We start from the raw sequence: 72089 nt of genomic DNA on the forward strand, positions 1-72089 counted from the left end.
AGGCATTCCCACTCCTCCTGAGTGAATTCTATGGCCAAATCCTTAAATGTCAGTTGTCCCTGAGAAAGAGCCATTTCTGACTCCTTTTCTTTTCCCTTCCTCCTCTTCAGGGCTTCTTCCTCAGACAATAGGAGTCTTTAGAGGTCATCTGTAACGGCAACGTCTGGATTTACGTAGGGTGGAGGGCCGGTTGCTGGGATTTAAGGTTTGTAGAGATGCCCACACCGGAAGGTGGAGAAAGGTGGACCGCACAGCACAGACTTAGGAGAAACTTACGCTTTCCAGTGTGACCTCTCTATAGTTTTTTTAAACAAAAACTAAGTTGGGAGCCACAAAGAGAAATGCCACTTTCTTCAGAATTTTATTTAAGGAAATATTCAGATTAAACTAGCCTTTATTGAATAGAAAATACACCTAACATTCTAAAGCAAACTATGAGCATATTCATACTATCATATTAGAAAATCAGACACCAGATCTAAGCCTGAATTCAACTTAAAAAATAAAATTAAAAAACTAATACAGGAGGGACTTTTGTATGGGAATAGGAATAGGGTATCCGCTTTGAAAAGCCACTCTAGAATTGAGGTTGTGACTTGTTATCTGACAATGTAAATGCAAGTCATTTTTGTAATTATTTTTATTGTTAATAAATTCTACCCAGTTTGGATGAGGCCATCAACACGTTAATGTCAATTCAGGTTTTGAAAGAGAAAACGAGACAGCAGTCACAATCAAGATGCCCGGATTTCTCCCAATTACTGCCCCCAATTATTTTCACATCTATTGCTGACATGTTTAATCTCCTTCTCCTGGCCTAACCATCAGTCAGCTCAAATGGGGCAAGAATGCTAATTCTAGCTAATGCATGACTCAACAGAGTGTAGGTCCAATTTAAATAATTAGAAGCCTATTTCATTTCTTCTCTCCCACTCGTAAGTGCACTTGGAAGGAATGTGCATGCTGAGCTTCAGGCCTTTAACTTGCGGGGGGATGATGTATTGACCTTCTTTAAGCCCCTTTCCTTACCAGCCCTTCTCTGTCTCCTAGGACACTGAAGATAATTTAAAGCTATTGGATGATAATCAATAAGCAAGGGTGGTCTCTATTGCCTGACTCAAAGGTCTTTGATCTAGTAAATCATCAATTACCGCTGCCTATATTAACCTTCCAGTTAACTGGGTGACCTGGACTGGTCCTCTTATTCTTCAGGTAGATGAGGACATGAGCCACACAGCAGTTTTCTGCTGCTGAAGTGAGTCTGCAGTTCACTTGGGCTTGGGGCTTGTCTCCAGTTTCTCTGCAAAGGACTTCCCTCCTCTCCTCAAGTGGTGAGAAATCTCTTTCCATTTGGCAAAGGCCTGAGGCATAGTTTTGTTGCTTGACTTGGGGACATTCATATGCATCCCCTTCATTGGTTGCAGGCCTGTGAGCGCCAGACCGTGAGGTTCTGGAGACTCAAATACATGGAACGGGAATCTCTGACCAGAGGACCTTCATTTGTAACAAGTGTCTTTGAATTGCACTTGGAGCAATACTGGGACAGTGATGAGCACAGAGGACTCTGTTCCAGGAATCTGCATTTTAACAAACTGGGCAATTCTTTTGCACAATGAAGTTTGAGAACCTCTAATCTCAAAGGGATACAACAAATAAACAACTGACTTGCACAATTAAGTAAGAATGGAATAGAGGCTAAATAAAGCTACTAGCAATTTGCTGTAGAACAGGAGAAAACAGAAAGAGATCAGAAGTTCACTGAATGCCCTTTAAACTGCCCATGAGGAGACTAGAAGGTGATGGTTGAGAATGGGAGGGATGATGTTCAGACAAAAGGAACAGCCTGGGCAAAAGTTCATGGAAATAAGAGTGCAGAGTTTATTTGGGAATTTGGAAATAATCCAATGAATTAGGGATTTGAGGTGTACAAGGTGGCAGGAATTGAAACTGACAAGGAAGTAGGAGTCAATCACAAAGCACCTGAATACAGTCCTTCAGAGAGTGAGGGCAGGGATCTGGTCCAATGATTAAGAGCAAATTTAAATAATCAGAAATCACAGAGGGATGGAAAGAATAAATGGAATGGGGGTCAAAATTATTCAACATTCAAAATACCTTTACCCACTGCCTATTTCATATTTTACTCAGTCCCATATTAATTGAATGCCTGACACAAGAGTAGGCTCCAAAGAAATCATGCTCAGCAACACAAACATGGTCTCCCTTCCATCGTAGGGCTTACAGTTTAGCATTTACTATGTGGCAGGCACAAAAACCAAAATGGCACCTCAAGGAATTTATGGTGTAAAAGAGGATTGTCTAACACACACACACACACACACACACACACACACACACTTACACACATCACAGTAAACCACAAGAAAGGCAGGAATGAAACGTTAGAGGACTAAGTGAAGAAGGACTACTTGAGAGGTTCCTTAAAGCATAAACAAGATTTTTGGCAAAGGGAAGATGGAGGAATAGAGAATTTTAGTCAGAAGGAAAGAAAGCAATTAAAGGGAAACACAGAATGAAAACAATGAGGATGATGATGACATGGCAATAATGTGCCTACAATGTGATAGGCAGATCTGTCTTAGACCAAACTTCCTATAATTTTTCTCTACAACACCCTAACAATTAACATGAATAAAATTAGCACTGGTAAATAATAGTATAAACAAGAAGAAAATGAGGACCCATAGAAGAAAGGATAATATTTATAGCACATTTTATGTTTTTCAAAGCATTTTTACATATATTATGTCATTTGATCTCCACAAACACCTTAAAAACAGAAAAAAAAAAAGAGTATAAAAACTAGTAAACATTGTGTACTAAATGTCTAATCTTTCACTTTTATCCTAAACTCTTAAAATCTTCCATTCTATTTTTTTTTTTTTTGGCGGTATGCGGGCCTCTCACTGTTGTGGCCTCTCCCGCTGCAGAGCACAGGCTCTGGACGCACAGGCTCAGCGGCCATGGCTCACGGGCTCAGTCGCTCTGCAGCATGTGGGATCCTCCCAGACCGGATCACAAACCCGTGTCCCCTGCATCGGCAGGCAGACCCTCAACCACTGCGCCACCAGGGAAGCCCAATATCTTCCATTCTTAAGCGGTTTTTTGTTTCTTTTTTTTTTCAAGGTATTTTCATTTTAATCAAAAACTAGTTTTACTGTTTTTAAGAGGAAAAATTAAAAACCAAAAATTGCCCATAATCCCACCACCCAAATATCCCTTGTCAATATTTTTTAACTTTTTATTTTAAAATAATTTTAAACTTAACAAAAAATCTGCAAAAATAGTACAGTTTCCGTATTTCCTTCACTCAGCTTCTCCTAATTTTAACTGACACAGTCATACGTATTACAATTAGCAAGCCAGGAAATTATCATTGGCTGAAGTGAACCAGAGATCTTATTCAAATCTCACCAGGTTTTCTCCTCATGTCCTTTTTCTGTTCCCGCACCCCACACTGCATTTAGTTGTTTTGTCTCTTTAGCTTCCAATCAAAGACATTTCTTCAGTTTACACTTGTCTTTCATGATCTTGATACTTTTTCTGAGTACTGGTTAGCTTATTTGGTAGAATGTCCCTCAATTTGAGTTTGTATAATATTTTCTGATTATTAGTTTGAGGTCATACATTCTAGGCATATGACAGAATATCATAAAAGTGAGGCTCTGCCCTTCTCAGGACATTGCATCAAGAGGAACGTAATATGAACATGTCTCAGAACTTATAATTACACGGTTAAGGCGATGGCTCTTGAGTTTCTCTCCTGTAAAATTACTATTTCTTCCTTTGTAGTTGACAAACATCTTGGAAGAGATACTTTGAGACTATGGTATTATACTATTTCTCCTCAACGTTTGCCCACTGATTTTAGCATCCTTCCACAGGTCGTCCTTGCAACAATTACTATCATGGTGTTGCCCGGTGGTGATTTGGTATTTCCCTCATTCCTTCTATATATATTAATTGGAATTCTTCTGTAAAAAAAGAGCTGTCTCTTCTCCCCATTTATTTGTTCAATTATTTAAATGAGGATGGAGACCTGAATTTTTTTTTATTCTTTAAGTCATAATCCAACATTATTGTTACCTTTTATGTTGCTCAAATTGTCCACTTTTGCCATTGGGAGCTCTATTAGGTGGGTTTCTGTTCCCTTTTGACAACACTTCATCTTTTTAATTAACTTTTTTTTATACTTCTTTGCTTTCAGATACTAGAAGATGCTCCAGGCTCATCTTGTATTTCCTTGCTCCAGCCCTAGAATCAGCCATTTCTCCTGCAAGGAGCCTTGATTACTTTTATCAAAAATGAGACTTAGACACCAAGATCTAGGCACTACACATGCTCATTGCTACTGGAGCATTATTGTTCCTTGGCCTTCTAAAGGTGTTCTGATTCCAACTCCAATTCCCCCATACCACCAAGCAATGCTCTGGCACCAGCTTGGTATCCTACCATTCAACTCAATTCTTACACTATCTTCCCAGAGATAGTGGCAGATCCCACAGGTTAAAGGCTCAGTCCCACAAGGCCACCCCACCCACTCTCTTCGGTCACCAATCACAAGCCTAGGTTATTACCTATGTTTCTGACCAACTGATTGTAGTTCAGAGCTTCCAACAACCCCCTCCTTCAGTTTGATTAATTTTCTAGAGCAGCTCACGGAACTCAGAGAAATATTTTACTTACTAGATCACTAGTTTACTATAAAAGGATATAATTCAGGAACAGCCAGATGGAAAAGGTGCATAGGGCAAGGTATGGGGATGCTACATGCCCTCTCCAGGTGCATCACTCTCCCCAAATTCCCACATGTTCACCAACTGGAAGCTCTCTGAACCTTGCCCTTTTGGTTTCTTATGGAGGATCATTACATGGGTATGATTAATTAAATCACTGGCATTGGTAACTGATTCAACCTCCAGCCCCTCTCCCCTCCCCGGAAGTCAGTCATACCCCTCTATTCATGGTTGTTTTCCTTGCAACCATCCCCCATCCTTAGGTCACCTCATTAATATAAACCCAGTTATGGTGGAAAGTGACTTGTGAATAACAAGACATCCATTTCACCTTTATGGCTCAAGCGATTTCAAGAACTGAAAACAAGAGACTAAATATTTATGACAAAAGATGCTCCAATTGCTCTTATCACTCAGAAAATTTCAAGGGGTTTGGGAGGTGAGAGCCAGGATCCCTGGATGAAGACCAAATAATATGAGAAATATATTTTGGTCATCTGAATGGCCAAATACATTTTTCTTATAAATTACAGTGTTGCAATCTCTAAGCAGACAGAGTTGGGAAATATGTGTTTCATACTAACCCATGCATATACACCCATTTATATTTTTATCCATTTATCTGTATACATATTAAAAAACATGAGTTCATACTGATCCTTCCAATTCCAATCCAACACTGTGATGTTGATTCTAGCCTTCCCCTTTTCCTTACTAACAATCTTTTTTTCCAACAGTGAGGAGCCTGGCTCTCATTATTAACAATATACTCACTTATTCAACCTTAGTATAAACATAAAGAGTTTAGTTACAGAATTGCTAAATTGTATTCCTATGACAAAAAGATTTACTAACTAAAGTATATCATTTGTATACAGTTCTTTCATCTCTAGCCTTAGAGCATCCCGTCAAAATGCTTTGTTCCAAAGTCACCTAGGTAAGCTCTTGTTTCCTCCAGCCCCTTCAGAGTGGTTATGCTTTTCATTCGTAATACAATTAGGTTTATTTACTACTATTTGTATTCTACTTTGGGTTCACCCTCCAACATTTTGGTTGACTGTATACATGTATTTATTTTGAGAGGTATGTAAAACATTTTCCATAATTTTCTTTTTAATCCATTTAGAGATATAGATCTCTTTGCTGGGCACCTACCATGTGCCAAGGACAGTCTGGGTATTTTTATTATATAAGGCTATAAAAACATAACATGCCATTTTAAAGATTAATTTCTAGGTTATGAAACCTTATGCCAAGATAAAAAACTGATTTACCTTATCCACCAAAAGATGGTGCCCCCTGGGACTTCCCTAGAGGTCCAGTGGTTAATACTGTGCTTCCACTGCAGGGGGGCACAGGTTTGATCCCTGGTTGGGGAACTAAGATCCCGCATGGCTTTTGTGCACATTCCAATCACCTTAGAACTTTTTAAAATCCTGGTGCCCAGCTCATCCCCCAGAACAATTCAATGAGGATGCCTGGGCATGGGAGTCAGGCATCCATAGTTGTTAAAGATCTCCAGGTGATTTCAATATGCAGCAAAGTTTGGGATAGAGAATGGTTACCAAAATGACCAAATATTTAGATCCTACCACAGCTCTAAAACCCAGCGAAATAAAAATGATTATCTCTCCCTCCCTATCATAAATAGATTTTCAAAGACAAGGAGCTTTGGAATTCTTAGAGAAAGATATTATGTAAATACAGGCTACTATTGTTGCGAGTTGGCAGGTGTCTAGGACATATAGTTTATTCTCTTTAATCATTCAAATGAGGCCAAATGTCCCAGGCATGTGGAGTCAGCCCATCATTATGCCTAATGATGCCACTGAGGATCCAAACACAGGTGTTGTGAGCAGCAACAGGAGCGATCTTCGAGTTCCTTTCTACCACGGGGACACCCTTCAGCTGCACCTTTCAGCCAACCTCGTCGCCCCACCCCCCCACCCCCGAGGTCTAGGATCTGCCACTGTTCAGTTTGGGCTCAGCAACATGTATTGCAGAGCAAATGGTATTTTCTCCACTGACCGACGGGTATGAAAAGGAACAGACCTTACCCTTTTATCCAAGGCACATCTAGCCTCATTATACAAAATGAGGGTTTAATATTAGTCCACTCATCTGAGTCCATTTCAACATCAAACGCACCCCAATCTAACAGCAAAGTTTAGAACTGCTGATATACCACACAGTAACCTCCTGAGTCTTGTTCTTTCTTCACCAGTAACTATAGCAATAAAAGGTTGGAAGGAGAGTATAAATATTTCAAGGCCAAAATAAATCTTTAAATGTTGAACAACCGGGTTACGTGATGGGTAAACTGGAGACTGGTCTTGAGATGGCAGCTTGTGGAACAATGATAGAAAGAGCAAAACCTTGGCCATTCCTCCCCATCAGTACAGCATTAGTGGATGTCAGCTTTGTAATAGCTTAACCGGCTAAAGCCAGCAGATGGTGTTTTTATGGCCCTATATAAACAGTATTAAGTCATTTTAACTCTTTCCCCATAACTCAGGTTTCCAATCCAGGCTGCACTTGTCCACCTCTCTCATCCTCTGAGATGCTCATGAGGAAGAGTCCTAACATTTATTAAGCACCCATTATGCACTAGACACTTCTCATAGGGATTTATTAACCAACTGGGGTTAATACAGAGAACAACTACTAGCAGCAGAGCCAAGATTTGAACTGACTGTTTGACTTCATGGCTGTGGCTCCTCCCACTATGGTCCTATCATTCTGAACCTCTATTTTCACTGATTAAATGCACAGGGACGGCTTCTCTGGTGGCGCAGTGGTTGAGAGTCCGCCTGCCGATGCAGGGGACGCGGGTTCGTGCCCCGGTCCGGGGAGATTCCACATGCCGCGGAGCGGCTGGGCCCGTGAGCCATGGCCGCTGAGCCTGCGCGTCCGGAGCCTGTGCTCCGCAACGGGAGAGGCCACAACAGTGAGAGGCCCGCGTACCGAAAAAAAAAAAAAAAAAAAGCACAGGGAAGGGAAAACAGCTGAAAACTGTTTGCTGAATGATTATCCTCATAGTCCATGACTAAAAGCATCTGAATCAGTATGGCTTGTTCCTATTTGAAATTATTACCACTGTGAGTTTCTCACGTGTATTTGATATATTGGTTTTTCTGTTTTACACTTGTAAGAAATATTGTCTCTTCAGATATGAAACTTTATCATCGACTTCTTCCAATCCAATTAATTTTACCATGCATTGATTAAACTCTTATTTAAGCATTTCAGCATTTTAAAACACAGTTTTCTAATAGGTAAAGTCACGACTTTCATTCAAAATCGTATATGTCAAAGATTTTATTCAACTCATTAATTAATGAGTGAACAAGTGAGATATATATAGCCAATTTAATAAATGAATGTTAAGACAAGTTTGCTGGGTTACATACAAAATTGACTAATGCCTTACAGGGCAATATTCCATAACCTCCAGGGTTATCCCTTCCAATAGACAGGTATTATTTGCATCTCTACTGGACAAAAATTGACAGGTTAACCTATGCCCATATACAGTTGTAAAACAGAACGGTCAATAGAAAATCAAGCCCAGACCTGGGGTTAAACACACTGTGATATCTTTGGCTTGCTTCCAAGTTTTTGATAATTTTTCAGACAGTGTTTAAGACACTAAAGTAGAAGAGGTATGTATATACAGTGACTAGGAAGGTCTAATCACAGTCTGTGATGCCCTGTAGGGGTTCAAAGCTTGGATACATTCATAACTTGAAAGGCATCTATAAGTAATGTAGTATAAGTTGTACCTATTTGTGCTGAAATAAATCAAATTTAGGGGAAGATTATTGTAAGCTGAGTTAATTAAGGAAAGACAGCATCTTGGAAAAGGAAGGCATCTTTTGAGCAGAGCTTGATAGAAATGGTAGGATGTGGTTTAATGAAGATAAAAAAGCAGAGGGATCCAGATCAGCATAAAAGGTAAGCTCAGAGATGAATCTGTTCAACACTGGTTCACAGACTTGACAGCACACTGCTTTCACAGTGCTTTCACCTGCGGAGTTTTTTAAACTCCTGCTGCCCAAGCTGTACCCAGGCCAATTAAAATCAGCATCTCTACTGACCCGAACATCAGTAGTTTGTGAAGCTCCCTGGGTGATTTCAACGGGCAGCCATGGCCTCTGAAGTGTGGCGCACAGACTGGCAAAACCAATAGCACCTGGGACTTTGTTGGATTGCTAGGCTTTCAGCATCCCCTCCCCCATCTACTCAAACAGAATCTGCGCACCAACAAGATCCCAGGTGATTCACCACACATCGAAATTGGAGATGCTTCAAGATACTCTGCTGCCATTCCCACCATCCCTGACTTAGGAACCACCTGGAGCATTCGATTAACATGCAGCAGTTCCAGGCGCCTCCCTTACGGAGTTAGGGATTCAGAGATAGAGTCAATAGAAGATGGGATTTAACATGGGATCCTTGATATTCTTATCAGAAGTTTGGGAAACGCTGAAAGTACTTCCTCATTTGCAGGTTGGTCGATAGCCTTGACTATCAGACTGAAGGAGATTTAGCTTGATCTGACAGTGGTTCTCAACTCTAGTTATGCATAAAATTACCAAAAGATGCTTTTCAAAATACAGCTATCTTCACCCCACCTCCGGAGACTATTTGGTCTGGGTTTAGGCATAGGTGTTTTTGTTTGGTTGGTTGGTTGGTTGGTTGATTTTGTAGCACACTAGCTAATTCTTTATAATCAGAGTTGAAAAATCACCGTTAGGAAGCTACCACCTCTTGAAGGAGGGACACATGTGATGAAGGTGATATTTTAGGAAGTGTTATCTGACAGTAAAATATAAACTACAGATTAGGTATTTAAAAAATCTAAAGATACCTCCTAGCTAGGTTGTAGTGATCAAGTACTGGGGATAGCTGTTGGAATGGACAGGAAAGGTCTATAAGCGCAAAGATCAGAAAAGATTAATAACTAATTAGGACTACAGAATGGAGAAAATATGGAGGATTACAGAAACATGCCTACAAGACTGTGGAAAAGGGAAGGAGTTGGGGTAGAATCAGCCCCAAATTGGAAACTTGGCAAAGGGAATTAATGGGGGGGGGGGGTAAATGGTTAATTTTACATGTTACCTTGACTGAGCCATGGGGTGCCCAGATATTTGGTCAAACATTCTGGTTGTTTCTCTGAGGGTTTTCTGGATGAGATTAACATTTAAATTTGTAGACTGAATAAAGCAGATTGCCCTCCAGGTCTCATCCCATCAGTTGAAGGCCCGAATAAAACAAAAAGCCTCACCCTCCCCTGAGCAAGAAAGAACTCCCCCTGCCTGACTGGGACTTTGGTCTTTTCTTGCCTTCAGACTCAAATTGAAGCACTGGTTCTTCCTGGGTCTCAAGCCTTCTGGCCTCCAGACTGGAACCACACCATCAGCCCTCCTGGGTCTCCAGCTTGCTGACTGTTAGGACTTATCAGTCTCCATAGCCACGTGAGCCAATTCCTTATAATAAATCATATTTGTAAAATACATTGGTTCTGTTTCTCTGGAGAACCCTGACGAATACAGCGGGTAAACATATTGTGTTCAGTTTTAGACACAGTGGTTGATTCTTAAAAGCAAGTGTGGAAATAAACGACGATTAAACAAATGAGACAATTGTGATTTCTTCAGAGCTTGCTATAGCAAGGGAGTCAGCCACCATCACCTGCACTTGGCTGAGAACTGAAGACAGACAGGGTAGTAGGAAAGAAAAAGAAGGCTTAAGGTATGCCCTCACTGGAGGCTGCTGGCTAGGGAGGCTGAGGGTCTTCTAACTAGAAGCAGGTCTGAGAAGCATATTTGTCTTTCTCTGGTTGGTCCCTACTTGGAGACAGGGGCCAAAATTAAGGAAGGTAGGGGACTTCCCTGACGGTCCAGTGGTCAAGACTCTGCACTTCCACTGCACGGGGCATGGGTTTGATCCCTGGTCGGGGAATTAAGACCCCACATGCCGTGCGGCACAGCCAAAAATAAAAAAATTAAGGAAACTTGCAGTCATTGACCAAGTCCTGATTATTCTGAGCCAACTGCTGCAGAGCTTGTGGGTCAGAGTTCTATTGTCATATATGGTTTGGCCCTTGTCCATTTATATATTCACTCTCTCATATGCTACATGAATGCCCTACTATATCAGGTCCCTTCTTCTCAGGTTTTTTTTTAATGAAGTTTTTCATCTAGTTCAACATATTCAATACTATTTGGCCACATCCACATTCACGTTTAGATCTTTCTAGGACTTACTGAGGATTCTGGAAGAGGGCAAGTGCTTCAAAATGTAGGTTTTATTATCTGTCGACAAGGCCAACAGATCAGGAGACAACTGCCATTGAAAAGGTAGTGTATTACACCTACAGATTCCAATAGCTGGGGCCATGACACTCCATGGGGGGTGCTACACAGGAAAGCACAGGAATTGGTCAAGAGCTTCCGGGGTGGGCAGACATGGGCAAGTGCCTTTATTGTGGTTTCTCTGGGAAGGAACAGGCAAACCAGAGTAAAGAGGTTTAGAATTAGCTAGTTTAAAGAACCTCAGGAGGCTCTGAGCCATAGGGACTGTCCCTAGGGGTGGGGTACATGACCCTGAGGTGACCGGGGCAGGAGAGCAGGAGTCCTGAGTGTGACAGCCTGGTACAGGAGGAGGTATGGGCTCTGGATTAGTTGGTCTGCATTTGAAAGGCAGACTTGAGGGAGAACTGTTCACTGTGTTAGGAGCTGGCTAGCCCCGGAAGGGGCAGTTCCTCCAGGGTCAGCAAGTCCCTGGATATCAAAGCATCAAAATGCAAAAAAGTTAAAACATGGCTAATGCAGAAAACCCAATTAGAAATAGAAATTCAGAGCCCCCATTCTCTATAAACTGCCAACAGCACAACAGTTATGACAGCCATTAGAAATGCTTAATGTGACATTTCAAACGACAAGAGCACTTGACACCACCATGACTCATCTGGGCTTTGTGCCTGGGGTATTAATAGTAATACTGAGACACAAAGACCAGCAGCCCCCAACGAGTACGGCTTTAGCATAAAGTCTTTCATTTCTGAGCTTTCCCCTTTCAGAATAAACCAAGGACAGACCTCTGTTCTCCCTGGCAGCTGGGACACTTGAGAGCTGCTTAGACCCTTGCTCATCCATCATATCCTTCTCCATGGCCCTGGAGGTGGTGAAAACATTGTTTTGCACTGTTTCTGCAACACCCCAAGGATTTTCCATTAAGGTAACACTTCCCTTGGTCCTTTATAAGTGAGAGTGAGGGCCGGCACACAGCTCATTTACCTGATGCTCATTTTTTTTTAATTTTTTTGATTAGCATTCCTCTTAGGACATGTTTAGAAGAATTCCCTATAAAAAAGGGCAATGAACTCTTCCCTGCAATGGGGTGGAGGGCACTGAGCAAACTCTTGGACTCAAGTAGGCTTGGATTTGGATGCTAATTCTGTGTAGCCCATGGCCTGACTGCTCTTCACGTGGCCAAGCATAAAAACCCTGTTTTCTTTTCTAAAATCCCTAATTATTTTATAGTATAGTAGACTGTGCTTGTCTGATTCCTCCCATCAGTTAAAAAGCTCCTTGACGGTACAGATTAGATCTTAAATTCATCCTTTTTATCCCCTAGCCTGACCTTAAGGAATATTTTTTAATTTGCAGCGCATTATACAACCCAGCTGCCTCTGGGACACTTAAAACTCTATTGTCCTTCTGGCTAAGGGACAGGTTGCCTTGCTCCCAGCAAACAGGAAATAAGAGAAAGAAATCCCCAACCTCAGAAAAGGGACTGAGTGAAGGAAAGGAACCAATAATAGTAACAGCAACAACTTTTATTGGGCCTGATGTGTGCCAGGCACGGCTCTCAGCCCTTTATGTGGATTAACTACCATCACTGAACCTCCCTGGAAACAAATCTCCCAGTCACCCCTGTGGACCATATTTAAGTTTGAATCAAAAATCTGTTCTTCAGTCTCTTATGCCCTCCAGACCAGCTAGCACATTTACTGTTTTGACATTTCCACAAGAAGCCAAATTACACCTTGGAAGTTGCATGGTGAGCAAGGAATCCCAGTAAGGGAGGTAAATGCATGCTCAAATGACGGATGCCGCTAGGCACAGCTGTCTGATGCCTCCACATCCCTCAAAGGGATTTTCCCACCCAGACACCCAAGCAGCACCCACCTCGCAGTGGCAATTTACTCGAGTTGTAGACAAAGCTTTTAGGAAAAATATTATCTGAGATGCTTGTGTTACTGACTGTGGAACCTGAAAAGGAGCGGGCAATACCAAGCCTCAGAATTAAATCTGATTACTTTAGTCTATAGTTCCAACAGAAATTGTTTCAACATTTAGTCAACATGTGCTGGCATGTTCTAAGTGCCAGGCGCCATGCTATAGCGATAAACAAGACAAGAACTCTGCCGTCAGGAGCCTCAGAATTCAGTAGGAAGCAGACATGTTGGCTGGCAGTTACGATGCAGGGTAGTGTTGGATGTAACAAAGGCTTGTTCTAGATACAGTGGGAGCTCAGGACAAAGGGCCTAACCCTGCCTAAAGGTCAAGAAAACCTGCACAGAGGCCAAGGAGCTTAAGCTGATCCTACTTCAGTATCTGATTTTCACAATAAAAGAAAATGCATTTTTATGATTATATATTACCAATAATACAATCATATAGAGAACTGCTGTTAGTCTTGTGGTATGTTTCTGTTTAATTTTATACATTAAGATTTGTACATACAAATTTGGAATCACACAGTGACATGCGGCTGTCACTTAGCATGATAGCATGAGTTGTTCTCATGTGATGTAATAAAAATACATTTAAAAAAATCTGTTCTTGCTCATTTCTAGGCTTCTTTGTATATTGTAATTCCTTTCTTAGAAGTCCCTTTGAAAAAAAATGGCAATCACGCCTAAAGAAACAAATAAAAACCAAGTCTTTGTTTGTTTGCTCCGTTTTTGTTGTTCACCTGACAGGAGTGAAGACAGATGAAGAGCCAAAATGATCCTGAGGACTGAATGTGGGCTGGAGACAGGGAGAAGGGAGTAGTGTCCCAGGCGACCAAGGCTGGGGATGCAAAGAAGCAGGCCTGGACCTGAAGAGCCCCTCCAGGGCAGTATTGCCCTCAGGCTTCACCCCTGCCTCCTAGATCTAGCAGGTCGTGATGATGTTTTTGCTGGTAGAAATGCCTGGCCCCTTCCTATCTACACTAATGTTCTTCCCATTCCTAAACTGGACCATAGCAAGAAGGAAAGGGAAAATAATCTTTTGAGAGTGCAGTGCAGATCTGAACTAAGCGATTCAGCCTCCTGTCAGTGCTTTGCTTTAGCAGGGAAGTGCTTTGCAAGCAGTGCCTGGTTCAGCCTCATGGCAGCATCACAAGGTAAGTGTGTAGTATGATTCCATTAATAAGATGGAAAGCAGAGGGGCATATTGCAATCTGAATGATTCTGCCAAAGTCAGAGGCTAGGCCTGAGTGCCTGAGGTGGACACAGGGCTTTGAGGGTCTTCTATCTATGTTTGAATTTCCTACACGTGGGAACGTGCATTTAGTACTGAATATTATACTTGCACTGAAGTTCTTTAAAATCAGTCCAATGTAAATCTGTCATTTCACACACTGATAGAACCGTCGTGTACCCTCTCCACCAGGAAGTATCCACCTGTGCCTCTTGGTCAGTGTCACAGGATGAGATTCTTTAAATATTCGGCACCTCCACACATCCTATTCCATCAGTCCTGCTCTATCAGGAGGTTAATAGATACAAAGGTGGCCACAGTATGGAGTATTTAATATGACAGAGATTTCTCATATCCCTGGATCCCCTTGCTGCCCCTCCTGGTGCTGTGGCTAACCCGAGCTGGCACCTTCAAAAAAACAAAATATTCCAGTGGCACAAGAAGTATCTAGGTTAATAGCTGAAAATTTGTACTTGTTTTTCCCAAACAAAATGCTCAATAAGCCTCACAAAAAGAAATCCTTTAACCTATTACAAAAACTCAGTCAACAGAAGCAAATGGTAGCCCTTTGACAGAACCCAGCATGGAGCAGAAAACTGTATTTCCAATTCCTAGAGATTTAGCTGAAATGAAACATAATATGCAGGAATGGGGTGACAGATATCAGGAGATTGGTGTTTGACAAGAGACATAAATGGTCTGCATTCTCTACAAGGCAATAAAAGCTGTTTTAATTCTGATTAAGATTTAATCAGATCCAGATTTACAGACGTAAATTCAGAATTACAGACGTTCTCTATCTGCAAATCATCATCACCACCTTTAACATCATTCTCACCAGATGTCATCTGCACTCTGTGTTGGACACTGAACAAAGGACCTGGGTCCCAATTTTGTGGGATCTTACCATCTTTGCTTTGCTACACTGACACCTATAGACCTAAAAATACATAAAGGCAGAAAAACGTGGAACAGCATAAGCAATTACAGGAATACAAATTTAGGATCAAAAGACTCGAATGATGGAGGTTGAAGACAGAATTATGAAATTCCATTTTCAGACTAATAGTATTGCACAGCACCAAATGTACAGGATGAGTGAATACTGAAACCCGCAGTTGATTATCCAGTGTTGCCATATATATATTCAGAAGAGTAGCATCAAAACATCTAAATGACAGACTGACTGGCCTGGATTTCATCCAAACATGTCACTTTGAAAATCAGTTTTTCAAAGAAGATGATGTTTCAGGGGCTCTTAAAATGCTGGAAAGAAAAAATGATTAAGACTAACATCCACAAAGCAAACTGGAGTCAAGTTTTCAGGTTAATCAATGTTTATATCAGTGTAAGTAATAAAGCCATATTTGTCTAGTTCTGTTACCTGCCCAAGGGCACTACTGTCCTTACTGACCAAAGGAAAACAGAAGGGCCAGAGGTGCATCTAGCTTCACCTTGCTCAGCTAGAGCTACCTACCAAGGTGGACATTTAGTAAGAGCCAATAGAGTAGGGGAGGGTATGGGGAAAGCAGCACAGCACAAGCATAGATCTGGTCCATGATGCATTCCCTGCTGTTACCAGGACAGAAATAATCCAGTCACCCCTCTGCCAGAGCGGTCTCTATGTGCACCCACACACATACACACACCATACACATCATACACTTTAAATTTCTGGGTTTCAGTCCCAAGCAAGAACAGCTAAATGGAGACGGGTGATTCTGTGGACATTTTTAATTTTCTGGTTGTCCACACTCCAGGCTCTTCACTTCCTAATATACTCAAAGGAAGTACACGTAAGGCCCCCACTGTGTCATAGACACTACCCCCACTGCAGAAGCTGAAGCAGCCAGAGCCTTCCTTCTTTCCACCCCTGCACAACCTAAAGTGGACAAATAACTTGGGGCAGGCTGATTGAGTGCTCCCAAAACACAGACTCTTAAGTGAGCATCACAAAGATGTCGGAACAGCAGAAGTCATTCTTTATGGCAAAAGTAGCAGCAAGAAGCAGACTAGATTGTCTTCCTGCTGGATCAGGAGCTCACTTCCTGTTCTCCCAAGCTCACTCTGTTCCTCCCCATCTTCCAAGCCCACTCCTTGAGACTCCTCTTCAATCTGAGAGACGCTAATATCCTTCCAATAAATGTTTTTTTTTTTTTGGCTTACACTAGCAGAGTTGGTTTCTGCTACTTGCAGCTAAGAATTCTGACAGCATTACAGATTCTGAATCTCCCACAATACCCCTCTTGAACCTTGCCCAGCCTGGCAAGAACAATTCCTGATGGCAGCTCTCCATGCCCGGGCTCCCAGCTGCGTGGGAGCAACATCACACCAACAGCAAGCTCCCTAATTTCTTTCTCCATATTTCTTTGCCTTCCAATTCCTTTTCTGATGTACTTAATGCCTGAGAGATTTCTCTAAACTCTACCACTTGTTTCAAACATTCCTGCAACATAGAAGTCTTAGGAAATGATCTTTAGGAGACATTAAGGAGTTTACAACTGGACAAAATGCAAACTTGTCAATGTTTTAAATTCAGTGCATTCTCATCATGTACCAGAGCTGTTTTATTTAGTTAGATTTTCAGGGAATCCAGCTTCTATTTGTCAGGTTGACGGTGTTACTGCGTCCCTCTCTCACTGAGATGTTCAGAGTCTTAATTAGATAGTGAGTGTAAAGGGCTTTGACAGCATCAGATGAAAAGTGCTAATGAAATCCCTAGGGAATTTCTTCATTTTTGGGCTCAAAAGACACAAGAAAATTAGAAAGCTTTAACAATCAAGTTAAGGTTTACAAGTAAACTTTTGGGGTTTTTTTATGTGTCTGTGTGTGGTATGGTACAAAGATTGAACTTGTTTTTTTGTGTTAATTTTTATTCTCCTAACTGTAAATAAGAGAGTCATGTTGAACCCCCCTGGCGGGGGGGGGGGGTTAAATTTAAGTTCTCCACGATGGGTCTGTGGGATGTAAATAACCAAATTATTGTCTGCGGATCTAGAATGTTTTGAGCAAAGGGGAAACCTGCCCAGACTCATGTATTTAGTTAACACTTCTAAGGGGAAATCTGGGATCCAAATTTTAGCAGAGTTATGAAAGGAAACACCCCCTAAAATACACATCTCCTGCGTAGGGGGTCCCTTCCCTGAGATGGAGACAATATTCATTTGTTTCTTCGAGTTTGGACTTGGGGTTAATTTAATTACTTCTCAGGAAGCCAAATCCTCTGCTTTGAGGCAGACAAATGATGATAGAGTAAACAGCTGTGTGCATGGACCAAAAGCCTTTTCGTTTAGGAGGAAAGGATGTGTGGAGAGGCAGTACTCTCCACAGGGCCCAACTCCACAAACAGTGACACTCACACACCCCAGGGAGGGAGGCAGAGGTTGACCCTGGAGTTAGGTGGGAGTAGCAGACTGGTGTGCTTGCCTGGCTGAGGGTGAGGCGGGATTAGAGTGAAGGGAAACCCAGCAGGCCCGACACAGCCGCCTTTCTAGGGAAGCTTTTTTTTTTTTTTTTAATTTACTTACTTACTTACTTACTTATTTATTTATGGCTGTGTTGGGTCTTTGTTTCTGTGCCAAGGCTTTCTCTAGTTGCAGCGAGCGGGGGCCACTCTCCATCGCGGTGCATGGGCCTCTCACTATCGCGGCCTCTCTTGTTGCGGCGCAGAGGCTCCAGATGTGCAGGCTCAGTAGTTGTGGCTCATGGGCCCAGTTGCTCCGCGGCATGTGGGATCTTCCCAGACCAGGGCTCGAACCCGTGTCCCCTGCATTGGCAGGCAGAGTCTCAACCACTGTGCCACCAGGGAAGCCCCTCTAGGGAAGCTTTTGAAATGCAAAGCAATGCAAAACCCAATCTCTCCTTACATCCCAAACTGTTCACAACTACCCTTTTTCCACTTCTTACCTTGTAGAAAAGGTTGGCTTAAAAAAAATCTTTGATTCCATGATTGAAAACAATTCCAAAGAACTCATTTAGGGAAACTGGAAACATATATGTGCAGTATATATTTGGAAAAAGACATGTTGGTCTCTTTTAAATACTGCCACGTATTTTCACAAGAAAAACAAATATTTATTTGTTATACATAATAAGGTGTTATTTCAAATCACTGAGGGAAAGATAGAGCTGGGACAACTAGCTATCTTTCTGGAGAAAGTAAATCTGAATCCCTATAGGGCTCTTTGTACCAAAATACATTCTAGATGGATCAAATATTTCAATACAGTTAATAATATATATTTGTAAAAAAAATTAAGTGAATTTTGTTTATAATCTTGAATGGCAAAATCCTTTCTAGACATGACACAAAATTCAGAAGCATAAAAGAAAAGACTGGTAAATTTAACTACATGAAATGTTAAATTCTTTGTGACCAAAATACAATGTCAAAAGATGTGACAAACATGGACAATTTTTAACAAATGTGACAAACAGGTAATGTCATGAGGAAATTGAGATACCTTACGAATCCATAAAGAGAGAAAGACAGAAACAATCTAATAAGAAAATCAGTAAAGGACCTGAGCCAGTAGTTCACAGAAAGTGAAATAAGATAAAATAGCTGCTAAATTTGGAAAAGGTTGGAACTCACTCATAATTAAAGAAATACAAATTTGACAAAAAATTAGTTTCTATTATCCTACCAAAGATGAAAGCTTTTGCTAATCCTCAGTGTTACCAAGGATGTGAAGAAATGGACATTCACACACACTACTGGTGAGACTGGGAATTGGTGCAATTTTTGAAAGGCAACTGGCAAGATCTAATAAACTTACACCTCTAGAAATTTATCCCACAGATATACAAATATAAACATAAGTAGATATTTGATACAGCATTATATGTAATAATCAAGATTCTGGCAGCATCTGTATACCCATCAATAGGGAACTGGTCAAATAAATTATGGAAAACCTCTACAGTAGACCGCAGCCATTATAAAGATTGGGGTCGATCTATACGTACTACTATAAAAGGATATTCAAGATAGATAGTTAACTACACAAAGGCTAGTTGCAGAAACATGGGTGTAGTATGAGCTCACTTGTGAAAATAAAAATGTGCTTGAGATGCAGGTTCACTGGACATTTCTGGAAAGAACCATAGGAAACTTCTAACAGTGCTTTTGCTCTGAATAGTGGGAATTTCATTCTTATTTTCACTCTTTTGTACTCTTTTCATTTTTACCATGGACTTGCTTTATTTTTACAATGAAAATCTAGTTTTCAAAAATAAAAGTAAACAGGGGCTCATCTACCACTTAAAATTAGTTAAATCAAAAGTTTTACTGGGGCTTCCCTGGTGGCGCAGTGGTTAAGAATCCGCCTGCCAATGCAGGGGACACAGTTTCGAGCCCTGGTCCGGGAAGATCCCACATGCTGCAGAGCAACTGAGCCCGCGTGCCACAACTACTGAGCCCGTGTGCCGCAACTACTGAAGCCCACGTGCCTAGGGCCCGTGCTCCGCAACAAGAGAAGCCACCGCAACGAGAAGCCCGCACACCACAACGAAGAGTAGCCCCCACTCACTGCAACCACAGAAAAGCCTGCATGCAGCAATGAAGACCCAACACAGCCAAAAATAAAATAAATAAAATAATTTTTTAAAAAGAAGCTCTATAAAAAAAAAAAAAGTTTTACTCAACAAATATATCCTGAGGGTAGAATATTAATCAGACTCTGAGGATAGGAAGATGTCTACGATGCCAGCCCTGCCCTCCAGAAGCTTCCCTTATGTCTAGAGAGGTAGAGAGAGAGCCAGGCACCCAAATAAGTAATTGCCCACCTAGATGAGTGTGGTAGGAAAGACCCCATCCTTTGAGATACCCAATGCTTTCTCAAGCAGGACTCCAGAGTAGCTCACACTGGACTCACTCAGACAAACCACAGGCTTTCTTGTGATCTCACCAGAAAGCAGAATAAAAACCCCAGGAGACGGGGTCTTCCCAGCTCCTCCAGGAACTGGAATCTAGCCACCCTTTGAAAAGACTCTGTCAGTCACTCAAAACGTTAACCTTTGGAACTCATCTCTCAGATGGCCTGGGTCAAGGGATCCAGCTCTCAAATATGAGCCCACTCTCCACAGGAACCGCAGGTCTATTAAGCCTTAGCTACGGAGCAATGACAAGGAAAAGGGAGAGTGACGGCCTGAGGCTTTCGTGACGGCAGAGGGGTCTCAGCTATGGCTGTGTAACAAGAATTATTCGCAAAGCACCATTGTCCCCTCCTCTAACCCCACTTGCGTGCTAACATCCAGCTTGCCCAAAGAGCTTGTTGTATAGTTATAAGGAATCCCTCAGAAGCTGAGTGATTCCCCGGCTCCCCACACTTCTGAATGGCAGGACTCTAAAGTCTGCATTCCTCCCCACGTGGCCCTGCTCTCAGGGGTCAAGGAACCATCCAGCATATAAAGACCAACCTGGCCCTTCAGAGCTCTGGGCCCCACGTGGGCCTTCCACCCGCAGCTCCTGGTGAGCACACACTTTGCTGCGAAGATCAGCAAATGGGACTGGTGAGGTGGTGTGGTCTGATCCTGCTGGGAATACGGCCTGTGCAAAGATCCAAATCAAAAGATTTCATGTACCGGGGCAGAAACTAAAGATGAGGAAACTTCCGCTAGGTTGGGCAGAGGAAAACATCAGCAGCCCAAGTGAGCACAGCTTTCAGAAACAACCTTAGACTCTTTTCTTTCACACTATGTTATCTCCACAGACCTCTGGAAGGGCCGCCTCTAAGTGACGAGCATGGAGTACCCCCCGCCTTCACGACCATTACCCAGAGAGCCACACAGAAATACTGTGAATGCCACAAATCAAGTGGGCAGGGTCAGCAGAGAAGTTCTCACTACTCTCCACCACCAGCACAGCAAAAACCCCTCAACAGGTCAAGACAGGAGACTGGAGAGAGGGAATCAAAGACCTGATCTTCTGTACCAGTGTAAGCAGACCTTGGACAAATCATAGTTTCTCTGGGACACAGTCACCGAATCTGCAAAATACAGCCTGTCTTACAAGCTATCAGGGTAAACTGAGACATTAGTGAATAAGCTTCATGAATGGAGTATCATATTAGCATCTACCCCTTGCTCCCAGGTAGCTGACACATACACTCCCTACCCTGGGAAACAGGTGCAAACCTCTCTCGGATATCATGACTTCATAGTCCAGAAGCAGGGAAATGCAGGATGTTATTCTTGCAGAATTTCTTTGCAAATTTTATATCTGTTTTTAACTCTGGGGGAGGCTCAGCAAATAATAAAAGAGAAAAGAGACTTATTTTACATTTGTCCTCAAAGAGAGAATACATAAATTTCACAATTATTATTTAATTTTTCAACAGGGAATACCAAGTAAGGGGAGAGAGGAGTGTTACTGTGGCAGGATGCTGTAATAGCATGGTGGTAAGAGTCTCTATAGTTTCTACTTCATAAGCTGCAGGAAGCACTTCAAAGATGCCAAGAACCTAGGAAGCACTTATATCTGCTCTATTATACATGGCCCCATTTTGTGCTGGGGAAAATGTGGCAGAGGTGATAACTTCCTCTTTCAGGCACAAGAAAGTGGAACAGTAGCCAGAGAAAGGATGATCCCCGTCTCTCTCTCTCAAACCTACCCTTTTCTTTCATTTTCTACAGCATAGGGACAAAACCTCCTTACTGGTCTCCCTATCTCCTTGTCCTGCTCCAATCCTTCTTTATGGTTTTTTAATCATGTCTTTGACCTTCTCAAAGGTCAGGTCAAAACTTACATTTTCCAAAATGTACTCCACTTCTACTTAGCATTTATAAACGCAGGTAGGGCCCTCCCCTCAGGCCTCTTCTATTCTCGGGCCCCACCCACTCTCAGGCCCCTCCTACTTTCAGGCCCCACCCACACTGAGGCCCCTCCTGTTATCAGGCCCCACTCACCCTCCAGCCCTTCCCGCTTTGGGATCCTCCCACTCAGAGGGGTACCTACTCTTTTCCTTTATGGTTCTGAACCAAGGCAATAACAAATTTCACCTTTATTTTCCACAACGTGCTGGAGACCAGGCTGTAGTACTTAACATGATTTTATTTTAGGTTCAGAGATAAAACTCAGATGTACAGAACAACTTGCAACTCCTAGATTTGGCCATCTGAAGGATTCCAAGCCCAGCCCCTTCTCAGAAATCCCCCATGGGATTTCTCTTCTCAGCAGGTCATCTTCCCTCTACCTTCTAGAGTGGTTCCAGCATGTCTGGGCTAGTCCATGACCAGGACTGGAGAAAAAATCCAGAGACGCCCCAGCTGAAGCCCTGCCACCTAAGAATTCGTTTTCTGCTGTTACTCAGGCCTAATGAAAATGGAAATATTTACTCTCTCTAAAAGAATCCCATCTCTACCCAGTAGGATGGCCTTGACCCCCAGTCACCAACAGGAAGGCTGTTCCATAGCTGAGTCTGAGGAACATGCAGCATTAAAGATACAGTCTGGGATGCACTTCCCCATCTTAATCCAGCTCCTTTCTTATTGCCTTGCTCCAGTGCAAGGTAAAGATCACTCTTGCTGTCCTTCCTGCCCCCTTCCAGTCTCCCTATCTCCACAAGAACAAGTAACGCTCTTTAGCCATAGCCCATTCTAAATTAATACACAGAAAAGAAGCATTTTTCTAAAAGGAAGGGTCTTCGGAGATGCAAGAAGCTGACAACATAAACATTAGTTCCTCAGAGCCACAGCCTCTCAAACACATTTTCTGATTATGATGTGCATTACATTTACCTAATAAAATTGTATATTTGTGTTCTTTCTAGAACAAAGAAACAGGCTACCTTTAAAAGTGTACTCCAGTCATTATTTTGTGCTAGAGAGAAAATTGCTTGGAGCTTGAAATGCAGGTTTATCAGCTTTTGTCACTTCCCTCTAGGTTTTGAGACTCTTAGGCAGATTTCAGCCAAGACTCAGATCACAGTACTCCGTGCTTCTCATCTTGCCAGGTTTCTCTGCTAAACGGAAGCACAGAGCTCAGGAATGACAACTCAGACCGGACCTTACTGCAGCTGAATATCTGTTTTCCTCCCCACAACTTGTTCTATAGATGGTTGCTTTTTCAGTCTGCAAGCGATAACTGAACTTCCTGAAAAACCCATACTTAGCCTCTTCAGCTAGAACTTCCTATTTTACCCTACGTAGAGGTTCAGAACAAGCCTCCCCAAAATGTGTCACTTTTGTAAGAGAATTACTTTGAGCTAAAGGCAATTGAGACCTCATGGATTCAAGAGACACTACTGCCTCTCCCGTAACTACCTAGAAGAATTTAAATTGGGGATTTTTCCCAGAAAAGAGTTATTACTGGAGATAAATTTATCTAAGTGGCCCCATCTATATGGCAGGGCAAACAACTAATTACCAAACAACTACTTTTCTTCTTATCGTTCTGTGAATGGCCCTCCTGTCCTTGGAAGTACCAGGCCCCTATCCCATTCCTTAGCTCAGGATGGCATATATACCTCATTTTATCTTTCTTTCTCTCACCCTTTCATGCATGTGAGGTCTCTGACCCTCTTTATGTATGTGGGATTCCCTTATGGATGTAAGGCCAGCTGGCCCGGGTAAGAGGAAGCATCAGCTGGTTCGAGGAAGAGGAGGCGTTGAGGCAGAACTTTCTCACCTATTCTGAGAATCAACAGAGACTCCCCCCCGACTTCCTGCCCCAAGGACGGGGGCGGGGGGAGACTCAAACCCCTGAAAGTAAGTCAGTCAACACCTAGCCCGGCCGTAGCTTCACCAAATAAGGAATCACCCTGCATAGCAAACCACCCCTCCCTTACACCCCAATAAAAATCTCCCACGCCTAGGACCGGGCGCGACTTCTCTGGCCCCCTTTCCTCGGACCAGTGAAACTCGCCCGGGAGTGCTCCCAATAAAGCTTGCTTAAAGCTTGTTTCTGTCTGATGGTGCCGTTTGTTATAAACCGACCTTACAATGGATAGAATTAAATTTGATTTTCTCCTCTTAATCTGTCTCAGATCAGTTTAACTCTTAGACCAGCCAGAAGAAACTAGAAGGTTCTTTCCCTAGAAGGGTAAGTTTTCTTCCTCCCCAACACCTACTTTAGAGCACATGAAGTGCCTGATGATACCAGCCTTTGATATTTCCAAACATTGGGAAGGGCAAAGTCTTCCTGTCCCCAAAGCAAAATGCCTTATATAAATGAACAATCTCGCCCTAGGCAAAGTTCTTATTTCGACACGAATTATATAGAAGGAGGAAGGGAAGACCTCAAAACACAAATGAGCAACTTTTTAAAAAGCTTTCAGAATCTAACGTAAATTTCATTAAGAAAAGTAATGGGGAGGCTTCCAGGAAGATGGCGGAAGAGTAAGACGCGGAGATCACCTTCCCCCTCACAGATACACCAGAAATACATCTACACGTGGAACAACTCCTACAGAACACCTACTGAACGCTGGCAGAAGACCTCAGACCTCCCAAAAGGCAAAAAACTCCCCACGTACCTGGGTAGGGCAAAAGAAAAAAGACTAAACAGAGATAAAAGGATGGGGATGGGACCTGCACCAGTGGGAGGGAGCTGTGAAGGAGGAAAGGTCTCCACACGCTAGAAGCCCCTTCGCGGGCGGAGACTGCGGGTGGCAGAGGGGGTAAGCTTCGGAGCCGCGGAGGAGAGCGCAGCAACAGGGGTGCGGAGGGAAAAGCGGGGAGATTCCCACACAGACAGTCAGGGCCGACCGCCACTCACCAGGCCGAGAGGCTTGTCTGCTCCCCCGCCGGGGCAGGTGGGGCTGGGAGCTGAGGAGCGCAGGGAGAGGACTGGGGTTGGTGGCGCGAACACAGCCTGCAGGGGGTTAGTGCGCCACGGCTGGCCGGGAGGGAGTCCGGGGAAAAGTCTGGAGCTGCCGAAGAAGCAAGAGGCTTTTTCTTCCTTCTTTGTCCTGGTGCGCGAGGAGAGGGGATTAAGAGCGCTGCTTAAAGGGGCTCCAGAGACGGGCGCCAGCCGTCGCTATCAGCGCGGACCACAGAGACGGGCATGATACGCTAAGGCTGCTGCTACCGCCACCAAGAAGCCTGTGTGCGAGCACAGGTCACTATCCACACCTCCGTTCCGGGGAGCCTGTGCAGCCCGCCACTGCCAGGGTCTCGTGATCCAGGGACAACTTCCCCAGGAGAACGCAAGGCGCGCCTCAGGCTGGTGCAACGTCACAGGCCTCTGCTGCCGCAGGCCCGCCCCGCACTCCATGCCCCTCCCCCCCGCCCCCCCTCCCCCCCCCCGCCTGAGTGAGCCAGAGTACCCGAAGCAGCTGCTCCTTTAACCCGTCCTGTCTGAGCGAAGAACAGACGCCCTCCAGCGACGTACACGCAGAGGCGGGGCCAAATCCAAAGCTGAGCCCCGGGAGCTGTGAGAACAAAGAAGAGAAAGGGAAATCTCTCCCAGCAGCCTCAGAAGCAGCAGATTAAAGCTCCAATCAACTTGATATACCCTGCATCTGTGGAACACCTGAATAGACAACGAATCATCCCGAATTAAGGAGGTGGACTTTGAGAGCAAGATTTATGATTTTTCCCCTTTTCCTCTTTTTGTGAGTGTGTATGTGTATGCTTCTGTGTGAGATTTTGTCTGTATAGCTTTGCTTCCACCATTTGTCCTAGGGTTCTATCCGTCCACTTTTTTTTTTCTTTTTCTTTTTTTTAATTTTTTTTCTTAATAATTATTTTTTATTTTAATAGCTTTATTTTATTTTATCTTACTTTATTTTATTTCACTTTATCTTCTTTCTTTCTTTTTCCCTTCCTTCCCTCCTTCCTCCCTCCCTCCCTCCTTTCTTTCTTTCTTTCTTTCTTTCCCTCCCTCCCTCCCTCCCTCCCTCCTTCCTTCTTTCTTTCTTTCTTTCTTTCTTCCACTAATTCTTTCTTTCTACTTTTTCTCCCTTTTATTCTGAGCCGTGCGGATGAAAGGCTCTTGGTGCTACAGCCAAGAGTCAGTGCTGTGCCTCTGAGGTGGGAGAGCCAACTTCAGGACACTGGTCCACAAGAGACCTCCCAGCTCCACATAATATCAAATGGCGAAAATCTCCCAGAGATCTCCATCTTAACACCAGCAGCCAGCTTCACTCAACGACCAGCAAGCTACAGTGCTGGACACCCTATGCCAAACAACTAGCAAGACAGGAACACAACCCCACCCATTAGCAGAGAGGCTGCCTAAAATCATAATAAGTCCACAGAAACCCCAAAACACACCAACAGACATGGACTTGCCCACCAGAAAGAAAGATCCAGCCTCACCTGCCAGAACACAGGCACTAGTCCCCTCCACCAGGAAGCCTACACAACCCACTGAAGCAACCTTAGCCACTGGGGACAGACCAAAAACAACGGGAACTATGAACCTGCAGCCTGCAAAAAGGAGACCCCAAACACAGTAAGATAAGCAAAATGAGAAGACAGAAAAACACACAGCAGTTGAAGGAGCAAGGTAAAAACCCACCAGACCTAACAAATGAAGAGGAAATAGGCAGTCTACCTGAAAAAGAATTCAGAATAATGGTAGTAAAGATGATCCAAAATCTTGGAAATAGACTAGACAAAATGCAAGAAACATTTAACAAGGACCTAGAAGAACTAAAGATGAAACAAGCAATGATTAACAACACATAAATGCAATTAAAAATACTCTAGATGGGATCAATAGCAGAATAACTGAGGCAGAAGAACGGATAAGTGACCTGGAAGATAAAATAGTGGTAATAACTACCACAGAGCAGAATACAGAAAATAAAATGAAAAGAACTGAGGACAGTCTCAGAGACCTCTGGGACAACATTAAACGCACCAACATTTGAATTATAGGGGTTCCAGAAGAAGAAGAGAAAAAGAAAGGGACTGAGAAAATATTTGAAGAGATTATAGTTGAAAAATTCCCTAATATGGGAAAGGAAATAGTTAATCAAGTCCAGGAAGCACAGAGAGTCCCATACAGGATAAATCCAAGGAGAAATACACCAAGATGCATATTAATCAAACTGTCAAAAATTAAATACAAAGAAAACATATTAAAAGCAGCAAGGGAAAAACAACAAATAACACACAAGGGTATCCCCATAAGGTTAACAGTTGATCTTTCAGCAGAAACTCTGCAAGCCAAAAGGGAGTGGCAGGACATATTTAAAGTGATGAAGGACAAAAACCTACAACCAAGATTACTCTACCCAGCAAGGATCTCATTTAGATTTGATGGAGAAATTAAAACCTTTACAGACAAGCAAAAGCTAAAAGCAAAAGCAGCTCAATAACAAAAAAACAAACAACCCAATCCAAAAATGGGCAGAAGACCTAAATAGACATTTCTCCAAAGAAGATATACAGACTGCCAACAAACACATGAAAGAATACTCAACATCATTAATTATTAGAGAAATGCAAATCAAAACTACAATGAGATATCATCTCACACCAGTCAGAATGGCCATCATCAAAAAATCTAGACACAATAAATGCTGGAGAGGGTGTGGAGAAAAGGGAACACTCTTGCACTGCTGGTGGGAATGTGAATTGGTTCAGCCACTATGGAGAACAGTATGGAGGTTCCTTAAAAAACTACAAATAGAACTACCATATGACCCAGCAATCCCACTACTGGGCATATACCCTGAGAAAACCATAATTCAGAAAGAGCCATGTACCAAAATGTTCATTGCAGCTCTATTTACAATAGCCCGGAGATGGAAACAACCTAAGTGTCCATCATCGGATGAATGGATAAAGAAGATGTGGCACATATATACAATGGAATATTACTCAGCCATAAAAAGAAACAAAATTGAGCTATTTGTAATGAGGTGGATAGACCTAGGGTCTGTCATACAGAGTGAAGTAAGTCAGAAAGAGAAAGACAAATACCGTATGCTAACACATATATATGGAATTTAAGAAAAAAAATATGTCATGAAGAACCTAGGGGTAAGACAGGAATAAAGACACAGACCAACTAGAGAAAGGACTTGAGGATATGGGGATCATGAAGGGTAAGCTGTGACAAAGGGAGAGAGAGGCATGGACATATATACACTACCAAACGTAAGGTAGATATCTAGTGGGAAGCAGCCGCATAACACAAGGAGATCAGCTCAGTGCTCTGTGACCACCTGGAGGGGTGGGATAGGGAGGGTGGGAGGGAGGGAGACACGTAGGGAAGAGATATGGGAACATATGTATACGTATAACTGATTCACTTTGTTATAAAGCAGAAACTAACACACCATTGTAAAGCAATTATACTCCAATAAAGATGTAAAAAAAAAAAAGTAATGGAAATTTTATGGCTGGTGCACAGATAAATTCATTGCTGCCTCTTAATTCATCAAGCACACATACAAGAGTGTATGCCATATTAATTGGAACTAACAGCCTCTTAGAAACTCTAACCAGCTGCAGACTCAGGGTAAACTAGTTGGAACGAAACAAAGAACCCCTCCTCCTCTTCATCCCCCTTCTTCTCCCAGCTGCTGATTTGAATTAAAGGTTAAGCTTTCTCAACTCTAAAAATGTTGAACAATTTTGGTCTTCCATGACTGCCAAGCACTCAGCTGCTGTTCAGACCCAAGCAGGGTCCCAACTAACACAAATGAGGTTTCTTTGGGTATTAGGAATCCCAATTCTATTTCGCCATTGCTATAAAGACACAACTGAAGAATTCTTGAAAAGGAGGATGTTCTAACTAACACACTTATGTTAGATATTGTTCTGATCCAGATGCACAGGTTAGGGGAAGGAAAGTTGAATGATTCACTTCTCATTACTCTCTAGGATAACTTGGAAAGAAAGCCCTTAACCTCTTCTTTCAAGCTGATGCTTTAGTTCTTAGTCATGATTTCTAAACCGGCCGTTCAGCAGATCCAACAAGAGAACCAAAGTGACTCTAAAAGTCATTACAACTATTTGTTTTTAAAAAAAACATGGAGGCCATGCCCTCCCGAAAACAAGTCAGCACTACCTACCTTAATCTAAAATAAACTGTCAGGCAGTTGTAAATATTATTTTATTAGTAAATATTATTCATAATTAACAATTTAATAATATTTATTTGAGGGCTTAGTCTATGCAAGGCACTGTGCTAAGCCTTATACACGTATTATCTCATTTAACCATCACAACAACCTGATGAGATCAGTAGTATTATAATTCCCATCTTAAAGATGAGAAAACTGACACTCAGAGAAGTTACATGACTTATCCAAGGTCAGACAGCTAGCATATTTGTTTCAACCCAAAGTTACATTGCTCGGCCATCAAGTGATGGCCTGATAGGTAAAGGTTGAAGGCAGAAGCCTGCAGGTTTTTGTCCTCAGAGAAACCACAGAGGATTTGGATAAGCCAACAGAGCAGCTTTGTTTTAATAATATTTTATACTATTTTACAATATTTTTATAATCATATATATATAGTATATATTTGTAATATATATTTATATTTATAGATATTTATAATATATATTTATAATTATTTTTATAATAATTTATAATATTTTAACAATACAAGGTGGGTTTGGTCAGAAAGTATCAAGACTGGATTTTGATCCTCCTGTTTGGGATCCAGATCTGATCTCTGAGGCTTTCATCCTCCTATAATAGCTTTCTTCAGGTTCACCCACATGGAGTAGGGAGAAAACTTCCACATGTTTCTAAAAGGTACTCATTTGGGGTTATTTGTCTCAGAAAGTAAAGACGACATGGAAACTAACAACTCCTTACTTACAGTTACTAGAAGTACTGGGCAGTTACCATAGGAGGGGAAAGTCTTCGGAGGAAACAACTCCCTAATTTAGGTGACCTGTTCCTTTTGTCCCTCCCCGTATGGGAAGGTCTCAGCTTCCAGAAGGCATCTTTGGGGTAGTGACATTCTGAGCCAATATTGTCCATGGACTGGGGCAGCCTGTTAAAAGTTTGAGGAAGCTTTCCCAAAAAGGGATAAAAATGAACAAATCCTGAATAAGAAGTTATTTTTACTTGCATGATTTTATCAGTTTATCAATATGATAAACATTTGCTGATTGCTTTCTATATGCCAGGTTCAAGGCAAGATGATTAATCCTAAGTGATTTTTTTCCCCTTTAAATGAAGAGAGTGATGATTTGAATAAGAAATTATAGTCATTTTAAATAAGGGGTTTCTGGGTTGGAACACACAGGTAAATGATTTGATTAGTCTATACTTTTTCAAAGATATATCTAATTGGGACTCTGGAGAATTGATAACTTCAGACTTGCAGTGTTTTGTGTATTTGTTTGTTTTAATTGTGTTTCTGGGTGACTGCTTAATTAGCCACTTGTAGAGAGGGGCAAGAAAGCAAATGCATACTGAGTTTGTTTCAGTGGTGGTTTTGGTGAGGCCTCTATATCAGACAGAAATACATTTCTCTGTAGGTATAAGAAAATCGAATTAACAGTGGCTTAAACATATAAGGTATTTGTCTCACAAAACAGGAAGTCTGAAAGTACTTCCAGGGCTGACAGAGAAGCTCAAAATTCCCATCAGATACCAAATCTTCTAGCTTTTTCTCTACCATCCTCATGCCAATTGTCTCCTGATGTCCAAAGGGCTGCTACATTGCCAACCATCATGTCTGAGTTCCAGAAAGGAATAAGGAAGAAGAGACGCCAGCAGATTTCCACTTATATCTCATTGGCCAACACTATCACATGGCCACCCGCTGACTTCAAGGAAGACTAGAAAATTAATATTTGTTTGTTGTTGTTGTTGTCTTAACAGCCTCTCTAATAGAGTCAGAAAAAAAAAGAGGAGATTGGAAATGAAACGCTAGTCAGTTACGAAAATCTGTCACTCCTCTCACCTATAAACAGAGGCCATTTTTTAGGGTTCCTAGATATTTTTTAAAGGAATATGAAAAAAGAGGGAAGTTGCAAGAAATGTAGTATAGTTTAAATGTATATATCATTTTTATTATCCAACAAGAAAGGTTTTTTTCAATGTAGTAACCATAGGTAGAATCTCATTTGGTGCTACCAGCCTTTGAGTGGTCAGGCCAAATGGTGCCCTGCCTTCCCAGTGCTCCCCAGACCTCCACAGCAAGCCCTGGTTAAGGGCCTCAAAAGCTGTAAACAATAATCAATGTCCTCAAGAAAAATTCGTCATGACGGTCTTTGCCACGTAAACCAGAAGAAGGGAATCTGAAATCAAAAGGACAGAGAAAGCTCCTGAAAAGGTCTATAAATTATAAAGAGAGATCACTTAATAATGTTCACAAAATAAGAAAGGATAACCCTAAAATACTGGGGGGAGATTATGACTTAAATGTTACTTTGAAGAAAATCACATGTTTTTGCTTTATGCAATTTCCAAATGAGTGTCCTTTTATTTTTTTCCTTGGTGCTGGTTAGGCTTTACTTTAACAGGATGTTTCCTCTTCATTTGTTTTTCAAAATATCAGTTATATCAATATTAGAAGCGTAAACAGGTGCAAAATATACAGCACATAGAAACAATCTTCTTAACTAGCCTATTGCCTAATAAAAGTACGCACAAGGGAGCTGCATAAACAGAAGCCATGGTCTTCCCCTCCTTGAGAAACAAGTTCCCCACAGGACAAGGAACCAGCGGCTCCTTCAGCAAAATGGGAACGGATACTCATGGAGAGTCCTTCTCAGAGTCATCTAGAACTGTGTGGCACAGCAGCCATGAGCCACATATGGCTCTTGAGCGCTTGAAATGTGGCTGGTCCAAACTGAGATGAGCTGTAGGTGTAAAATGCATACTAGATTTCACAGGCTTGGTAAGAAAAAGAAGGTAAGATACCTCGCGAGTAATTTCTTATATTGAATACATGTTGGAGTATAAACAGTTTGGACGTAGGGAATTAAATAAAACATTGTTAAAATTAATATCACCTGTTTCTTTTTGATTTTGTAATGTAGCTAATAGAAAATACAAAATTACATATGTGGCTCATATTTGGGTCTTACATTATAGTTTTATCATACAGTGCTGGTCTAGAAGGATGACAGCTTATAAAAGTCCATCTGTAACAGATGTTGTTGATGTCCTGCCCCATGTCCCCGTGGCACATTTCTGAATTCACCAGCAGCCTCCAAGGACACTTACATGCATGCCAGCAGGTTCCCAACACCCCCTGTCAAGGAGATGTCTTTCTGCTTCTCTGCCTGAAGGCCTGCTCGAGGGCCTAGGAGCTTGTCAGGGCAGCTGAGAAGGGCCCAGGACGTAATGCTCCCAGGAGCGACCCTCAACCGAGAAGGTTGGTGAAAAAACTGTCTTCAGCAGTCCCTCTGTGGAACAATTCTGAAGTGTGTTCTACAGTCTCTCAGGGGGTCTCCAGCAGGATTGAGCCCCCAATGCCCACAGCAATAGCTTGCTCACTAACACAGATTTTGATTTTTCTCCTTTCCTACCTTACCTTCCCTCACTCATGTTTCCTGGGATCACCTCCCAAATAAACTCCCTGAGCCCCCCAGTGTTTGTCTCAGCTCTACTTCAGGGGGATCAAATCAAGAGAACCATTCAAACGTTTTCACGATCCCTCCTTCTAGGACCCAAGCCAAGTATCCTTTGACTTAACAACACACACAGAGCTCTTCTTCCTGCACTATTATCAGAGATGTCTCTAATTACTATTGTTTTCCATCAATTCATTTAGGATTCCATTGTTAATGGCTTTTAAAAACAAACAAAAAAGATTCTAGTATAGCTGATTCGCTTTGTTATACAGCAGAAACTAACACACCATTGTAAAGCAATTATACTCCAATTAAGATGTTTAAAAAGAAAAAACATTCTGCTCTAATTAAACAAATAGTGAATCATTTGAGTTTGCTTATTTTTTTCTTTCCAAGTAATTTGCTTACATTTAAACTGTACTTATGTATTGTTGTCTTAATTATCAAGTCATTAAGGACAGTGATGTGGCACTTTGAAACATTTTCTTCTGCTTGGGGGCAATGGCAAGTTCTTTGACCTGACAGAATCAAACTGCACAAGACTCTCAAACACGTTTCTCATCTGATCTGCAAAAAAAACGGTCACGGCCAGCAGGGCAGCAGTGGTGGTAGGGGAGGACAGTCACCATTCCCTGGGCTCTTTGAACACAGATCAAACAGCAGGTACAGCAGTAGGGTGTTCTGGATGCCCTGACCTGCAACACAACCCTTGCTGTCTGATCCTATGCTGCTTTGATAGTATGATATAGTTAAAAAAAAAAAAAAAAAAAGCTTTAGAGTCCAAAAGATCCAGGTCCAATCCTGTCGCCACAACTTACCAGTGTGACATTCTTCCAATCACTCATTCTTTCTGAGCCTCAGTTTCCCCATCAGTAGTATGAGGATGGGGCCTATCAAAGAGTGGGCATAAGGGACATTTGGCCCACATTTAAAAGAGACTTATGTTGAGATTGTTTATACTGTCTTCAAATAAAATCTGTATGTGGATAAATTTTTTTAAGGTTTTAAAAAAAACACCTACTTTTTAATATACTTTTCAGTATTTCTTCAGTCATTTGTACACTAGCAACCTTCAATGCATCCCAGACCTCTCTGGACCCATTGTGACGAGAATAACAGTTCCTATCTGCCCAACAGTTCCTTTCGTCAATTCACGGGGAGCATTAGAAAACATGAGACTTGTTCCAAACCACCTGTCCTTTCTTTCTTCCCGTCAAGCTCCACACACACCTCTCCCTGAGGCCTTCCCACTGCGGCCTTTTCGCAATCCCTGGAGTCCCCTGTACTCTATCTTTTCTCTTCTGTCTGGCTGTCAAACTAGGCATTCATGGACTGTCATTCCAGGAATAAAGAGTTGGGGCGGCCTCAGAATGTTCTCCCTCGTGAATTATCTCTATGGAAGGCCCTGACAGTCTCTTTCCAAACTCCTAGAACTAGACCCTGGGCTCTCTATCCCTGTTAGATAATGTATCCAGCAAGTCTCTGGCATGTAGTACTCAATCATCCCTAGGTTCTCCTCTCTTGTACCTAATAACGTTTCTACTGGCCTGAAATCTTCTCAGGAAGCTGGGACTTTATTCAGTGTTTCATTTAATCAGAAATAATTATTGAGTGCCTAAGAAGTGCAGAGCACTTTGCTAGATTCTAAAATAAGGAAGAAAGCTCCCCTGGTGGCGCAGTGGTTGAGAGTCCTCCTGCCGATGCAGGGGATACGGGTTCGCACCCCGATCCGGGAAGATCTCACATGCCGTGGAGCGGCTGGGCCCGTGAGCCATGGCCGCTGAGCCTGCGCGTCCGAAGCCTGTGCTCCACAACAGGAGAGGCCACAACAGTGAAAGGCCCGTGTACCACAAAAATAAATAAATAAATAAATAAATAAAATAAAATAAGGAAGAAAAGAGAACAGTTACTAAGAAGTTTAAAATGTAGCCACTGGTCCTTCCAGGAATTTACATCTAGTTGTCTCTAGTACAGGGAACCCTATTAGCTTCTCAATAACAGCGCGTTAAATGAATAACATATATACAATGAAAAGTTAAAAAATTATTGTCAGGGTTTTAATAAAGCTTAAGATGCTCTTGTCAAAGGCACCTAGCAATGCCCAAATCCTGCCAGCCTCCCTTCCCCACCTTGAGATCCTTCACACAAGGGACAATGACAAATAGGAATGGAAGATCTATGCTATCTTTAATTAACTGGAATTATGCTCTAAACTCCTGCGAAGAGTTGGTTGAAAGCCTGAAGGGTGCACATGTTCTACCTGAAGGCCAAATGGGCCTTTGCCATCTTCCTAAACCCAAACCCAAATCTTGGGATTGCACCACGTTCTGGCTGGAGGCATATGGTACAGGGCAGAGACCCTGAGCACTCATGGGAGAGGGGGAAGAGAGAGAGTAAAGCTGGCTGCACCTACCGAGGCCACCTCTCCAAGCTCTGGTTCAGCGACTGAGGTCACTGAAGGGAAGAAGTACCTGAGGCTCTTTAACACACAGTTGCCCTGACCGTAGTAAACATGGCCCTATTGGTGGACAGAAATTTCACCTCTCTTTCCCCTATGCTAATATGAAGCAATACATCATTAATTGATAAGAAAATGGCAGACAGAGAACACTATAAAACTCAAAGAGTGAATTCACTTTGAGCCAGAATAATAAAAGAGGTAATGAGATATTATTTGACAGAATTGCTCTTGCCTTAAACATAGAAGAGTTCCTCCCATCAAGGAAGGCCAGAGACCAATCTACTCCTCCCCTTCTCCCCCAGAACCTGCACATTCTTACAAGGGAGCCTGCTGTGTACTATTTCTCACCCCTTACAATCTCAATAAATACTTGCTCAATGAACAGCCCAATTCTGCAGTCAATTACCAGCAAGTTTACAAGCTGATCCTTCTTTAAAACATACATGCAAGATGGGAGCTACTTGGTTGTTTAATGAAATTCTTTTCACAACTTCTTTCTGGGTATTTTCCATAATTGAATTGTCTACAGACAGAACAAGGATGGCTGCTTCTATTAGCATGTGGCATTTCGTAGACACCTTTTTTTTTTTAATATGTTCACATTTATAAAAAATTTCCACATTACTCATAGAAACAAGCGTCATAAAATTTACATACCAAATACAATAAAAATCAGTTCTAGGGCTTCCCTAGTGGCGCAGTGGTTGAGAGTCCGCCTGCCAATGCAGGGGACACGGGTTCGTGCCCCGGTCCTGGAAGATCCCACATGCCGCGGAGCGGCTGGGCCCGTGAGCCATGGCCGCTGAGCCTGCACGCATCCGGAGCCTGTGCTCCGCAACGGGAAAGGCCACAACAGTGAGAGGCCCGCGTATCGCCAAAAAAAAAAAAAAAATCAGTTCTAATGAAGATTTAGCTGTTATCCTCCTAAATAAAAAGTTCTGTGTTTGAGGTATTTCTTTAAGACATACCAATATGGCATATTTGCATATTTGTAAAACAACTCAGGAGTCTATCTTAAAAATCCTGCCCAACACATCATCATCTCTACGAGACCTACTAGTAGGCTGAACTAGACTTGTCTTTTTAAGCAAGGAAGAAATATTTTGTTACAAAAACCAAGGAGGCAGGTACTAGAAACTCTGCATCTCAGAAAACAGTGGAATTCTGTTATAAATACTTTCATTATCAACTTCCTGCTGATGCCATTCATTTAAAAGGTTCTGGTCAAGACCAATAAAGCAGCTTCATCTCCTGTGACATCTGAAAAAAGCCAAGATTTAAAAACAACAGTAAAGAACTTCACTTTCTTTATACATTATCATAGGATATAAAGCTATGAAATTTTTCAGTGTCAAGCACAAAGCATTATCCCCTACCTCACTTTAACACTGGAAGATGGACACTTAATTCAGCAGTACTCATTAACTGCTACGTAGATTGCCTGTGTTGACGGTAGTAAAGCCATTTACAATCAGCTTATGAAGTAATAACACTAGCCAGACACACACACAGAGGAATACCAAAAACAATGAGTTTTGTTGCACAAATATCCATACTTGGGCCCTGGCTATCAAGTAATAAGACTGATTCAATACTCTATAATCATAGTACACTAAAATACTGCCAGACAGTAATAGCCCCATATATGAAAAAATGTCTATCTGGAAAAGGCTGTGATTTATTGCAAAGCATAATTATACAGCAAATTTCAAGGAAAGTCTAACAATTTTCAAAACCAAATTTTTAAATTTAATGGTTCAGGCCAAAGTCTCAGTTACTTTTTGGAGATTTCAGAACTATTAGGGGCAGAGGAATGCTTTTCCTTTTTTCTCTTCTTTTTGTCCTGTTTGTGATGCTTCCCCTTTTTTGACTTACTCTTTTTCTCTTTTTTCTTTTCTTTCTTCTGATATTTTTGTTTCTTTTGTTTTGAAGTGTCCTCTTCAGTGGAACTGGATGAATAAGACCTTTTCCTTTTTTTTTGCAACTTGATTTTCTCTTTGCTTTTTGCTTTTTTCTTCTCCTCTTCTTCATTTATTCTTTTTTCTTGTAATGCTTGCAGTTTATTCAGTTCTTCATTCTCTTCATCACTCTCCTCACTACTTGTGCTGCTGACATCCAAAATTATGTCCCTTCTGGGGTCTACTCGGTGAAAATTGCGGCATTCAAAAGTCAGGTGACCAGGATAGACACGTTTTTTACAGCGTGCTCGGACACTGTTCTTGTTGCAACCTGGAACTGCCATGGCACTGGTAAGAGGGGTCGTGGGACCCCTGGGCTTTCGAGAGGGCACTCGCTTCCCACTGGTCGCAAGGACAACACACAGCTAGGGCGGCTTCTTCCTCCCACCCACGCCGTGGCACCCAGGTGACAGTCAGGGAAGGCCCTAAAAGTCTCCGGCGATAGCGGAACCAAGTAGCTGCTGCTCACGTAGACACCTTTGAATGAAATGTAACAAAGCACTTTAAACCAATGTTTACTAGCTGTGCAGTTTTGAGCACAACACACTCTACCTTTCTTAAGTGAAAGAGTTCAAGCAATCTAAACATGCCTAAGAAGTACTGAGTAATCCTTGTTCATAAAATAGCATGGAAAATGTCATCCTTTGACAAAAATTAATTTTTAAAATGTTCTCTTTTTATTTTATTTAATTAATGTATGTAGAGAAATATTACATTTCATGTTAGCTAGAGGAAATGCCTTAAAATTTCTGGGATGCCAACTCCCTTTATCTATTCTATCCCTTTTTTTTTTTTTTTTTCTTTTGGCTGCATCGGGTCTTAGCTGTGGCACATGGGATCTTCACTCAGGCATGCAGGATCTTTTTCATTGCAGTGCGTGGGCTCCTCTCTAGTTGTGGTGCACGGGTTTTCTCTCTCTAGCTGTGGTGTATGGGCTTAGTTGCCCCGAGGCACGTAGGATCTTAGTTCCCCGACCAGGGATTGAACCCACATCCCCTGCATTGGAAGGAGGATTCTTTACCATTGGACCACCAGGGAAGTCCCTCTATCCTATTCTTTTTTTTTTTTTTTTTTTTTTGCAGTACGCGGGGCTCTTACTGTTGTAGCCTCTCCCGTTGCAGAGCACAGGCTCCAGACGCGCAGGCTCAGCAGCCACGGCTCACAGGCCCAGCCGCTCTGCGGCATGTGGGATCTTCCCGGACCGGGGCACGAACCCGTGTCCCCTGCATCGGCAGGCGGACTCTCAACCACTGCGCGACCAGGGAAGCCCTATCTGATTCTTTTATTTGCATGTCTTTCTGCTCCTTAGTGCAGGTCTATAGTCCAAATATGTTTTGCTCCCTCATCTCTGTCTTCATGGACTTGGAAACAGTGATAAATGTAATGTAGCTTGTGAACCTGTCTTTTCCACACTCACTCAGCTTCTTCTTGAGCACTTGAGTGCTTGGGTCACACCATCGAGAGTCTTTGGCCTTGAGATTTTGGCCAGACTGGCAAAAACAAATCCACAATATCAAAAATAAAAAGTCATCTATATTTGGCATATATTTGACCTGTCAATATTTTTGCTACCCCATTATAATGTCCCCTGATCTCAAAAGAAATACAGTCTGTAAGTAATGGAAAGAAGGGACATTAAGCCACTGGAAAATTCAAGAGCTCCAGGTGGCTCCAGTTTTCTATTCCTACCTATGGAATTTGGAAAAATACCCAAAGCATATGTATTACTCTCTCTATATTTTTTTATATTTGAAAGGACCTTGAAGAGTTTTGGTATTTATATATCTAAAGCATCACACTTTGATGTTCCCCCAAACTGGTAGGCACAGTACACAAATTTTTGCCAGGGATATACTGAATAGGATTCTAGTCTAGGAAAGCCAGTTAGGCTAGAAATTGACACATATGGGGACTGGGGACTTCCATATATTTACCTCAATATTTGACTTGTTGGCTGGTACAGTAGACACTTAAAGTGGGCAGCTTAAGCAGCTATCACATGATTTTATTCAAAAAAAATAACACTGTGCTATAGATGATAGGGGGCAGGAGGTGAGGGGAAGGAGACAAAATGTTGAACCTGGATAATTCAGACCATCTACAGAGAACAAATGAACTAGATGATTATTCAACTCACTAACTTGGTTGTTGCTGTGATATGCCAAACAGATGGACAAAGTCAACAGCAGGCATGATGCTAGATTCTAGGTTTCGAAGTTTAGCACCTGCTCTTCACAAGGTCAGAACCTAATAGGGACAATGGTGAAAAGAAGGAAGGATGGAAGGAAGGAAGGGAAAAAGGAAGGAAGGAAGGGAGGGACGAAGGAAAGGGGAAGGGGAAAAGGGAGGAAATGAGGGAGATGGAGAAATAAAAGTGGGAGATCGATTCTACATGGGGGGTTAAGGAAAGAGGAGATGATGTTTAAACAGGCTCTAGAAAAATGTGTCAGCATTCACCCAAAAGGCAAGGTGATAGGGACTTCCTGGGTGGCGCAGTGGTTATGAATCCACCTGCCAACGCAGGGGACACGGGTTCAATCCCTGGTCCAAGAAGATCCCACATGCTGAGGAGCAGCTAAGCCCATGTGCCACAACTACTGAGCCTGTGCTCTAGAGCCTGCGAGCCACAACTACTGAGCCCACACACCCTAGAGCCCGTGCTCCGCAACAAGAGAAGCCACCGCAATGAGAAGACCACGCACTGCAAAGAAGAGCAGCCCCCGCTTGCCACAACTAGAGAAAGCCCACGTGCAGCAACAAAGCCCCAATGCACCCAAAAAAAAAGGCAAGGTGATAAAGGTGTCCCAGGCCATGGGAACACTTGGGCAAGGTATTCGCATTTTCTGTTCCGTAAAACAGAGCTTGCAGTCTGAATGTACTCTTTGAGTAATGAGAAGAAGAAATACTGCAAAATTAGTACAACATTCCTGAAAAAAAGAAAATACATTTTAGCAATTGCCTTTTTTAATACTCTAGAACAGTGACTCTCAAAGAGTGATCTCCAGGCCAGCAGTGTGAACCTCATCTGAGAACCTGTTAGGTTCTTAGCCCCCACCTTCTGACTCAGAAACTCTGGGTCCGGGGCAGCAGTGTGTTCTAAGATGTTCTCCAGAGAATGCTGATGCTTAAGTGTGAGAACAGCTGCCCCAGAGCAAGTAACTTCTAATCAACCTGTAATGTGCGTTCTGCATCTCGCCAGTGGAAATAATGAAAACTTTCTTAAATCTAATTCCTAGAAATGCATCACATTACTGGTTCCTAATCTTCTGTCCATGTATAGCATCAATGCCCATCTTGACAAAACTTTTCACTGTTTCCCAACGAAATAAGTGAAAAAAACCAAGAGTTTTTCATGAAGCAATTTTTTTTATTCGTCAAAGAAATTGAAAGCCCTTTCTCATGAGATGATATCCTTCCTAACTTTTACTGTTAAATCTTCATTCTTTTTATAGAATAATAGTAGTAAAAGAACAATGACTTTTTCCAAATAAATTTAATTGGCAAAATAGATTGCTGCCCTATGGTGGTCCTCAAAAGGTTGGGTTTTTTTTTAATGTATTAGTCCAAAAACCCAGACATCTGTAAACCACTGAAACTGACAAGATATGCATAGCTTTGTCGGGGGAAAAAAAAACCCATAGGAATGTATTTTTCCACCTGAGAGTCAATAATGTTTTACTAAGATTTGTATCTATTTGTATTCCAAAAACATCTAAATTAAGTTTGAGATTCATAAAACCAAGCTTTAGTAGTATAGAAATGTAATAAATGTCCACCATCTCTAATGATTTTTATTCTAGGACTACCATTTTCTTTATGAACTGTCATTTGGAAGATTTCTTATTTGTGATATAATACATACTACACTGTATCTCCTATGTATATGTGCGGGTGTATTTGTTTGGTAGCTTTTTTGAGATCCCCAAACACCTTGCTGGGAGAAAGGGTGAGTAGAGACAGTATCATAAATAAACTATCATTATTTATAATGTACATTCTTCATTCTCATGCACTAGTGCACAATGTTATTTATTAGTTTAATCACTGTTGTTAGAATTGTTATTATTATTTCATGACATAAAACTGAAAATGGAAATTGGAAAATAGGAAAGAGAAAAATACATTCTATCTTGAGGACATGTAAGATTTACTATACCTAATCTATACATAGATAAACCGTATTTATTGCTATTACAATACCTTATTCATCAATGTATTAAATTGCCTACTATTCCAGTAACCACTGGAGCATTAGTGACCACTGGAACACAAAACTCATTTCTTCTTAGCATCTCCACGTCCTTCCCTTCTTGTAGTCTTACTATAAACATCCTTGTCCCAGACTTAACAGCTCAAGCCTCAGATTACTGCAGGACAGAGTAGCTACTTCTGCAGGTCCATGGGGTCCAGAGGGTTCAGGGGATTAAAAAATTCTGAGTGAATCATTTCAGACCTCCCCAGCCCAAGTCTCAGGGTCCTCTTTCCTCCCAGGCAGGGTCATGACCTGGTGAGGTGCACCTGCTGGGCTGTGAATTCAACCTCCTCTGGAGATCGCAGTTCCTGTAATGAAATACTGAACCTGCTCTTTAGCTTTTTTTGCCCTCTGGCTGCAAGAGAAAAGAATATTTTTATCTACCAAGGAGGACCTCTAGCTTTCACTAGTCAGTGGCTTTAAATGGGCCACTGATCACCCTCAGTCTTTCACCAGTGCGTAGATAGCCCCCAGCAAGAGCTATTCAGTTAGTAGTCCCTATAATAACCACTCCCCAAAACCGTCCCTGTGCCTGAGCTATTGAACCCACCAGTCTGATCTGTTTTACTGGTGTCCCATCCCAGTTCACCACTGGTGAAAGTTCTGATTGCACCGTTACCGCACGCCAAGGACTAGCATTACTCTACCTGCCACCGGCAATGGGGTTTTCACTGCAAGCGGTTTTCTTAGTCTGCTTTCTAGAACAACTGCTGTCTCAACTGGCTTAAGGCAGGTTGCCTAGGAAACATATGCTGAGATAGTACATTTTCATGCAGAGAGTGTAGTGGAGGGCACACTCCTGAACCACACCTTCAGGGGAGAGAGGGGCAGAACTGGACGGAGGGAGGCCTTGCACTGGGGCAGCGACTTCAGCCCGTCCCACGGGAGCTCCAAAACCGACACAGCTCTTGGGGGTTGGCCCACATCTGGGGCAAGAGGACCAGGCCTTTGCACCCCCATCTCAACTAGTCATTGACTAGAGGGCAGAACACTGAATGAGGCAGCTCCCTACCCAGGGATGGACTCAGCCATGAGTTCTCAGCAGGCAATACACCTGGCAGCTGCGGGAACACATGCTGGATCTCAGAGGTGGCATCCGGGCAGTGTACGCACCACAGAGTCCACTTCATCCCTGGGGATCAAGAACCAGGATGGTGCAAATGATAAAGATGGTCAGTGCTTCCCAGACTGGCATTTGCTGGCTTCTCCAACCTCATCTACTGCAGTGCCTCTACTCAGACTTCTTCAGCCAACTGGTCTCCCTCCCAGATGCTCCCTAAATAATAAAACTGTGCTGCCTCTCAGGCTTGGCTCACTGTTGCCTCCCACCTGGGATACCGTGCTCCTCCCACCTCCTCTCACTGTTTCTCATTCAATCCAAGCCCCAGCTTTTCCAGGAAGTCTTATCAGTGACTCCAGCCTACACAGCCCTCATCCTATAACTCCAACAATGAACACCCCATACTAATCCTGGGATGCTGAGGAGACCCTGCTTCCACTAGGTTTACTACTTTTATATGCATTTTCCCTTACTTCGACCAGACTTTAAGTTCCGCTACTTGCTAGGATGCAACCTTGGAAAGAATGAGAAGGTCTCTGAGCCTCACCTCCTCCATTTGTGTTTAAACCTAGAACATATTCACTTATTACCTGAATGAATATCTGAGTACCTACTACGTGTCAAGCCTAACAACAGTCCATTTCTTCAGAACTGGGGGGAAGGCGGGGGTGGGGGGGGCAGGGTGATCTTGTTTATGGAATCTTTGGCTCAGAATATAAAAGCCAGGGAGGCCAATGGACTTGCCACAGCCTTGGGGGGAGGACCAAATGGGAACAAGTTAAGGAAAAGGGAAATTCTGGAGAAAATGGACCTGGAGGTGAGCAAACCCAACTCCATACCCACCTTCTTCTGCTCTGACCAACTTTCTCTGAGAGCCATTACTAATACCTGATGTCTAGAGTTATCAGCTTAAACCCAATTCTCCCAAGTCCCCAAGAACATGTTCCTCCTCTCTCCAAATATAAAAAGAAGTTCAGAAAAAAAACAGCAAAAATAGAAATTAAAGCCAGTGGGGAGGAAAGAGTAACTTTGAGAGTCTGTCTTTAAATTTGTGCTAGTTCCTTTAGATTTTAGGGCCTCGAGGCAGTGAGCATTTTTTATTCCCAATTTACTTTAAGCACGCAGCTCCCTCACAGGTGTCATCGGCTTCAAAATTGTGCCCTTAGAATGAACTTCTCCAGGGCTGGAGTAAATAAACAGCCCTCTTCTATGAGATCATGTCTCCTTTTCATAAAGTATCTTTGTTCCATTCTCCTGGAATTTCTAAACGTGTGCTTTCTCGATTTTGCAAATGGGAAGACCCTGGAGAAAGGAAAAGAGTGAGCAGAGAAGAGGGCAGGTGGGCCTTAAGATAAAAATGGGGCAAAGCACAAATCTCAGCCCAGTCCTGTCAGAGCGTCTGCAAGGGGCTTGTCTCAAAAGAAGCGCAAACTTCCAAGACACAGACTTTCAGTCCCACATGAGGGAATCGCGGTCGGTCAAATCCACCAACTGCAGGCTAAAGACCTGCCTGCCCTGAAGCCTCTATGAACTAACTGCTTATACCCTGCAGTACCTCATCACCAACGCTCTCACTCCCAGGGTCTTGAAACAAACCCACAGGTGAGACCTCAACACTTATGTCAGGGACCCACCTTTTTTCTGACTGTACTGCTCTCAACTCCCTCACTGCTGACCACACCCTGCCCTTGGCTCCTTGCTCTGTGTCCAGGAGCATTCCAGGTGCCATCTCTGGCTTTGTTCCTCCACGTGGTCTTCTCAAGGCTCAGGAACGCCCACGTTCAAGTCTATTCCATGGACACATCACAGAGAACAGTTATTGACCAGCGGTGCTTCTGGAATTGGACAATGTGCTGATCAGCAGGTGAACCGAGGAGAGGGGAAAAGACAGCAATGCTTCCTGGCAACAAGGAAATGACCGTTTTCCCACAAGGACCTGCAGGCTGCTGGAATTACAGCATCCTCATGGAGGGCCCACAGGCTAGGCCAGGGGTGTTGAGGGTCAACCCTTTTTCCCCAGTCTAGTTTCTAAGCTTCCGCACTTCCTTATAAGCCAGTCCTTCCATTCAAACTCCCCTGTTGGCCCAAAGTAGAGGTGCTTATGCTAAGTCAGGATGCTGAGTCCTTTTATCACAGCATCACGACTAATCAGCAATATGTGAAGCAAGCCTTCTCCCCTCTGGGTCACAGTCTTTACCTAGAAAGTGAGGAATGCTGAGCCAACTCACCTCTGCACTCCCTCCAGCTCTCCGGTACCCAAGATAAGACATGGGCCTCACGCACATGTTCGTCTCTTACAGCATCAGGGCTAGAACATCCCACCTCTCCCTCTGAATAAAGTTTAATTCATGTTTAAGTTTGCAGGTGCCCCAGTGGACTCCCTGCGTGGGTCGGTAATTGGTCAATTTGAAATAAAGACAGCAGTAAGGAAAAGAGAGCACATTTTTCAGGCAACGGCTAGTCGGTGGTCATTCCAGAGAAGAGGAAGAGGTTTGCCCTGCTCATCATGTGCTCCAATAGCAATTACCTCCCTTGAACTGTTCATTGCTCTTTACACATAGGTCATCTGAATCAAACCCAACCAAGCTGGCCATAGGATCTCCACTTCCTAGAGAAGGCAACTGTAGGTAGAAGAGCAGCAATTTGACTTTAAACTTCATGCTCTTTCAACTTTACTGTGCCTGCCTGTCTTAGAGCACCAAGGGAAGGGTCAGACCAGCATGGTTATGGACATTATAATGTGCAGCTACTTTTTAGCCACACTAGTTTTATGTTTTACCTATTGTCTGGGCATCCTATCCTCTTCCTATTAATAAAACAAAATCAATCTGCTCTTATTTTTGGTATAAAACTTTTATTGTTTCACCAGTTTTCATTGATATATTTCCCCCTGTGATGAACACTTAATAAGTAGAATAAAATTCAATTACAAAGTCAATGAAAAAATTAACACCTATGAGTGTTCCCAGACTTTACTAGGTGTTACACTTCAAGGGGAAAATTGAGTCATGGCATATTTAAGTATATGCAATGATGAATAGGTCTGTCTATTCTCTTGAAATTTCTATGATTCTCCCAATGCCTTGAAAAAGACTCCTAATACCCAGACGCTGTCACCTTTCTCCTGGACCACCCAAGAGTGGCCGTTTGCCACGCCAGCCTGTCATCCTGTGGCTTACTATGACGGATCCTACAACCCATTCTGGCCAGCCAGTCCTATCAACCTGTCCTTGAATTTATGGCAGGCCACAAATGACACTCGCATGATTGCTAATCAGTTGATAAAAAGCAGATATTCTCAACTTATCCTTCTTATTTTTCTTTCTTCAAATTTTTTTAAAATTAAAAAAATATAGAAAATTACAAAGAAAAGCCTAATAATCATCCAATTTCCACCCACCCAGAATTAACCACTGTTAACACATCATATTGATTTCCACTCTTTTCTTTGGTTTTTAAATAAAAATCACTCATTTTGATAAAAATGGTACATACCTATTAGAAAAATGGAAAGAATGCAGAAAAATCACAAAGCCAAAGGTAAAAAAAAAATCCAAATCCCATAGCCAGGAATAACTGTTAGTATTACGTTAAAATGATCACACGTGCCTTTCTAGGCATAAATACAGAAAGAAGGAAAGATAGATGAATGAAAAAGAGAAAAAGGGGAAATGTGTTTATTAAAGTGAGCTTATTTTTAATATATGAATTTTTCATTAAAAAGTATTAGTTTCAAATTTACTTTCATTTTACAAAAGTAAAGGAAACTATGGTGAAATAGAAGGAGTTATTTAACATCAAACAAATGTTTTCTCAAAAAAAATTATTTTAAAGGTCTCTCTTAAGAAATGAATTTATTAAAAACATTGGGGAATTGCAGTCTTTTTTAAGGCTGCATATTTCGGTAGAGTTTCTCTTCACTCTGTTATTTCTACATTTCTTCCTCTTCTTTCCCCCTCTTCTTGATATTTGCTAGTTATATTATTATTTTTACATGGTCTATGTTTATAACATTTACATTTGTTCTTTACCTGTATGTCCCATAGTTAATTAGTATTAATTCTACATTTACATGAATTCAGTTTTCACCACCAATATTTACCAGGGCTTCTAACATTCCTGTATTCTGTATTTTGATTCATACATTAAATGGCTGGCTCTACTTGCATGTAGTTTTTTTCCAAGAAGTTCCTACAGGTGCTATTAAGTTCTTTTGTGTTTCAAAGTCCCTTTGCACCTGAACGTCATCTTAGATAGGTAAAAAAGTCCAAGGTCAAATATTTCCCCGTCAGGATTTTAGAGGTCTGGTTCCATTGTCTTCTGCCATTAAATACTGTTGTGGAGAAGTCTGAGACCAACCGGTGGTTTTTTTCTCCTTGTAGAGGACTTGCTTTTTCTCTTTAAATTCCTACAGAATTATTTCTTTATCATTGAATTTCACCTTCTTCACTAAAATATGTCTTAGTGTTGAGCTTTATGCTTCTAATTTTCCTAGAATACAGTATGCCCTTTGGATTTGCAGACTCAGTTTTGTCTTCAATTTAGAGAACATTTTCTTCATTATCTCCCTGAACACTTCAGAGATGCCCAATACTTTCATGTTGAATATTTTTGCATTTTGTATCTATTAGCTTCAATTTACTTGCTTTTTTTTAAGATTTTTTTTTTTTTTTGATGTGGAACATTTTTAAAGTCTTTACTGAATTTGTTACAATATTGCTTCTGCTTTATGTTTTGGTTTCTTGGCCCGGAGGCATGTGGGATCTTAGCTCCCTGACCAGAGGTTGAACCTGCACCCCCTGCACTGGAAGGCAAAGTCTTAACCACTGGACCACCAGTGAAGTCCCCAATTTACTTGCTTTAATGTTTGTTTTCTTAATTACATTTACCAAGATTGTCTCAAGCCTTTCTTCTGGGTTAATAATTCAAATTTCAGCAATGTTTAAATTTTGTTCTTTGCTGTTACCAGTTATTAGTTCTATAGTGACATTATTTAGTTCTTGAACTTAATTTCATAGCTCTTCCGTAACTCTCTGATTTTACTCTATTGTTTTGTTATCTTTAGGTTCTTGACTGATTATATTTATTCTCTTATAACAAACCGTTCTATAACATAAAGTGACTGCAAAGAATTTTCTTCTGTTTCTTGAGTTATGTTTTCTTCTAAAATGAAGTCTGTGTATTATACTTCTTGCTTGCTTGCTTTGGTTTGTGGTTTGCTTGTTGTTTCTTTTGTTGTAGTAGGTTTGCATTGCTGCCATGCTATTTATATTTTGCTCATGCTTGACAGCCCTGAGCAGACTTTCTATCTGACCTGATGCAGTGGGCTGACTGCTTGACTCTCTTTGCACTGCATCTGAGACTTCTAGTTTCCTGTCCAAGACTCAGATGGAAGAACTCACCTGAGATGGTGAGCAGGGCATATTTGGTTTGAAAACCTAATCCTGCTCTCTCTTCCACTATTTGATATCTGTACTGCACAAAGGGCCACCTTACCCAATTTCACGCACATGGCAATGTGTGTATCTCACTCCCATTGCTGGGTGACCCTGGGTTTCACCAGGTGGCCTTGGGCTTCAGCAGGCTTCTCCAATTCCATGCCTGACCATGGAGCTACCCCCATTCATTGCTTTCTTTCAGTATCCATTCCACTATTCCTCAGTCAGATGAAGAAAAATAAAGGTCAGTTTGCTCAGTTGGCTTCTCTTCAAATTTGGAGCTATCAGTGAGAATTCTCAGAATTTTGTTGTCTCACCAGTCTAGCTTCTGGAGAGTCTGGGCATGGCTAGGATTCTGCACTGTTCCTGCATCTTCTGAGTCTTTCCATAAAGACTAGGTTTTTTGTTTGTTTGCTTGTTTGTTTGTTTTGCGGTACGCGGGCCACTCACTGCTGTGGCCTCTCCCGTTGTGGAGCACAAGCTCCGGACGTGCAGGCTCAGCAGCCATGGCTCACGGGCCCAGCCGCTCCGCGGCACATGGGATCCACCTGGACCGGGGCACAAACCCGTGTCCCCTTCATCAGCAGGCGGACTCTCAACCACCGCGCCATCCGGGAAGCCCAAGACTAGTTTTTTAAAGTTATTGTTAAAGTTAAAGTTATTGTATCTTATATCTGTAAGTCTATAACTAGATAGCTAGATAATTATATAGATAAATGTTATCTATATATAGAGAGATAGATACTATACACCTATAATCTTATAACTATATCTCTTTCCTCCTTTGGTTACTGTTTATGATTTTTCTTTATTTCATTAGGTTTTAGGGGAAAGACGCAGTTTGAGTCTGCCACGTTAACCCAAAGTCTTCAAATTTTCCTAGAAGATGTGAAATTGTACAACACATGCCCACGTGCACTCAGAGTTGTGAGAAATTTCTGGCACACTAGCTGTACCTCCCACCTTTCCTACTCAAGAATGCATATAGGTGGGGGTGCTGGGAAGATGGCGGAAGAGTAACACGCAGAGATCACATTCCTCCCCACAGATACACCAGAAATACATCTACACATGGAACAACTCCTACAGAACACCTACTGAATGCTGGCAGAAGACCTCAGACCTCCCAAAAGGCAAGAAACTACCCACGTAGGGCAAAAGAAAAAAAAGAAAAAACAGACAAAAGAATAGGGACGGCACCTGCACCAGTGGTAGGGAGCTGTGAAGGAGGAAAGGTTTCCACACACTAGGAAGCCCCTTCGCGGGCGGAGACTGCGGGAGATGGAGGGGGGAGCTTCGAAGCCGTGGAGGAGAGCACAGCAACAGGGGTGCGGAGGGCAAAGCGGAGAGATTCCCACACAGAGGATCGGTGCCGACCGGCACTCACCAGCCCGAGAGGCTTGTCTGCTCACCCGCTGGGGTGGGCGGGGCTGGGAGCTGAGGCTCGGGCTTCGGTCGGATGCCAGGGAGAGGACTGGGGTTGGCGGCTCGAACACAGCCTGAAGGGGTTAGTGCACCACAGCTAGTCGGGAGGGAGTCCGGGAAAAAGTCTGCACCTGCTGAAGAGGCAAGAGACTTTTTCTTCCCTCTTTGTTTCCTGGTGCGCAAGGAGAGGGGTTTAAGAGCGCTGCTTAAAGGAACTCCAGAGACGAGCGCGAGCCGCGGCTAAAAGCGCGGACCCCAGAGATGGGCAGGAGATGCTAAGGCTGCTGTTGCCGCCACCAAGGGGCCTGTGTGCAAGCACAGGTCACTATCCACACCTCCCTTCCGGGGAGCCTGTGCAGCCCGCCACTGCCAGGTTCCCGGGGTCCAGGGACAACTTCCCAGGGAGAACGCACAGCAGGCCTCAGGCTGGTGCAACGTCATGCCGGCCTCTGCCGCCGCAGGCCCACCCCGCACGCCGTGCCCCTCCCTCCCCCCGGCCTGAGTGCGCAGAGCCCCCAAATCAGCGGCTCCTTTAACCCTGTCCTTTCTGAGCAAAAAACAGACGCCCTCCAGCGACCTACACGCAGAGGCGGGGCCAAATCCAAAGCTGAGTCCCTGTGAGCTGTGAGAACAAAGAAGAGAAAGGGAAATGTCTCCCAGCAGCCTCAGGAGCAGCGGATTAAAGCTCCACAATCAACTTGATGTACCTGCATCTGTGGAATACCTGAATAGACAACGAATCATCCCAAATTGAGGAGGTGGGCTTCGAGAGCAAGATCTATGATTTTTTCCCCTTTTCCTCTTTTTGTGAATGTGTATGTGTATGCTTCTGTGTGAGATCTTGTCTGTATACCTTTGCTTCCACCATTTGTCCTAGGGTTCTATCCATCCAATGTTTTTTTTTTAATTTTTTCTTAATAATTAATTTTAATAACTCTATTATACTTTAATTTTCTTTCTTTCTTTCTTTCTTTCTTTCTTTCTTTCTTTCTTTCTTTCTTTCTTTCTTTCTTTCTTTCTTTCCTTCCTTCCTTCCTTCCCTCCTTTAGACAACAAATCATCCCAAATTGAGGAGGTGGACTTTGAGAGCAAGATTTATGATTTTTTCCCCTTTACCTCTTTTTGTGAGGGTGTATGTTTATGCTACTGTGTAAGATTTTGTCTGTATAGCTTTGCTTCCACCATTTGTCCTAAGGTTCTATCCGTCCCTTTTTTTTTCTTCTAAATAATTATTTTTTAATTCAATAACTTTATTATACTTTATTTTATTTTACTGTATCCTCTTTCTTTCTGTCTTTTTCCCTTCCTTCCTACCTTCCTTCCTCCCTCCCTCCCTCCTTTCTTTCCTTCTTGCTTCTTTCCTTCTTTTCCTTTCTGCCTTCCTTCCTTCCTTCCTTCCTCCCTTCCTTCCCTCCTTTCTTTCTTTCTTTCTTTCTTCCTACTTCTACTAATTTTCTCTACTTTTTCTCCCTTTTATTCTGAGCTGTGTGGATGAAAGGTTCTTGGTGCTGCAGCCAGGAGTCAATGCTGTGCCTCTGAGGTGGGAGAGCCAACTTCAGGACACTGGTCCACAAGAGACCTCCCAGCTCCACATAATATCAAATGGCGAAATTCTCCCAGAGACCTCCATCTTAACACCAGCACCCAGCTTCACTCAACGACCAGCAAGCTACAGTGCTGGAAAACCTATGCCAAACAACTAGCAAGACAGGAACACAATCCCACCCATTAGCAGAGCGGCTGCCTAAAATCATAATAAGCCCACAGAAACCCCAAAACACACCACCAGACATGGACCTACCCACTAGAGAGACAAGATCCAGCCTCATCCACCACAACACAGGCACTAGTCCCCTCCACCAGGAAGCCTACACAACCCACTGAACCAACCTTAGCCACTGGGGACAGACATCAAAAACAACGGGAACTACGAACCTGCTGCAGCCTGCAAAAAGGAGACCCCAAACACAGTAAGATAAGCAAAATGAGAAGACAGAAAAACACACAGCAGATAAAGGTGCAAGATAAAAGTGCACCAGACCTAACAAATGAAGAGGAAATAGGCAGTCTACCTGAAAAAGAATTCAGAATAATGATAGTAAAAATGATCCAAAATCTTGGAAATAGAATGGACGAAATGCAAGAAACATTTAACAAGGACCTAGAAGAAATAAAGATGAAACAAGCAACGATGAACAACACAATAAATGATATTAGAAATACTCTAGATGGGATCAATAGCAGAATAACTGAGGCAGAAGAATGGATAAGTGACCTGGAAGATAAAATAGTAGAAATAACTACTGCAGAGCAGAAAAAAGAAAAAGAATAAAAAGAACTGAGGACAGTCTCAGAGACCTCTGGGACAACATTAAACACACCAACATTCGAATTGTAGGGGTTCCAGAAGAAGAAGAGAAAAAGAAAGGGACTGAGAAAATATTTGAAGAGATTATAGTTGAAAACTTCCCTAATATGGGAAAGGAAATAGTCAATCAAGTCCAGGAAGCACAGAGAGTCCCATACAGAATAAATCCAAGGAGAAATATGCCAAGACACATATTAATCAAACTGTCAAAAATTAAATACAAAGAAAGCATATTAAAAGCAGCAAGGGAAAAACAACAAATAACACACAAGGGAATCCCCATAAGGTTAACAGCTGATCTCTCAGCAGAAACTCTGTAAGCCAGAAGGGAGTGGCAGGACATACTGAAAGTGATGAAGGAGAAAAACCTGCAACCAAGATTACTCTACCCAGCAAGGATCTCATTCAGATTTGATGGAGAAATTAAAACCTTTACAGACAAGCAAAAGCTGAGAGAGTTCAGAACCACCAAACCAGCTTTACAACAAATGCTAAAGGAACTCCTCTAGACAAGAAACACAAGAGAAGGAAAAGACCTATAATAACGAACCCAAAACAATTAAGAAAATGGGAATAGGAACATGCATATCGATAATTACCTTAAATGTAAATGGACTAAATGCTCCCACCAAAAGACACAGATTGGCTGAATGGATACAAAAACAAGACCCATATATATGCTGTCTACAAGAGACCCACTTCAGACCTAGAGACACATACAGACTGAAAGTAAGGGGATGGAGAAAGATATTCCATGCAAATGGCATCCAAAAGAAAGCTGGAGTAGCAATTTTCATATCAGACAAGATAGACTTTAAAATAAAGACTATTAGAAGAGACAAAGAAGGACACTACATAATGATCAAGGGATCGATCCAAGAAGAAGATATAACAATTATAAATATTTATGCACCCAACACAGGAGCACCTCAATACATAAGGCAAAAACTAACAGCCATAAAAGGGGAAATCGAGAGTAACACATTCATAGTAGGGGACTTTAACACCCCACTTTCACCAATGGACAGATCATCCAAAATGAAAATAAACAAGGAAACACAAGCTTTAAATGATACATTAAACAAGATGGACTTAATTGATATTTATAGGACATTCCATCCAGAAACAACAGAATACACATTTTTCTCAAGTGCTCATGGAAAATTCTCCAGGATAGATCATATCTTGGGTCACAAATCAAGCCTTGGTAAATTTAAGAAAATTGAAATTGTATCAAGTATCTTTTCCAACAATGCCATGAGACTAGATATCAATTACAGGGCAAGATCTGTAAAAAATACAAACACATTGAGGCTAAACAATACACTACTTAATAACGAAGTGATCACTGAAGAAATCAAAGAGGAAACAGAAAATACCTAGAAACCAATGACAATGGAGACAAGACGACCCAAAACCTATGGGATGCAGAAAAAGCAGTTCTAAGAGGGAAGTTTATAGCAATACAAGCCTACCTTAAGAAGCAGGAAATATCTCCAATAAACAACCTAACCTTGCACCTCAAGCAATTAGAGAAAGAAGAACAAAAAAAACCCAAAGTTAGCAGAAGGAAAGAAATCATAAAGATCAGATCAAAAATAAATGAAAAAGAAATGAAGGAAACAATAGCAAAGATCAATAAAACTAAAAGCTGGTTCTTTGAGAAGATAAACAAAATAGATAAACCATTAGCCAGACTCATCAAGAAAAAGAGGGAGAAGACTCAAATCAATAGAATTAGAAATGAAAAAGGAGAAGTAACAACTGACACTGCAGAAATAAAAAAGATCATGAGAGATTACTACAAGCAACTCTATGCCAATAAAATGGACAATCTGGAAGAAATGGACAAACTCCTAGAAATGCACAAACTGCGAAGACTGAATCAGGAAGAAATAGAAAATATGAACAGACCAATCACAAGCACTGTAATTGAAACTGTGATTAAAAATCTTCCAACAAACAAAAGCCCAGGACCAGATGGCTTCACAGGTGAATTCTATCAAACATTTAGAGAAAAGCTAACACCTACCCTTCTCAAACTCTTCCAAAATATAGCAGAGGGAGGAACACTCCCAAATTCCTTCTACGAGGCCACCATCACCTTGATACCAAAACCAGACAAGGATGTCACAAAGAAAGAAAACTACAGCCCAATATCACTGATGAACATACATGCAAAAATCCTCAACAAAATACTAGCAAACAGAATGCAACAGCACATTAAAAGGATCATACACCATGATCAAGTGGGGTTTATTCCAGGAATGCAAGGATTCTTCAATATACGCAAATCTATCAATGTGATAAACCATATTAACAAATTAAAGGAGAAAAACCATATGATCATCTCAATAGATGCAGAGAAAGCTTTTGACAAAATTCAACACCAATTTATGATAAAAACCCTGCAGAAAGTAGGCATAGAGGGAACTTTCCTCAACATAATAAAGGCCATATATGACAAGCCCACAGCCAACATCGTCCTCAATGGTGAAAAACTGAAAGCATTTCCACCAAGATCAGGAAGAAGACAAGGTTGCCCACTCTCACCACTCTTATTCAACATAGTTTTGGAAGTTTTAGCCACAGCAATCAGAGAAGAAAAGGAAGTAAAAGGAATCCAAATCGGAAAAGAAGAAGTAAAGCTCTCCATGTTTGCAGATGACATGCTACTATACATAGAGAATCCTAAAGATGCTACCAGAAAACTACTAGAGCTAATCAATAAATTTGGTAAAGTAGCAGGATACATAATTAATGCACGGAAAACTCTGGCATTCCTATACACTAATGATGAAAAATCTGAAAGTGAAATCAAGGAAACACTCCCATTTACTACTGCAACAAGAAGAATAAAATATCTAGGAATAAACTTACCTAAGGAGACAAAAGACCTGTATGCAGAAAATTATAAGACACTGATGAAAGAAATTAAAGATGATACAAATAGATGGAGAGATATACCATGTTCTTAGATTGGAAGAATCAACATTATGAAAATGACTCTACTACCCAAAGCAATCTATAGATTCAATGCAATCCCTATCAAACTACCACTGGCATTTTTCACAGAACTAGAACAAAAAATTTCAGAATTTGTATGGAAACACAAAAGACCCCGAATAGCCAAGGCAATCTTGAGAACGAAAAATGGAGCTGGAGGAATCAGGCTCCCTGACTTCAGACGATACTACAAAGCTACAGTAATCAAGGCAGTATGGTACTGGCACAAAAACAGTAAGATAGATCAATGGAACAGGATATAAAGCCCAGAGATAAACCCACGCACATATGGACACCTTATCTTTGATAAAAGTGGCAGGAATGTACAGTGGAGAAAGGACAGTCTCTTCAATAAGTTGTGCTGGGAAAACTGGACAGGTACATTTAGAAGTATGAGATTAGATCACTCCCTAACACCATACACAAAAATAAGCTCAAAATGGATTAAAGACCTAAATGTAAGGCCAGAAACTATCAAACTCTTAGAGGAAAACATAGGCAGAACACTCTATGACATTAATCACAGCAAGATCCTTTTTGACCCACCTCCTAGAGAAATGGAAATAAAAATAAACAAATGGGACCTAATGAAACTTCAAAGCTTTTGCACAGCAAAGGAAACCATAAACAAGACCAAAAGACAACCCTCAGAATGGGAGAAAATATTTGCAAATGAAGCAACCAACAAAGGATTAATTTCCAAAATTTACAAGCAGCTCATGCAGCTCAATAACAAAAAAACAAACAACCCAATCCAAAAATGGGCAGAAGACCTAAATAGACATTTCTCCAAAGAAGATATACAGACTGCCAACAAACACATGAAAGAATGCTCAACATCATTAATCATTAGAGAAATGCAAATCAAAACTACAATGAGATATCATCTCACACCAGTCAGAATGGCCATCATCAAAAAATCTAGAAACAATAAATGCTGGAGAGGGTGTGGAGAAAAGGGAATACTCTTGCACTGCTGGTGGGAATGTGAATTGGTTCAGCCACTATGCAGAACAGTATGGAGGTTCCTTAAAAAACTACAAATAGAACTACCATATGACCCAGCAATCCCACTACTGGGCATATACCCTAAGAAAACCAAAATTCAAAAAGAGTCATGTACCAAAATGTTCATTGCAGCTCTATTTACAATAGCCCGGAGATGGAAACAACCTAAGTGCCCATCATCGGATGAATGGATAAAGAAGATGTGGCACATATATACAATGGAATATTATTCAGCCATAAAATGAAACGAAATTGAGCTATTTGTAATGAGGTGGATAGACCTAGAGTCTGTCATACAGAGTGAAGTAAGTCAGAAAGAGAAAGACAAATACCGTATGCTAACACATATATATGGAATTTAAGAAAAAAAATGTCATGAAGAACGTAGGGGTAAAACAGGAATAAAGACACAGAGCTACTGGAGAATGGACTTGAAGATATGGGGAGGGGGAAGGGTGAGCTGTGACAGGGCGAGAGAGAGTCATGGACATGTACACACTAACAAACGTAAGGTAGATAGCTAGTGGGAAGTAGCTGCATGGCACAGGGATATCGGCTCTGTGCTTTGTGACAGCCTGGAGGGGTGGGATAGGGAGGGTGGGAGGGAGGGAGACGCAAGAGGGAAGAGATATGGGAACATATGTATATGTATAACTGATTCACTCTGTTATAAAGCAGAAACTAACACACCATTGTAAAGCAATTATACCTCAATAAAGATGTTAAAAAAAAAAAAAGAATGCATATAAGTAGAGCAAGTGAGAGCCACCCACTCATTCAGTAAGGACCAGTTGAGCAACTACTCTGTGGTATACACTGTACCAGAGACTAAAATAGCAATGAGGACAACGGGGCATAGTCTGAGCCCTTATGGAGCTTAGAGCCTAGTGGAGTACACAGACACTAATCAAAGAATCACACAAATAACTTAAAACTATCTCAGTTTTATAAAATGAAAGGAATTCTGTGGACAGATTGGTGGTGATGGTGACGCAACGATGTGAATGTCCTTAATGCCCCCGAACTGTACACTAAAAAATGGTTAAGATGGCAAATTCTGTCATGTGTACTTTGTCATAATTCTTTTAAATGAGAGTAAGTATTATGAGAGGGAGAAAAATCGTGCTGTGAAAGCATAGATGAGGGCAGGTCAGAAGACCCTTCCCTGAGGAAGAAATGATTGAGCTGAAATCCAAAGGAACAATAGCATGGAAGTTGTTATAGGATAACCTTGAAACTACTCCAATTTATAAAAAGGATAAATCATTCACAAATGCGGGTGCTTTATTATTGGTGTGGCAGGATAATGTATTTGAAATACTAACCGATATTTTTTCCCTGTATTTCCTTTCACCCTTCTATCCTTCTCCCCACACCCAAGCAGCAAGTTTAGCCTGTGCTTATTTTGGAGTACGAAGGGAGGTAGAGAGTCACAGCAAGGGGAAAATCCTGCAGCCTTTAAGATTCATTCTAGATTTGGGTTTTTGCATAAGACTAGGAATTTAGGTGAAACAGAGAATTTGGGATATCAGTTTTTAGAGAGAAATCATGGATAAAAGAGCAAGGATTTCTCCCAATCCTAGACTTAAAAGAATTTTTAAGCTTGAAATAGTGTACCGGGGAAGCAATGAGATCCTAGAAGCCAGGAATGCTGAGAAAGGGGCACTTTAACCCCAGGGAGGCACTAAAATCCCAGGGAGGTGTGAGACGAGGCATCTGGGAGCAGGAAAGAGGATCCCCATTCTCAGGGAAGAACCTTTGGAGGAGGCAGCAAGATGCAAAGAAGAAAAGGCTACCTGGTGTTTCCGGGACAGCTAGACAGGGCTACTGCGGCCTCACAGAGTGTGAAAGATTAATTCCTGTGCCCCTAGAGGCACAGGAGGTAGTAGAATGAGCTAATGAGTCTGAAACTTATGGGAGAGAGGATGGATGTCTCCTTGTCAACCTGAGCGAACTGATAACCAAGTACCAGATGAGTCATGGACTTCTAAACAGACGCCTTCGGCCCAGATGACATCAATGACTTGAAAGACCGCCCCCAGCAACTCACCAGTGCCTTCACATCACCCCCTGCTGCACCACCCAACGCAGAATTAGAGCCATGAACTGACTGAGATGAAGTTTCCGCCCTCCTAACAGAATCAGGGAACAAAATAAAATTAGAATGACTCATAGGAGGATACAGCAAGCTACAGCTTTTGCTCCCTGATTTCCAGGCTGAGATTCATGGTAATAGCAAATCTCCTCTTGTGTACTCTTTATAATTCTTAGTAACACACCTGTGTGTCATGGCACAAAGGTTTAGAATCACTGATATGCATGTTCCCTGCTGGGACATCACATTGGCAAAGTCCAGCCTCAGCCATGGGCGAGGGCCAGCGCTGGGCCATTCCTAGGGACCTACAATAGTTCCAGATCCAGGGGTGAGAATGGGTAGCCCTGCCCTATTATTGTGCCGCTTCTTTCCTATTTGTTACTTTCATTTAGGAATTTGATAAATCTCATATATTACTAACAGTGATGATGTCTTGATTTGTCTTTTTTTTTAACCTCTTGCTGAATATTCAACACCTAGAACAGCGTCTGATACATAGTAGGTATTCAATAAATATCTGTTGAATAAAAGATTGTCTTATACAGAGTAAAGAATTTGTACAAACTTCAAATGACTGCCAGGAGGCCCGGGTTGAACAGCTGGGCCAACTCCCCATGAAATTCTGGATATACCCACAGACAGCCTGATGCTTTTAGATAACATAGTCTAATTTTTACGACTCAAAAAGTCAGATCCAGCCGAGTCCTAATTGCAAAAATATTCTCAACATCTGGAAATGTGGAACACTTAATTGATCATTCCTATCGATACCCAGTTGAATAGAAGCCTGGAGGTTAGCACCTGCCGCTTTTAAAGTATTATACTAAGCTGTTTAGGCCTTTAAATGTTGCATTAAACTCACAGTACGAGGGTAACGCTGTGTTCAAGGCTGAAAGCCATCTGTGTGGTGAGAAAGGCGAGTTCCAAACACTGTGGTTATGCCGCCCTCTCGTGGCGAAAGGCCACAGCATCTGAAACATTTCCGTGGAAAAACTTCCTATACTGACCACATTCTGTGACTCTGTAAACTTAACAGATGTTATTTACTTCATTTAGTCTTCATAACAGCCCTACTTTCAAGGATGCTACTAATATCCCCACATTACAGATGAGAAAACTAAGGCTCAGAGAAGTGAGCAAGCCCAGTTCACTCTGGAGGTAGTAAGTGAAAGAGCTAGGATTCAGACCCAGGTGTGTCTGATTCCAAAGCCCATACGCTTTCCACTACATCATACAAATGATTGTCGTTCATAGTTGTAGCTCCAGCATCCTACAGATAGTGGATACTCACAAAATATTTGTTGGGTGGATGAATAACAGTAGCAGCAGTTGTAGCTTTGCAACAGCAGTATTTTATATGTATACACACACATACACATATATATACACATATATAATTAATATATATATATATATATATATATCACGTGTTGATTGCCTGCCATGCACACATATCATCTGAGTATGCTCAAGCAGGGCAAAGTTGACATATTCTGATATATTTTTTAGCTCATTATTTTAAAGCATTTAAGCCCCCTCTTTTTATAAACACACAAATTTATCATTCAACAAGCATTCATTAAGAAACTACTATGGGCCAAATACAGTTCAGGCTTTGGTGAAGCTTGGGTGATGTGTCTCAAGCCTCATAGCCACTTTGCTGCCTTCACTTCACATCGCTATGAGCTGGAACTGGACCTCAATCCTGCACCTATTTGCTGTGTAGTTCTGGAGGACGGACCTTGGTTATTAACATCCTAGATTATCTACATTACTTAACAGTTTGTAGCATGTAATAGCACTTTAAAAGGGGAAGGGTAGGGGTGGGGGAACTTGCATTGTGTTTTTTAACTGCACTCATCAAAACAGCCCTGGTAAAATTGTCAGTGTTTGTAAATCTGAACCTCGGGCAGTTTTTGTAACTGTTGAGGGGCCTGCTTCAGAAGTCATGAGCCCATGACAAGACTCAGGACTAAAGCATAAAGACCCCAAAGCCACTGCCTGCTTCCCAGCTTAATGAGCCACTCGACAGCCAGACATTCAGGAAGCATGAGCAAGGAATGGGAAATGTGAGGGAAGAAGTGTTAGGGTATCTATCCAACAGATGTTCTATTCAATTCAAAAATGAAAATATATGAGTACAGGTTATGTAAGCAAGGTTCAGAGAGCGAGAAATACAAGTCATTAAATCCCTATTTGTAAAACAACAAGGAAACTGAATAATCACTAAGAGTCCTTTCATCTCCAAGATATTCTGATTGCAATTAGAAGAAAATTGGGGCTTCCCTGGTGGCACAGTGGTTAAGAATCTGCCTATCAATGCAGGGGACACGGGTTCGAGCCCTGGTCTGGGAAGATCCCACATGCCGCGGAGCAGCTAAGCCCATGCGCCACAACTACGGAGCCTGCGGTCTAGAGCCCTCGAGCCACAACTCCTGAAGCCTGTGTGCCTAGAGCTGGTGCTCCGCCACAAGAGAAGCCACTGCAATGAGAGGCATGTGCACCACAACAGAGAGTAGCCCCCGCTCACCACAACTAGAGAAAGCCCACGCGCAGCAACAAAGACCCAATGCAGCCAAAACTAAATTAATTAATTTTTAAAAAAGTCACAGGAAAATTGCCTTTGTTTTCTTTTCTCTGAGATCAGAGAATCAATGTTAAACATACTCCCACCGTGTTCTGAAATCTCAATCTTCTTTTTTTTACCCGCAAATTTATTTTCAATCAGCCAAGATCTGTTGAATAATGCTATGTGCACTAGCTGAACAGAGCTCCGGGGTTGGGTTTGACAGGGAAGAAAAGCTGACATCACTGATTTACACTCTCTCTTCAGCATCACTCCTTTGACCTCCCTGGCTGTGTCTTTCTCTTCTATTTAAAGGGAGGGGGCGCACAGTAGGTAAGCATCTTTCCGAAGGCTGAAAGGCCTCCAAAGTGTGGCAGAGCAGGAGTGAGGAGGTGGCTTTGGTAGTGAGTTAAACCCTAAAGAGGATATTCCTGCCTGAGGAGTGGTCATGAGAAGGGGACAGGCAAGGAGGTCAGTCTTGCAGACTCAGCTGCGCAACTGCAGGAGGCACTGACCTTCCCCTCCTCAAATCCGATGTCCCAGCTTCCAAAGCTGAACCCTCCCTTTCCTCCAGTGTCACTGCATACAAACGAGACTTCCTGAGAGATTGCATACAAATGAAGCTTCCTGAGAGATTACTAAGGAAAGAAAATAGCACTAAAGCCTCTGTGTTCTCTTAACTAGCTCGCCACGGCAGGCAGCCAGAGGTCACACAGTGGGGGCAGGAAGCAGGATTCATTCATCCTCCTAGAGGCTCTCCTAAGTCATCCCCGGGGGTGTCAGGGGAACAGGAGGCTTCCACAAGGCCTATGCATGGGGACAAGCAGGCAGAGGGATTTTAGGGCACCCTCAGGAGACCCTGCTGCCCAGCAAGTCACGTAAACCCCACAGACATCCAGTCTTATCAGAGCACGATGCCTTCAGATTACCAGATCCTGCTTGACTGCTAGCAAGGTCTTATTATCTTTAGCAAAACTCTGACTCTCTGTGGGTCTGTTATCTTTTCTAAAATGAGAAGGCGGAATTCGATGATACCACAGGATCAATATGGCCCTAAACTTTCCTTTAAAAAAAAGTGAAAGAAACTTGCCATCCTAGGTCACCCCCTTAGCCTTTAAAATCAAATGCTTCAGCAGCTGCAGATTGGCAAACACATTTCCACCTTCTTACCTACTTCCTTGCAAAACTGCACAAGACATGTAAAATTTGCTTGGCTACTACCTACATTTTTGAAGGCCACTTTGTCCCTGTGGTTGGATTTATTCAATTTCCTATGGTAGCCCTAGTAAAAATGGTATCTAATGTAAAACTGGATGACTAAATAAGGAATGGCTGGGATGCCCGATGTGTATAGACTAGCATACACATGTAGTCACTGCCTGAGCTTTATACAGGTCATTTTGGTTTGTGTGCAGATACGTCCTCTTTTAAGTAAACCATACTGAGCAGTCACTCAAAACTCCACATAACCTTGAATTCAAACCAGTGTTTCTTAAAATTCAAACACATGCAATGCTCTTCTGCAAGGCGGCCTGGCCTCCAAGCCTAACTGGCAAGTTTCTTTACATTCCTTTAGCCATGGCTTTTTACTCAGCTCCCCTTTGAGCACAAACTTGTTAGTTTTTGCCACTAGCAGCAACCCTTCAAATGAGCTGCAGGATCCTGACTTCAATTTCATTAGAGGTAACAGCGTTTCTATTGGGGGCGGGGGTGGCGGGAAGCTGAAATCTGTACGCCAGGCAAGCCCCTGTGTCTTCCTATACCTCCTCACCTTAATTTACCTTCCACAACCAGGTTCACCTCCACCTGGTCACCTCCAGGGCTCAGACACGGCTGATCCTTCCCCGTCCATCCATCTCACTCTAAGCAACAACCTGGCTTTGCTTACCCACCTTCCAAGAACATATAACGTTTCTACTCTGTCTGAACATTCATTCTGTGCTACCCCAATTTCATTGAATTCGCTCCCTTCTTCTCTCCCTCCCAGTTCAAGACCCCTGGTGACCTCACACAACCTCACTACCTACCTACCTACCTACCTACCTCTCTCAAGCAAGCCATCTTTTCAAGAGGAGTGAAAATTGGCGTCTCTCATTTAAACCAGAGATCCTAGGATGACAGCAGGCTCAGAACTCTGGAATCTTGGTGATTCCCCCCCAACCCCGACACCTTACCCTAAATATCCATCTCCATCACCCCCAGCCCAACATGATAGAAAGAAGGACCCGGTTTGGAGGAGGTTATTGAGAGGACGTGACCACAGGTTGACCCACCCGTTGGACTGGGGCAATAAGAGATTCCCAGCCCTCCTCTGTACCTTCTGCCCTGTGGCCCCACACTGGGAGCTGTTTTCAAGGATGCAGCCTTGAGAGAGTAAGGTGCTGTGTTGGCCATCTGGACAGAATGCACCACTGAACCTTGTTAAGGCCTCTATATTAACTTTTCCGATTCTGGCCGGCGGGGGCAGAATCGACTCGTCTTGGGGCCGCCCAAGACAAGCCTCGTATGTAAGTTTCCTTGCTTATTAAACCTGCCACCTACCAATCTGGAGTGCCTGCCTCTTTCTTCAGTCTCTCGTTGCCCTCCACGTACAGGAGCCAGTTTCAGACTTCACCCAGAGAACTCGCCAGGCTGCGAACCAACCAACACCAGCGAACACGTCGGAAAGAGTCCCCGTTCCCCGCCTTCGTGGCTGCGCAGGCGCGCAGGCAGGCGCCGTGCGTTCCCCTCCGCGACCCAGTCCTGCTGGGCAGTTGGTGCTGCCAACGTGTAAGTCCTTCCTGTTGCAATACTTTTTTTTTTTCAGTAAATATAATATGTCACATATATTGAATAAAAAAATATGCCTTACACAGGTTAACCATCTGTGGAAACAGAATTCATATTGTTCGGACATAAAATAGTCTACTTATAAAGACATTCATATACATTTAATAGTAGGAGATGGGTTTCTAAACATGTTTCTAGACTGATACATGCTTTCTGAGCTGTCTCTGCACACCACAGTCTGCTTAGTGGACAACTTGCTTACGTCATATTCCTATTTCATTTTTTTCTTCTAGATGTTAATATTCTAATTGTGCGTATGAAGAACTTGAGTCTGTATGCTTGAGAACATGACCCCAAACTCAGACTGAGTAAGTAACAGAGCTAGAAACTGAAATAGCATTTGTCCTTGAGACTGTACTGTGTATTGGATAATCACACAATTTGAATTTAGAGTACTGTTTTTTTAAAATTTTTTTCTAATTGGAGTATAGTTGATTTACAATGTTGTATTAGTTTCAGGTGTACAGCAAAGTGAGTCAGTTATACATATACATGTATCCACTCTTTTTTAGATTCTATTCCCACATAGGTCATTACAGAGTACTGAATAGAGTTCCCTGTGCTATACAGTAGGTTCTTATTAGCTATCTATTTTATATATAGTAGTGCGTATATGTCAATCCCAATCTCCCAAGTTATCCCTTCCCCCCCCCCCGCCCCATTCCTCTTGCAGTTCTGCTCCCAGCAAGCCATATGGCCTTTTGTGGTGTTGTTGTTGTTGTTAAAAGAGATTGAAATTAATTGTTTTAATCTCTGGAAATGTTTACAGTATCTCCTGAAAGAAGTGGGGAGTGGGGGATTGTGAGTATTGCATATATCCTCCAAGGACCCAGTTAAACTTGTAAAAACTCAGGCATCTCCCTTTGAATGATTCATGAACATCAGCAGCAAGTGGAGTTGTCAAGGCAGTGTCATCAGTAACAACACTGATGTTTTTATCCCTGTCTGTCTTCTGTGCTTTATTTCTTAATTGATTCTGAACCCAGAGAAGTAATGAGGTAGGATTTATTATCTTCCTCAAACCCCAACAAGGAAAACAAATGTTAAACAGATAACATAAAAATTTTAAACTAATTACGCATTGGGATAAGCGCCATGGAGAATAACAGAGTGTATAAAAAGTACCTCAGTCCTCCTGTTTTTCTTCTTTACTCTCACATGACCATGCTCACAGCCCTTCAGACACCAGATGTGTGGCGTTTTTCCCCGACCTCAGCTGGGTGTCCTACAATTTAACTCAATTCAGTCACTCTCTACCTGGAGATAGCATCAGATCCCACAGGTTAAGGGCTCAGTCCCACAAGACTGCCTCCCCCTCAACTTCAGATGCCAATCTCAAGTCCAGGTGGTCACTTGTGCTTCTGACCAATCAGCTACAAATTGGAGGTTCCCTGGAGCCCCTCCTCGGGTTGGATTAATTTGCTAGAACAGTTCACAGAACTCAAAAAAACTGTTTACTTACTGTCTACCAGTTTATTATAAAAGGATATGGACACATGAACATCCAGATGGAGGAGATGCACAGGGCAAGGAACGTGGGGAAGGGGCAGGGCTTCCATGCCCTCTCCAGGCATCACTGTCCCAGCACCTCCGTGAGTTCACCAACATGGAAGCTCCCCAGCCCTGTACTTTGGGGATTTTTATGGACACTTCATCAAGTAGGCATAATCAATCAGTAACTCAATTTCTAGCCCCTCTCCCCTCTCTAAAGAATGGAGGGGGCGGGGATTGAGGCTGAAACTTCCAAGCTCCTGATCATGGCTTTATCTTTCTGGTGACCAGCCCCCATCCAGGAGCCCAAGAGTCATCTCATTAGAAAAAAGACTGTCCTATCACCCAGCAAATTACAAGGGTTCAGGAGCCCTGTGTCAGAAACCAGAGGCAAAGACGAATATATCTATTTTCTATTATCTCACACAGGGAAACCACAACCTGTTGATATTATGCACAAGATCTTTTTCATTTTCGGATGAATCGTTTTTGGATTACATGTGCACTTTGGGCTGTAAAAAACAATAGGTAGTCTGGGGAAAAAAGTGTGATCATCTCGACAAAAATTCACATAATGCTTTGGAGTTCTCTGGTGGGGTTTTTGCATGGATTTTTTAGTTTTGTTTGTATGTTTTGGGGCCATTCCCTTATAAGAATTTAAAACCATCTTTGTATTTAACTAACGATACTTTAATTTAAAAAAAAAAAAGACAAAATGAATTCTTAACTCTGAATCTATTCTTCTACCCACACTGCTTTAATGTCTGATATCAGGTGTCGGTACTGCTCTTTGAGCAAAATGAGAGCTGCCCTGGACCGTATGTCTTAGGGTACACACACACACACACACACACACACACACACTCACACACAGAGGCATGTGCAAGCACCAAGAATGTACTCAGGCTCAGTGCAACCTGCAACATAAACATCATTCATAACTACCGCCATCCAGGCTGGAAAAATGATTCTGCATATCTCTTGCTCTAAACCCTTGAAACAGAAGGTAGTTGTGTCCAGATGTATTGCTCTGCGGCCAATGTAGGAAGTGTAGATACTGCTTTGGAAAGAGACCACAAAATAACTTTTCCCTCTCAGCATAAAGGTAATAGATTCTGCTATGGTCTGAATGTTTTGCATTCCCCTAAAATTCATACTTTGAAATCCTAACCCCTTCCTGTCCCGTGAGGATACAAGAAGAAGCTGGCAGTCTACAACCCAAAAGAGGGTTCTTACCAGAACCCAACCATGCTAGCACCCTGATCGTGGACTTCCAGCCTACAGAACTGTAAGCAACAAATTTCTGCTCTTTATAAGTCACTCAATTAATGGTATTTTGTTATAGCAGTCTGAAGGAACTGAGACAGATTCTTTCGAAATAAACTATCATTTCCCAGTAGTGCCAAGCATTTGTTTTTCCTGATGTATTTCCTATTCCAGTTCACATTTCTGAAGAGTCTCAAAAACTTCACGATGTTCATAGCAGTTGCAAATGGTAATGAAGGGACATTTTGCAATTACTCTTAAATTTTGTAGAAATAGGTTTAAATATAACACGTGTGACGCTTTACATTGGCAACTATATAGACCCTGAATGCTGGAATTGCAAATAGTTTTATTTTTATAAAATATTTAATGTAATTTAATTAAATTTTAAGAAAAATTATATTAAAATGTTTTAACTTTCATTTTTATTAAAAGTTCATATTCATTAATTATAATTTACACATCACCTTTAATTTTAACATAATTTTGAATACTTCAAAAGAAAAATACTTTTTGAAAATATACATAAAATTTTTATTTTTAAATTTATTTACATACATATTTTAGATGAAAATATGTCTAAATTATACACACTTTGAGTTCTATTGCCTAATGCTTTAGGTCATTGAGATCATGATAGAAATATTAATAAAATATATGAAAGTGGAACTCAACACATTACGTAAATATTTTAAAACTGGAAACCAAAAAACAGGGCAAATTTCTGTCAAGCATGACTCACATAAAATTCCTGACCAATTTATTATATATTCTCTAATGAAAATTTAATTGCTATTTTTCTTTTTAATTAGCAGATTTTTCTCATCAATTCACAATATGGATAGGTCAGATGAAGTTCCTACAACCTCATATTCTTTATCAAATAAAGATACAATTACGTATCACAAAACATAATGTGCACACAGAAAGCAAATAAATGCAATTATAGCACTGAAGAAAGAGATGAATAAAGAACAATCGATAATATTCAATAAACATAAGCAGTGCCAGGTGAGACCCTTACTGTGATGTTCTTAAAAGGATGATGTTATGTATCCAGAATTTGCCAGGCATAATGATGCTTTTTGGCTCACTATAAGCATAGTATTTACAGAAAACAATGGAAAATGTTTAGTACAGATGGTTTCAATTTTTGGTGCTAAAATAAACAAAAATAAAATGCAGATAAACATAATGAAGTAAATGATCACTCTCGAGGACAGAAAATGAGGCCACTTATTTCAGGAGTAATGAGGTGAAGAAAGAAAACATACATAAAGTTTAAAAAGTTATTATTACTCAGTTCAGTCAGGTTGTACAAGCATCAAAATTCAAATAAAAAAAATGTATATTCATTACATGTATTGTTGAACTACCAGAAAAGGAAAACAAGTCAAAATGTATATATCTCACTGGTTTTACAGCAGTTGTGAAAATACGTTTAGACTTTACTGAAAAACTGAGAAAATAACTTGCAATTTTAGGTGTTGACTTAAGAGATTGATGAGAAAAGCTTAAAGGCTTGCCGAATCTCACTGACATGGCTGGCAAACAAAAAGATGAGTAAGCCAGGATTTTTACCAAAAGTCCAGAAGCATTTGTTTGTGCTATGTTCCACACGAACATAGTTGGAATTTATTGCTGGTGAAATGGGCTTATCTGCACCAATAGGAATGCTAGTCTTTGGAACAGTTCCAGAGATGAAATGCAGGGTTTCTGGATCTGCCCAAAGATGGATTACCATGATGGAACATGATATTTGACCCTATACCAAAATTTGACTCATAATGAGGTGTGTGCTACATTCTGTTAAAGCAACTAATTCCACTTAGAGAAGATCTAAGATGTACTAGGAGAGTTCAGCAAAATCGTATACCCAAATAAAAAGTGAATAATCATCAAAAATAAAATTAATTTTGAATTTGTGCTATCTGTATTTATTTGGCATGATCCATTGCTTACTTTTTTTTTTTTTTTTTTTTTGCAGTACACGGGCCTCTCACCGCTGCGGCCCCTCCCACCGCGGAGCACAAGCCCCGGACGCGCAGGCCCAGCGGCCACGGCCCACCCGCCCAGCCGCCCCGCAGCATGTGGGATCCCCCCGGACCAGGGCACGAACCCGCGTCCCCTGAATTGGCAGGCGGACCCCCAACCACTGCACCACCAGGGAAGCCCCATTGCTTAATTTTAAAGAAGAAACAAAATAGATCTACTATAATATTCCACTTCAAAAGCCATTAAGGCAGCAGTCCCCAACCTTTTTGGCACCAGGGACCGGTTTCATGGAAGTTCAGGCAGTAATGGGAGCAACGGGGAGCGACGGTGAGCTTTGCTTGCTCGCGCGCCACTCACCTCCTGCTGTGCGGCCTGGTTCCTAACAGGCCACGGATACAGTCCATGGCCCAGGGGTTGGGGACCCCTGTGTTAAGGGACTTCCCTGGTGGCCCAGTGCCCAGCTTCGATCCCTGGTCAGGGAACTAGATCCGACATGCCGCAACTAAAGATCCCGAGGGCCGCAACGAAGATCCCACGTGCCACAACTAAGACCCGGTGTAGCCAAATATATAAATAAATATTTTTAAAAAGCTATTAAACTATATATTTTTAATTTTAGAGAATATTTTTCCAAATTGGAAGAAACTGATGTAAAATATGCAACAAAGTGATATTCTAATAAAATATAAAGAATTTAGAAAAAATGAAAATGTTTTCATGATTATGTATAAATATTTCCCAAACAAATTTTAGAAAGCCTATCTCTGGCAAATCACGGATCAGGGTATATTGCTAACTGAAGAGAGATTTTTAACAAATTGAATATCTAACTACTATTTTTAAGTTCTCTTTATAATACCTCAGCATTGAAAAGTTTGAAAGAAGATCCATGAATGGATCTAGATACTACTCTAGGGAACAATTTAAAGTATGGTACATGGGACTTCCCTGGTGGCACAGTCGTTAAGAATCCGCCTGCCAATTCAGGGAACACGGGTTCGAGCCCTGGTCCAGGAAGATCCCACATGCCGCAGAGCAACTAAGCCTGTGAGCCACAACTACTGAGCCCACACGCCACAACTACTGAAGGCTGCGCACCTAGAGCCCTTGCTCTGCAACAAGAGAAGCCACCGCAATGAGAAGCCTGCACACCGCAATGTAGAGTAGCCCCTGCTCGCCGCAACTAGAGAAAGCCCGTGCACAGCAACAAAGCCAAAAACAAATAAAAATATTTTTTAAAAAATAAATTATGGTATAAAAATAGCAATTGTATAATGAATTAAAATATGTAATATTTTCTGTAATATAAATACAATTTACCACATGCAACCCTATCACAATATTTGAACATGTTATATAATATTTGCTGTATGTTTCTGAATTTAAGTAGTGCTTTAAAAACTTTATTGGCCATTCAAATTGCTATAGCCTCAGCAAAGTGGTTTCTCCAATTTGGAGAAAAAAGCTATCTAAGAACGTCAATGCCTCCAGAAAGATTACGTAATTTGGCACTCCTTAATAGAGCAGAAATTTTTTGAAAAATCTTGATTAAACAACCTAAGTAGAGATATCGCTGAAATCAAGGTGAGAAAAATTAAAATTTTGGAATAAATGTGTCATTGGTAACTTACATATGTCCTTATGACTCACCCAAACATGACCATCAACAGAACACCCAGGCCTGAGTGATAGTAATTAAATTCAGCTGTCTGATATTTGCCGAGTCGCAGTTATTTAAATCTGTAGCTTTGCACATTTTTTGTGGGGGGCATTTGTCTTGGCAGGCGGATTCAACAGTTGGTTTGCTTAATTTATAAGTTTTAGTTCATTGGAAACACAGAGTATAGGCCTCCATTTGTACTCACCCCTGAGCTCTGAAACGCGGGGCACAGGTCTGGCAGGTGTGTCCGTTTGCGCCCATCATCGGAGGAACACAAGCGTGACACCAGCTCAGCATGGCAGGTGAAGGCTTCCTGCCCCACTGCTGTGGTATCCAGCGTAGTATCTTGTCTTTGCAAGACAATAGCCTTCAGAGGATAGTTATACATGAAAATGGGTCCAAATATTATTTTTTAATGTTCCTTGAACCACAAATAATAAATTGCTTATGGAAGGACCCTGGAAAACAGAATCGCTGCTGGAGACACAGGATCTTTTCATTGAGATTCAAAAGTAACAAAAAGGCTTCATACAGAGATTTTCTTCCTAAGAGTACAGTACAGAAGGGAGAAAAAAAGAGTAACCTTACAGTGGGGCACTCTGGCAAACATTACCTCAGCCAGGTGATCAAGGTCAGCCTCAGCAGTGATAAGTCTATTGATTGTATGTACCCCTGACCTAATGTGGTAAGAGGAACCCTTCACCTCTGTGATCTTTCTTACAAAACCCATAATCCCAGTCTAATCATGAGAAAACCGTCAGACAAATCCTAATTTAGAGACATTCTACAAAATACCCTGCCGGGATCCCTCAAAATTGTCAATCTCAAAAAAAAATAAATAAACAAATAAAAAAGAAGGAAGATCTGAGAAACTCTCCTAGCCAGGAGGAGCCTAAAGAGATATGATTAAATGCAATACGGTGTCCTGGATGGGATCCTGGAACAGAAGGACATGAGGTTGAAAACTAGGGAAAGCTGAATAGAGTATGGACTTTAGTTAATAATAATGTATCAGTGCTGGTTCATTCATTGTGACAAGGGTACTACATCAATGTAAGAACACATTAACAATAGGGGAAACTGGGTGTGGAGCATATGGGAACTCTGTACTACATTTGCAACTTTTCTGTAAATCTAAAACCATTCTAAGGTTAAAAGTTTACTTTTTAAAAAATATAATAGAACACGTCTGAAGGACAAAATGGCCTCAAATGAGGCCTCTTAGCTGGAAAGGAGAACCTAAGAAGACACCGCAGAGAGAGGAAGGTAGGCTTGTGACCGTCAGCCAGGGCTCAGGTAGTCCTAGGAGACGCCTAGTCTGGGCAGAGCAGGGTATTGATTCTGGCACCGTTCTGCCTCCGCCATCCTGATGCCATGGACATGCTTTGTGGGAAACAGTCATGTGTATGTCACCAAGATCTGTAACTCCTGGAGCCTAAGACCATTTTCCCTCCAAGCAGCCTCTGACCTTAAAGGCACTGAGGGAAGGACCTTCCTGCCTCCGACCTTGAGCGGGCGCCATATCAAGTGATGGCCACAAGGTGGCGCATGAGACCATCAAGAGCAGCAGGCAGGCAGCGCAGTCCGCAGGTGGGCAGTTTGGACTCCGACCTTGGAGGGCAGGTCTGAGTTCCTGCTCCCCTAGAAGGGAGCAGGCAGCAAAACAACCACACATATGATTTTCAGGTCGCTGTGAGGATTGTAAGGGTGACTGAGGTTGTACCAGGTGTGTATTTCCAGAGTCACGGCAGTGAATAAAATGCAATACTACTCATTTTAATTTCTGATCTTTGTGCCAGGCACCTCTCTGATGGCAGACAATTTAGTCTTTTTGGGGTTAGGTTTCCTTCAGTCTCATAAAGCAAATGTTTTTTGTTGCTTTGGTTTAGGTTTTTTCACCTTCACTTTAAAATTGAACCAATCTAAGATCTACTGACCCGCACACAACCCCCATCCCAGGGGGACATCTTACATTAGGGAAAGTTTAAATCACAAAGTGGCACGAAGGCGAGGCAGTAGTCCTGGTCCCTGATCTCCCCCCACTGTCCTCTCAGCCCAGCACTGCCTCTGACCTCTCCCTGCTGACCTGGCTCACAGCTTGGCGCTGTGACGTAGAAGATTCGATGGGACTTCAGCCACCCTCCCGGCTCCCAGCAACACGCCTACTGGCTCTCATGCTCCACTCTCTCTCCTCAGGTACCTAAGAACATTCAGAGCCTCTCCAAACCACACTCTTGACCCTCCTGTGACTAGACATTCCATGTCCCCATTTTCACAGCATCTCTATGCCTGGTGACATGAGGAGACACTATAAGGTTAACATCTCTTATGGACACTGTTTGTGTCCCCCCCAAATTCATTTGTTGAAACCCTACTCCCAATGTTATGGTATGAGGAGGTGAGGCCTTAGGGAGGTGATTAGGTTTGGATGAGGTCATGAGGACAGAGCCCTCATGAATGGGATTGGTGCCCCCATAAGGGTCCCCAGAGAGCTTACTTTCTCTTTGCTCTCTGCCATGTGTGGATACCACAA

General features: G+C 42.0%; 2 pseudogenes; both read right to left on the reverse strand.

The window, feature by feature from the left end:
* Positions 1–140, reverse strand: part of LOC137230779 (zinc finger protein 813 pseudogene) — a 1327-nt pseudogene extending 1187 nt beyond the window's left edge.
* A 36414-nt stretch (positions 141–36554) lies between these two features.
* LOC137224749 (protein SREK1IP1 pseudogene) lies at positions 36555–37506 on the reverse strand (annotated as a pseudogene).
* Positions 37507–72089: the final 34583 nt, after the last annotated feature.

The sequence above is a fragment of the Pseudorca crassidens genome, chromosome 1 (genome assembly GCF_039906515.1).
Source record: "Pseudorca crassidens isolate mPseCra1 chromosome 1, mPseCra1.hap1, whole genome shotgun sequence".
Lineage (NCBI taxonomy): Eukaryota > Metazoa > Chordata > Mammalia > Artiodactyla > Delphinidae > Pseudorca > Pseudorca crassidens.